Raw genomic sequence first — 69,602 nt, forward strand, 5'->3', positions numbered from 1 at the left:
ACCGAGGAGAGGGGAGCTCAGCCTCCGTGGCATGTTCGCTTCTTGGCCTCTTTGGAGAGACTGGGAACCAGGCAGCCAAGCAGGACGGCAGCTTTTTCAGGGACACTGAAATGCTGCATGTTACGGCCCACGGCACCCACTGGGAACTGCTGGCCTCCGGGCAGCCAGCGCTCGGGGCAAATCAGTGAGCGGGAGGGCCCAGCTGGGTGCTGGTGCCTCACCTCTCCAGCAGGGGACACTGTCAGGCCTGGGCAGCAGGGAAGGGCAAACGCAAGGTAGCTCCTTCCCCAGGGAGGACCCAGCCGATTGCAGTGACCATAAACCCTTCAGGGAGGGATGTGGCACCTTTCGCTCCCGCCCTTCCCCTCGCCACCCCGTTGCTGCCCGTGCTCTTTCCACGTGCCCTGGAGGCTAATGGGGCTGTGGTTGCTGGCTGCACCTGCTGCCCTCGCCGAATGCGCTGCAGCTCCCAAAGGGCACGCGGGGCGGGGGGGGCGGGAGGGGTGGGAGCTGGTGCCTGGCACAGCCCAGAGGGCTCCTGGGGCACTCAGCAGCTGGACCAGGCCCAAGGACAAAGCATCATCCGGCCTTGGGATGCCCGTTGGTGCTGGCCTCCTGCTGCCCCTGCCCGTGTCTCTGGCCCCATGCGGGCGCTTTAACTGGCATCTGCCGCTGTCCGCGTCCTTTCTAATCAGCTTAGTGAACGGGATCAAGGGGGGCCGGGGATCAAGCCAGGAGGCAACTCGAGGGTGACGTCAGTGGCAGCTGGAGCAGTCAAAGCGCCGGGATAGGACGGGGCTCCGTGCTCCGCTCCCTGGGCTGGGGGGGAGCCAGCGGGCAGTGGGGTTGTGCTGGGGTAACTGGGGCTGCACCTCATCCCAGCCGAGCCTCTGGCTGTCAAAACCACATCACCCTGGTGTCAGGGGCTGCGGGGCCAGTCGGGTGCCCCGGAGCCCACCCCCGGGGCAGAACGGGCCCATTGCATGCAGGTAGGGCACTTTCACACGTGGGGGAAGGGTGCATGCTTGATGGGCCCGATCCTCTGTGGTGTTGCCTCATCGGGCCCAATTCTGCAGGTGAGGCACCTTATTGGGATTCTGTCCAAGAACTGTGAGTCACTTTTCCTGCCTGAGCGTGTAGGTGAGGCACCATATCGGGCCCAATTCTGAGGGGTGAGTTGCCTTGTTGGGACCAATCCTGCAGGATTAACCACTTTCTTGGGCTCAATCCAGTAGGGGAGGTCCCCTATCGGGTCCCCCACTTATGATTTATTATTTGCATTGCCAAAATGCCTAGGAGCCTCAGTCATGGAGCAGCACCCCATTGCGCTAGGTGCTGTACAAAGGCAGAACAAAAAGCCAGTCCCCACACACTGCAGCAGATGGGATGGGAGGGTGCTCAGCACTGCTCAGCACCGGGGAGCTGCTGCTTTGCGCAGCAGAGGGAGGCTCCCACACAGCCAGGGGCCTGTAACCCTCCCCACTGCAGGGAGAGAGCAGGAGGTTTCTCTGTTTCCCTCTGGGTTCGCTGTGGTGAGCTGCTTCTGCCCAAATAGCAGGGGATGCCCAGGGACCGCCAATGATATGCCCCAGCCCTGGCAGGGTGGGCTTTTTAAATGCGACAGAGGATGAACGAGAGGCAAGTGAGACGAGGCTGTGACGCACTGGCTTTGTGTGAGAGGGATGGTGCCCCCTACTGGCTGCTCAGAGGGAGGATAACAGACCTACTAGTAGTGGTGACTAATGGCATTTCCCTTTGGCTCAAGGGTTAGAGGCCTGTGTGTGCAGCACTGAAGAGGCAGCATTCTGAGCCTGGCACCCCATGTGTGGGAGATACCTGTGCCCTGTCTGAACCCCAGGGGCTCCCCCCCTCCAAGGGGCTGAGAGGAGCAGGGGATGGGAACCTCCAGTGGAGGGTGCCATGAGGGACAAGGACTATGGCACAAACTCCCCTTGGTTATAACAACAACCACAAAGTGCCTGGGCAGTGATATTGATGTGTTACTATGCGGAAGTGGGAGAATTGTCAATAGGAAGCTGAAACGACGAAGTGTTCAAAATTTCTCCTCTTTTGGGGAAAAGCCAGATGATGTGGTCATAGCCTATGATGCGGATGAAACATTTTTTATTCCAGCCATAACTCAGGAGGATGTTAAACAGCAGCTACTAGAAGTTAGACATCTTTAAAGCAGTGGGCCAGCATAACTTGCTGTCACGGACTCACAGGTCATGCCTACTCTCGGCCCTGTGCAGTCCGTGGGGGGTGCCCCTTTCAGTGTGACAGCCCTTCTCAGGGGTCTACTCTCTCTCAGGGGTTAATCCCCTCCGCCTCCTGGAGCCGCATCTCTCTGAGCCTCAGCACGTCTGTCTCTGCTGTGGGTCCCCTCAGGGAGTCCCCTCGCTCTGGACCCCCAGGGCCTCATGACTCGACCGCAATCCAGTGACAGGTGAGTGACAGGTCATGCCAGGCCAGCGCATAAGGCAAAGCCCCAGCCCCTCAGTGCATGATGGGGGGTGTAACCCACCCTGCGGGGGGGGCACGGTGGGGCCCATGGTCAGCACTGCAGCATCACCAGCTCTCGCGGAATATCAGCTGGGGCTGGGGCTCTCTGGGAGGAGTCCAGAAGCTCCGGCCCCACTGCAAAGGGCAGCTCTGCCCCCCTCCCACCACCCTGCCTCCTGGAGGGCAAACAGCCAATCAGCCCCCACACACACTTTCCCCTCCTCCTGTGAGCAATGAGTCAGTCTTCTACATTTTCAGAAATACTGATTTCAGTTACAGTGCACAATACAAAGCGTACAGTGCTCACTTTATATTTGTATTACAAATATTTGCACTCTAAAAAACCAAAGAAATAGTATTTTTCAATTCACCTAATACGAGTACTGTAGTTCCATCTCTTTATCATGAAAGCTGAACTTAGAAATGTAGAATTATGTACAAAAAATAACTGCACTGAAAAAGAAAACAATGTAAAACTTTAGATCCTACAAGTCCATTCAGTCCTACTTCTTGGTCAGCCAATTGCTCAGACAAATAAGTCTGTTTACATTTGCAGGAGATAATGCTGCCCTCTCCTTGTTTACAATGTCACCTGAAAGTGAGAACAGGTGTTCTCGGGGCACTGCTGTAGCTGGCGTTGCAAGGTATTTACGTGCCAGATACACTAAAGAGTCATATGTCCCTTCATGTTTCAACCACCATTCCAGAGGACATGCGTCCATGCAGATGATGGATTCTGCTTGATAACAATCCAAAACAGTGCATGTTCATTTTCATAATCTCAGCCAGATGCCACCATGTGATGCAGTAGGGACTGTCTGTGTGGGGAGCGGGAGAGCAGGGGAGGACTTTAGGGGATGGACGATGCCAGAGCCTGTAACCTGAGCTAGGTAAGGGAGGGGAAAGGTCAACACCTTTGCCCAGGAAGGGGACAAAGGAAGGGAGTGGCAGGAGGGAAGCAGTTGGAGTTTGGGCTTGGGGCTGGGTGGGTGGAATTCAGGGTATCCTAGCTAGGATCCAAGCACCCTGAAAGCCCAGAAGGACTCGGTGGAGGGGTCCTGACTGTGCCTGCAAGCTCTGCTGTAACCTGTGTTCCTGTTGTCCAATAAACCTTCTGTTTTACTGGCTGGCTAAGAGTCACTGTGGGTCCCAGGAAGAGGGGTGCAGGGCCGGACTCCCCCACACTCCGTGACAACTGGTGGCAGCGGTGGGATATACTGCACCCCGTGGACGGCGCTTCCTGCAGTAAGTGACCGGGGAGCAGTAAAACGAAGGGGTGGTTAACCCCTGGGAGTGTGTGCCCAGTGAGAAGGACTTTGCAGTAACAGGGTCCCCCGGGGGATTGCAGCGAGCGGTCCCAGGGGCGGAGGAGTCTGCAGCTCGACCCTGGCAGAGAGGTGGTGACCTCAAGAAGGGCTGGTGCACTGGGGGTCTCCCTGGAAACCGTGGGGAGCGGCGAGCACCCCGGCCTGTGAGTGGCCAGCAGGAAGATGTATGCCAAACGGCGCAAGTGTGACCTGCTGGAGCTGTGTAAGCAGAGGGGGCTGCGCAGTGGGAGGCTCACCAAGGACCAGCTGATTGCCCAGCTGGAGCAGGGAGACCGCATGAATGAACGGAGCCCTGTCTCTGAGGGAAGCAGCCGGGCAGATGCAGCGCAGGCACCAGTGTCTGTCCCCGCTGGGAGTGGTCAGCCGGCGGACGAGGGCTTCCCGAGACCCCCCCTTCCTAGGCGTAGAGGAAGGGCTGGGAGGAGCCCAGTGTATACCGAGGGCACCGTGACACCCCCGACCAGCAGGGGAGCCTCCCGGCGAAGCTCACCCCCCAGCAGGGGATCCTCCCGGCGACGCTCGGCATCCGTGGAGCGGATGCGGCTGGAATATGAAAGGGAGCTGAGACGGGAAGAGCTCGAGTTAAAGAGGCGAGAGCTGGAGGAGAAGGCGAAACAGCGTGAACATGAGGAGAACCAGCGTAAACATGAGGAGAACCAGCGTAAACATGAGGAGAACCAGCGCCAGCGTGAGTGGGAGGAGAAGGAGAAACAGCGTAAACATGAGCTGGACCTGGCCCGGCTGAGGAGAAGTGAGGCCCCGGCTGCGGTGAGTGAGGGGGGACCCAAGCCTACAAAGAGCTTTGATAAGCACTTGCTGCCCCGGCGTAAGGAGGGGGAGGACATAGATACCTTCCTGACGGCCTTTGAGAATGCCTGCGAGCTGCACAGGGTTGACCCTGCAGACAGGATCGCAGTTCTCACCCCCTTACTGGACTCCACAGCCGTGGAGGTGTACAGCCGACTGAAAGGGGCGGAGGCAGGGGACTACGAACTGTTCAAACAGGCCCTGCTCCGCGAGTTTGGGCTGACTCCTGAGATGTACCGGAAAAAGTTCCAGAGTCAGCGTAAAACCCGTGAGGTCACATACCTACAACTGGTCAACCGGGCGCAGGGGTATGCCCGCAAGTGGACAGCTGGGGCCCAAACTAAAGAGGACCTGCTTGACCTATTCATACTGGAGCACCTGTACGAGCAGTGCCCGTCCGACCTGAGGCTGTGGTTGATGGACCAGAAGCCGGAGAACCCGCAGCATGCAGGCCAGCTGGCCGACCAATTTGTGGACAGTCAGGCAGGGGATGGCAGGGAGGAGTCTCGAAGGAGCAGGCCTGCCTCAACGCAGAGAGAGAGTCAACATGGGACCTCCCAAAGGGGGCCTATGGAGAACCCCCCCAAAAGGGGAACATCCAGCGGCAGGTCCCTCCGACCCACTCAAGGGGACCCACGAGATATGGGCTGCTATCGCTGTGGCCAACGAGGTCACATACGGGCCCAGTGCCCCAAGCTCAGGGACAGACCAAGCAGACCCAACCCGCAGAGGGTGGACTGGGTAAAAACCCAATCGGAGGAGAGGCTACATTCCCAGGAAAGGGGGGTTGGCAACATACCACCTGTGGATGCTCCCGGTTCCGGGTTTTTGGTTTACCGGGTGGGCGCGGGGCTGCCCCTCCGGAAAGAGTGCATTGTTTCCCTGGAAGTGGATGGGAGGAAGGTCACTGGGTACTGGGACACGGGCGCAGAGGTGACGCTGGCCCGGCCCGAGGTGGTGGCCTCAGATCGGATGGTGCCCGACACCTACCTGACCCTGATGGGCGTGGGCGGGACCCCATTCAAGGTACCCGTGGCAAGGGTACACCTGAAATGGGGGCCAAGGAGGGCCCCAAGGATGTGGGAGTACACCAATATTTGCCCACTGACGTGTTAATGGGAGGGGACCTTGAAGACTTGCCTAGTAACACCCAGAGTGCCCTGGTTGTGACTCGTAGTCAGAGTCGGCAAATGGCACTGCTCCCCGACAACGGGGAAGGTACTCGACCTGAGGTGCAGGACCCTAACTCAGGGAGCGGGGAACGCCCAGGGGCACGGTGCAGAGAGGCTGCGGCCTCAGACCCAGCCAGCAAGAGAGAGCCGGTCCCCATTCCTGTCCCAGCTGCTGAGTTCCAGGCCGAGTTGCAGAAAGATCCCTCCTTGCGGAAGCACAGGGACCGGGCTGACCTTAGTGCGGTACAGACCATGAGGAGAGGTTGCAAGGAGAGGTTCCTGTGGGAGAAGGGGTTCCTGTACCGAGAATGGGCTCCCCCAGGGGAAGTAGAGTCATGGGGGATCAGGAGGCAGCTGGTGGTTCCCCAGAAGTTCCGTCACAAGCTGTTGTACCTGGCCCATGACATCCCTCTCGCAGGGCACCAGGGAATCCGGCGCACCAGGCAGAGGCTGCTACAGAACTTTTACTGGCCTGGGGTCTTTACCCATGTCCGACAGTACTGCCAATCCTGTGACCCCTGCCAGAGGGTGGGGAAGGCCCGGGACAAGGGGAAAGCGGCTTTGAGGCCTTTACCCATCATAGAAGAACCTTTCCAGAAGGTGGCCATGGACATAGTGGGACCCCTCAGCAAGACGACCCGGTCAGGGAAGAAATACATCCTGGTGGTGGTGGATTTTGCCACTCGCTACCCCGAGGCGGTGGCCTTGTCCTCTATCGAAGCAGACACAGTGGCAGATGCACTGCTGACAATTTTCAGCCGGGTGGGGTTCCCCAAGGAGGTCTTAACGGACCAGGGGTCCAACTTCATGTCGGCCCTGCTCCGGTCCTTATGGCAGAAATGTGGGGTCCAGCACAACTGGGCCTCAGCGTATCACCCCCAGTCCAACGGGCTGGTAGAAAGGTTCAACGGGACGCTGAAGATGATGCTAAAAACATTTATGAACCAGCATCCGCAAGATTGGGACAAGTACTTACCTCAGCTGCTGTTTGCGTACAGGGAGGTACCCCAGGAATCTACCGGGTTTTCACCTTTCGAACTGTTGTATGGAAGGCGGGTGAGGGGGCCCCTAGACCTGATGAGGGACGAATGGGAGGGGAAGGCCGCTCCCGAGGGAGAGTCAGTGGTGGAGTATGTCCTGACCTTCCGGGAAAGACTGGCCGAGCTCATGGGCCTGGCCAGGGAGAATCTGGCCCGAGCCCAGAGGAGGCAGAAGGTCTGGTATGACCGCACAGCACGAGCCCGTGCCTTCGCCACCGGGGATCAGGTGATGGTTCTCATCCCCGTGAGGAGAAACAAACTCCAGGCTGCCTGGGAAGGGCCCTTCAAGGTTATCAAGCAACTGAATGAGGTAAACTATGTGGTGGAGCTGTCAAACCGGGCACATCACCGTCGGGTGTACCATGTGAACATGATGAAACCATACTATGACAGGGGGAATGTGGTGTTGGCCGTGTGTGGACATTGGGAGGGGCAAGGAGATGACCCCTTAGTGGATCTATTCCCTGGGACAAAAGCTGGTTCCCCCCTGGAGGCGATTCCCCTCTCTGAGCAACTGACCCCGGGCCAGCACGCTGAGATCAGAGGGGTGCTGCATCTGTACCGACAGCTGTTTTCCAACCAGCCTGGACGCACTAATTTGACTGTCCACCGGGTGGAGACCGGGTCACACCCCCCTATAAGATGCTCCCCTTTTCGGGTCACTGGTAAAACTGCCCAGGATCTTGAAAGAGAGGTCAGGGACATGCTGGCTTTGGGGGTGATCCAGCCGTCTTCCAGCCCTTGGGCCTCGCCAGTAGTGCTGGTTCCCAAGAAGGATGGGTCAATCTGGTTCTGTGTGGACTATCGAAAGCTCAATGCCATCACCGTATCTGATGCCTACCCTATGCCCAGGCCTGACGAGCTCCTAGACAAGCTGGGAGGTGCTCGGTACCTCACCACTATGGATCTTACCAAAGGCTACTGGCAAGTGCCGCTGGACGCAGATGCCAGGCTGAAATCGGCCTTTATCACCCCTCTGGGGCTCTATGAGTTTCTGACCCTGTCCTTTGGCCTCAAGGGAGCACCAGCCACCTTCCAGCGCCTGGTGGATCAGCTACTGAGGGGGATGGAGAGTTTTGCCATGGCGTATATTGACGACATCTGCGTCTTCAGCCAGACCTGGGAGGACCACGTGTCCCAGGTTAAACAAGTCCTGGACCGACTCCGATAGGCTGGGTTAACAGTAAAGGCTGAGAAGTGCAAGGTGGGGATGGCTGAAGTATCTTACCTGGGCCATCGGGTGGGGAGCAGCTGCCTGAAGCCGGAACCAGCCAAGGTGGAGGTGATCAGAGACTGGCCTGCTCCCCAAACCAAAAAACAGGTCCAGGCCTTTATTGGGATGGCGGGGTACTATCGAAGGTTCGTGCCCCACTTCAGTGCCATAGCCGGCCCTATCACTGAACTGTGCAAAAAGGGGAAACCAGACAAGGTGATCTGGACTGAGCAGTGCCAGGAGGCTTTCCGGGCGCTGAAGGAGGCCCTGGTTAGCGACCCAGTTCTGGCAAACCCAGATTTTGACAAACCCTTTATGTGTTCACCGATGCCTCAGACACGGGACTGGGGGCGGTGTTAATGCAGGAGGATGAAAAGGGGGAGAGACACCCCATCGTGTACCTGAGTAAGAAGCTGCTACCCCGGGAACAAAGCTACGCGGCCATTGAGAAGGAATGCCTGGCCATGGTGTGGGCCCTTAAGAAGCTAGAGCCATATCTCTTTGGGCGACACTTCACCGTGTACACCGACCACTCTCCCCTGACCTGGCTGCACCAGATGAAAGGAGCCAACGCCAAGCTCCTGAGGTGGAGCCTGCTCCTGCAGGACTATGACATGGACGTGGTCCATGGGAAGGGAAGTGCCAACTTGACAGCGGATGCGTTGTCCCGGAGAGGGGACCCTGAACTTCCCCAGGTCACTGGGCAGAGTGACCCCACTCAGTTCAGTCTCGAAGGGGGGAGAGATGTGATGCAGTAGGGACTGTCTGTGTGGGGATGGGAGAGCAGGGGAGGACTTTAGGGGATGGACGATGCCAGGGCCTGTAACCTGAGCTAGGTAAGGGAGGGGAAAGGTCAACACCTTTGCCCGGGAAGGGGACAAAAGGAAGGGAGTGGCAGGAGGGAAGCAGTTTGAGTTGGGGCTTGGGGCTGGGTGGGTGGAATTCAGGGTATCCTAGCTGGGATCCAAGCACCCTGAAAGCCCAGAAGGACTCGGTGGAGGGGTCCTGACTGTGCCTGCAAGCTCTGCTGTAACCTGTGTTCCTGTTGTCCAATAAACCTTCTGTTTTACTGGCTGGCTAAGAGTCACTGTGGGTCCCAGGAAGAGGGGTGCAGGGCCGGACTCCCCCACACTCCGTGACACACCAGCAAAAGGTTGATTTTCTTTTTTGGTGGTTTGGGTTCTGTAGTTTCTGCATCAGACTGTTGCTCTTTTAAGACTTCTGAAAGCTCCACACCTCATCCTGCTCAGGTTTTGGAAAGCACTTCAGATTCTTAAACCTTGGGTCGAGTGCTATAGCTGTCTTTAGAAATCTCACATCGGTACCTTCTTTGTGTTTTGTCAATTCTGCAGTGAAAGTGTTCTTAAAACGAACAATATGTGCTGGGTCGTCTTCCTAGATTACCATACCACAAAATGCATTGGAGAATGCAGGTAAAACAATGGAGCAGGGGACATACAATTCTCCTCCAAGGAGTTCAGTCACAAATTTAATTAAAGAATTTTTTTAAACAAGTATCATGAGCATGGAAGCATGTCCTCTGGAATGGTGGCCAAAGCATGAAAGGGCACACAAATGTTTAGCGCATCTGGCACATAATTACCTTGCAATGCCAGCTACAAAAGTGCCATGCGAATGCTTGGTCTCACTTTCAAGTGACATTGTAAACAAGAAGCGAGTGGCATTATCTCCCATAAATGTTAAACAAGCTTGTTTGTCTGAGCGATTGTCCGAACACAAAGTAGGACTGAGTGGACTTATAGGCTCTAAAGTTTTACATTGTTTTGTTTTTGAGTGCAGTTATGTAACAAAATAAATCTACATTTCTAAGTTGAATTTTCACGACAAAGCAATTGCATTACAGTACTTGTATGAGGTGAATTAAAAAATACTATTTCTTTTGTCATTTTTACAATTCAAATATTTGTAATCAAAAGTAATATACAGTGAGCACTGTACACTTCGTATTCTGTGTTGTAACTGAAATCAATATATTTGAAAACGTAGAAAAAGTCCAAAAACATTTAATACGTTTCAATCGGTATTCTGTGTAACAGTGTGATTAAAACTGTGATTAATCAGGATTAATTGTTCTAAATCATGATTAAGTTTTTTGAGTTAATCGCGTGAGCTAACTGCAATTAATTGACAGCCCTAGTTTGAACCCGTGGCCTCTTATCCTGCCCCTGTGGCAAGAGAGAACAACTTTTCTCCATTGTTTTTTGTAGCAGCCGTTCAAGTATTTGAAGACAGCTATCATGCCCCCCACCACAATCTCCTCTTTTCCAAACTGGACATACCCACTTCCTTCAGAAGAGAGCCACCCCCAAACCACAGGATCACAGGTGGTGAAGTGGGGGGCGTGGGAGCTAGGGGCCCGGTGCTCCTGAGCCGGGGGTGCTCGGTCCATTGCTCTGGGTGAAGGAGCCAGGACGGGGCTGCTTCCCACACAAGCGCTGCAGGGCATGGGCCCATGGGGCAGCGGGGGTGGCTAGCTAATCGGACAGGAGACGGAGGGGGTGGCTAGGGACATGCCTGAAGAGGAAAGGCCAGCTGCCAAGGAGCCCTTGAATCTAGCGGAGAGCCAGGCAGGACAAGAACCGACAGCCGGAAGCTAAAGCCAGACTAAGTCCAGTGAGAACCTGGGCACTGACTGGCAGCAGCGCAAATGATTAACCCCTGGAAGCCGCTCCCCAGGGTAGGGGGATTCGTCGTCTCCCGACGGCTTCACGCCCAGACCGGCTGCCCTTCTGGCCCATGCGGCAGTCACTGGGCTCTGCAGGAGGGTGATGGGGGCGGAAGTCTCCAGCCTGGGCTCTGTGGGTCTGGGAGTTACGTGCTGAGAAGGGGAATCGGCCCTGGGGATGGAGGCTTTGGCCACCATCTGGTCCTGCGGCTGCTCCAGCCTCGGCCGCTCCCCCTGGCCCCCCATTTGCTTGCTGCGGTGGATTCCCCTAGGCTATGGCCAGGGAGAGGTTAAAGCTGCTTTGCTGAGTCACCAGCGCTGGCTGTTTATTCCTGTGCTGGCCCAGACGGGACCAGTGCGCTCCCTCCCCAGGGCCGATTCCCGGCAGAGCATCCTCACAAGCCGCTGTGCACCAGGCAACCGCCTGCCTTCCTTCCATGCACGCAGCAGCGTCTCTGCAGGCCCCGGCTGCTCCTTGCAGCAGCTCACTGCCGGTGCCGTGCGGGATCTGGCTGTGTCCTGCACGCCCCCACTTGAAACGGCTGGGCCTGGGGAGGAGCAGGGGGAGCCTTGCCGGTGTGGGAACGGAACGGTGGTCATTACAGTCCAGCTGGGGCCTCCCCTCTCCTCCTCTCTGTCCCACTCCCGACGTCCCAGCTTCAAGCTTCGTCTACCTCATCCTCCTGGTCGGGGGTCTGTAGCACAGGCCCACCACGATATCACCCTTATTGCTCTTGCCTCTAAACTTAACCCAAAGACTCTCAACAGGTTTTTCTTCAGTTTCATGCTCAAGCTCTGAGCAATCATACTGCTCCCTGACATACAGGGCAGCCCGGGGGGGGGGGGGGGCATGTGGGGCAATTTGCCCCAGGCCCCACAGGGGCCCCACGAGTTGCTCCAGGTTTTTGGCGGCACCTCGGCGACGGGCCCTTCACTCGCTCCGGGTCTTCGGTGGTGGGTCCTTCCGGGCAGCGGAAGGCTCAGAGCAAGTGAGGGACCCGCCGCTGAAGTGCTGCAGAAGCCTCGGGGAAACCCGGTGAGTACAAGCACCGCAAGTGGCGGGAAACAAAATAGCTGCGATCGGCAGCACTTAGGCTGCTTTACTGCAGCTGTTTCGTTCTTCGGCGACAGTTTGGCTGCGGGTCCTTCCCTCCGAGAGGGACCTGCCACTGAATTGCCACCAAAGACCCAGCCCTGCCCCAGGCCCCCTGAATCCTCTGGGCTGCCCTGCTTACGTACGATGCTTCCCCTGCTCCCCGGCCTGCATCTCCCTTGCTCTGCTCCAGCCTCTTCCTCCAGCCGCCCCATAACTCAGTCTCCCCTCCCACTAAGAGAGGCAAGGTCCTCGCTGTTCCCCAGTGGGGTGAAGTGGTGGATCTCTGAGCTCCCCTTGGCTCTGCAGAGCTGCCACCTTAGAGGCCTGAGGTGATGCCAGGAACAGCATGGGCCAGGGCTCTGTGTCCTGTGGGTACAGTGGTGGGGAGTATGACTGGGAGGATCTGGGGACAGACCTGGCTGGGCTGCAGCCCTGGCCCTCCCTGGTCTGTAGCGGCAGTGGGTGCCTGGCTAGCCAGTTGGATGAGCCCTTCGGAGATGGACACGGAGAGAACGTGCAGCTCCGCAGTCCAGCCCAGCTGTAACTCAGGGGGGATGGCGCCTGCTTACACCAGGGCTGCATTTAGTTCGTAGGCTGTGCTCCCCGTGCCCAGCCACTGCGGCTCTAGGGCTGGGTCCTGCCATCCCTGCCTGCAGACGTTCCCAGGAGCTCCCTAGCCACACACTAGACCCAAAGCAGACACTGCTGCTCGGTCAGTGCATCCCTCCTGGAGCAAGGCCAGTAGAACCGACCATGGGGATGGTCCTGTTGGGCCCGGCTTAGCACCCAAGATACACGCTGCATCCCCAGAAAAACTCCTGTGCTGCCTGGATGGGCACCAGGCACCCCTGCCCTGCTTTCCCCAGCCTGGCAGCGGGGCGAGGGCCTACCTCAGGGAAACCCACCGGGGCTGGCACCAGGCACCCCTGCCTCCAGGTAAATCAGAGCCTTACCCGTATGCCCAGGAAAACAATGGCACCACCCAGCCGCCCAGTCAGAGCTGCAGCCCATCAGACACTGCAGGCCCACGACATTCCATGCTGCTCGCAGGGGCTGGCTGACAACAGCAATGACCCAGCCGACTGAGAGCACCGAGGCTGGGCCAGGCCTGGCTGAGCAGCTGGCAGGCTGGCAAGCGCTTTGCTAGGTATCCTTGCCTTTCGCCTCACTGTGTCCGCTGGCTCTGGGCTTGCGGACACACAAGGGCAGCTGGCAAAGCGCCCACAAGTCACAGCTGCTGCAGCTGCCGGCCAATGCCCACAGCTGGAGCCGGGGAACTGATGCAGGGACCGGGAAGGCTGGGGGCCCTGGGCCAGAGCCCAGAGCACAGCACCAGCTGGCTGTGACAGGTGCTGGCTGGGGGTGGGGGCTGTGAGCTGCTGTTTAAAGGGCCAGGGTTCTTACAGGGCTGCCCCAATGCGCCTTCAGATATTGATTGGCACTAGGATCATTTCTAAGGTGCCCCTCACCATAGCGTCTTGGCAGCTGGATCGCACAGGTGTTCGGCAGGGCACTAGAGATCCCATCTCTTCTCCCCCATGACAAAAACACCATGTTCTATAATGGAGCTAATACCCCCACAACACTTCCTCCCCCTTAAGATCCTTCCTAAAACAGGAATGAGCTGTAATATTAACCCAGCGGGAAGCAGTTCTGCCTTTGCCTGTGTTATGTCTGAGTCATTTCTCTTCTCTTGGCTAAAAAACACCCATGACGGTGTTGCAGACCCACTGTGGCTGCTGGGAGAGGAACCCACCCCTCTGTGCTTTGGGGTCCCAGGGCTGTTTCAGGCTCCTGCAGCCTGCTCCAATGCCGGGGTCCCGAGGCATGCGCTCAGGGGACACCCCGGCCAAGTGCTGGAGCTGGCTGGGGGGAGCGCTGGCCCTGCAGACTCCCCAGCAACTGAAAGCCCCCCAAAAGGTGTGTGACCTGTGGCTAAGTCCCTCAGGGCCAGGCACTTGCTGGGACACTGTTACCCGCTCCCTCCACTTTGTTCAGTCTGTCGACTTTATGTCCTTGATAATTCGGCATGTGGAGAGCGCAGTGCAGACAAGACAATCAAACATCCTGAATGCAATGTCCTGCGCCAGGTCGCCCTTTTGGGTTCTGGCAGGCAGGGTCCTCTGCCCCCTGCCTGCCCTGCCCCTCCGGTAGCCCGCCTCCCCCATCTTAATCTGCTGCAAAATGGCTCTATCCTGCAAGCCCCACTCCAAGTCCTGCTGGGGTCACCTGCTTCTTTTGTTCCTTTTCCATTGTTCCAGCCCTCGCCCCCTTCAGACAGGAGGAGGAAGCGTCTTCTCCCAGGCAGAGCAAACCTCTTGTCCCCAGGCGTTTACTCTGACTGGATGATCAGCTGAGCCTCAATCACACCCCGTTGTTGCTGGCCCGGCAGAGACCTGACACAGACCTGGATCCGCTTTGTGTGATGCAGCTTTTCATGAGACCATTTCACAGCGTCAGCCACAACTCCGAAGTGGTCCCAGTGGCAGCCCCAGCGCATCACAAGTGGGCGCTTTCTTTCAGAGTTAGCAACTGGAACCAGCTCTGGAGAATGCACGGCCCGAGCTGGGATTTCCAGGGGCACCTGTGGTTAGCACGGGCAACACTATGATTGACCTGGGAACTGTGCACATTTCGCCTGTCGATCCAGCTACCACGATTTACCTGCGGGCAGGTGAGCCACCCGAGGGGCTGCTCAGTAGTGGGATTTCCCTGCGGACAGGCGACTGCACCGTCCCTTCTGTTAGCCCGGTGACCCACTGATGCCCCCCTCCCTTGCAGGCCGGGTGGTCGTTCACACCTCTGCAGTACAGGCATGTGACGCTACCAGCGTGCACACGCACTCTGCTCAGGTGCACACGGCCATGGAGACCGAGGCCTGAGCACGTCTGCCCGCGTGGTCGACAGCCAAGAAGCCACGAGCTGCGTGCACAGCTGGGGAGGAATAGCCTGGAGCGCCGCCAGGATCCCTGCCAGGGAGGAAGCGGGACCAGGCCCCAGCAGAGACACGCGTGGGAGGCCAGAGCCCAGCAGAGTGGGGGAAGCGGTGTCACGCCTGTAACAAACTGGGTGCGGGCGGAGGCCCATTCCTGGTGCGGGGATGCTTGGGGCAGGGGGACACCTTGTGGCAGGCCCTTGTATTGCAGCCAGAGGCAAAGCTCCCTGTACATGGGAGAGGGTCCGTCTGCGTGTTCTTGGCCAGGGCCTGCTTGCGCCCTCAGGCGTGTACACATGGCACCCCCTGAAGCCAGGGGCGCTTGCTCACGTGGGTCTGAAGCCTGTGGTGCATGCACAGCCATACACAATTATAGTCACCTGCAGCAGGGTCATGCATTTGCGTCGTGTGCATGAAGGGATGAGGCCTAATGCCAGCGGCAGGCGGACCCCATTAGTGTCTCTGCTAGAGGCCGGTGTTTTGAAGCAGAGGGACGGGCGTTCTGTCCCAGGCCGTCCTCATCAGAGCCCTACAGTCATTGCTGCTGGTGTCTAAATTTGCTTCCCAGTACAGCACTCTGAAGAGGCTAGACAATCACTGCGTTAGGGGGCAGGGAACGCCAGACCCGAGCGAGGCCGTGTCACCACGTTCGCTCGCAAAACGGCCCCAGAAGTGACACTCAAGGTCAAGTGTAGCTGTGGGGGTGGGGAGACGGCTCAGTAAACAGCCTATGGGCAAGGAGCAGCCCAGGCAGCCAGCTGGCAGATAGAGCTACAGGATCAGAGCCTTAGACAGCCCCCAGGATTTCTCCCGCATGTGGTGGAGAGCGTCGTCTCGTGCGGGAGCTGTGAGCACCACACAGCGCTCTGTGAATGGCCAGAGCGTGCAGACCCACAGCTGTGGGGCCCACATGCTCTGGGGAGCAGTTAACAAGGACTTTCTGGGGGCTTTCATAGCATGGGGAGCAGGCTGGGGGCATCTCTCTGTCACCTCTGCCTGCTACAGGATGGAATCAGAACTGCTCAGCTGTGTGTCATAGACCTCATATTGCTCAAAAAGAAGGGAGAATCCCCTGTTGGTTTGTTGGTCTGAGGCAGGCTTGTGGAGCAGAAGGCCCTGGCCGGTTCCATGCCTGCCATTTCAATGCTGATCCTAGTGACTGTGGTTTCACAGCATAACAGTGGTCATGATTCTGAATCCCCCAGGGGAATTCTGCACCACTGCGCAATGCAGAATTTGCAGAGATATTAATATTGTGCACACAGAATGCCACCCACCCACCCTCCACCCCAGAAATGGGCTGCAGAGCTGCTGGCTGCCAGTAGGGGACCGCTGGACTTGGCAGAGCCCAGCTGGCAATTAGAAGCACTGTGTGGTGTGGGGGGGCAGGGCGGGGCGGGACGTGGAGGGGGAAGGACAGGGGGGAAGCTGGAGGGTTCCCAGCAGCTACAGTTGCCAGCCCGCCCTGAAGGAAGGAGTCAGTGTGCAGGAAACTCCATGTAAGTCTGGGAAACGGGATCAGGATGTTTCTCTCTCTGGATCCCTGGGTTCTGGGGGGTAGGAGTGTGAGTGCGTGGGCTGGGGGGGGGCCCACAGCTAGGATCTGGGGGGAGCGGGTGCAGGTGTCTGGGATGGGGGTCCCCGCAGCTGGGCTCTGGTGGGAGAGGGGGCAGAGAATCAGGAATTGGGTTGTCGCAGGGGTTTCTTTAACACTCTATTCCTGAGGGAATTTTGTGTGTGTCTGTATGGTTACAGACATACTTGCTGACAGGTGTTTTGAAATAAATTACCAAAATAACTGAAACCGGTGTGATTATCTAGTGCTATTTTGCCAAATAAAATATTCAGAATTTTGCAGAATTATAAAATCTTGTGCACAGGAAGTTGTAATGTTTGGGTGCCGAACTCCCCCAGGAGTAGACTCTGCTCCAGCGTGTCCAGCTTTCCACTCAGCTCTGTCTACATTCCCTGTTTAAACTAGGCACCCAGCTCTGGAGGGCAGGCGTGGGGGTGGGCTGGACCCGCCTCTCCAGAGCCCAGTCCCGCAGGATTGTGGTGTTGGCTCCAGGTGGCACCTTCCTGGCCCCGTTTCCTCTCCCCTCACGCTCAGAGGTCACCGGCAGCCTCCAAAGCAACCAGCACCGGGGCAAGTCCTTGCCCAGCAGCCACTGCAGCCGCTGCACTGATGCATTCACAGACTGAGCCTTGGCGTTAAAGTAACTCTCCAGTTTATTGAACGTGCCAGCACCACTCATGCACCCCACATCCTGCCCCCCCACATGTGTACTGAGCCCCATGTAATCCCGTGGAGGGACCGGTCTGCCCTTCAGCCTTTCCATCCTTCTCCTCGCTGCACTAACATCCTGCCACATGGCCAGTGCTCTTATAGCTGCAGGGAGGAAGCCCAAACTGCCACCCTGAATCCCAGGGCTCCTCAGCCCAGCCACTGATCAGAATCCCCCTCACATGCAGCAGGGACCCCCCCTCCCCCAGCCCAGCAGGGCTCAGAGAGAGCCAAAGCTGCAGGAGGGGTGCAGTGTTTACTAGTTGCGCCTGTGTCTGGGGGAGAGCAGTGACGCCAGGCCACATGCAGCCAAGTGCCAGAGACCAGGGGGCTACTGAAATCCCGGCTGGGCCCACTGAGCCCTGGGACCGAACCACCAGCCTCCAGCATGGCCCAGGTCATTCCAGCTGCTCTCATCTCATTACACGAGAGACGACCCCGACTCCCCACATCCTCCTGGTCCCTTCCAACCCCAGAGCAGCCTGGGTGTGAGCCTGTCGCTTCCACCCCACCCGCCGGGAGCTGAACAAAACCAGAGACTGGACCTGACCCAAGGACTTTATCAGACCAACAGACCCACCTAGTCTGGTACCCCGCCACCCCCTACCCTGCTGCCCTGGATCAATAGGCCCATCAAGCTAGTATCCCTCCCCCCACTGCCCTGGATCAGAGCAATAGGCCCATCTACCTCTGTATCTCCCCCCTACTTTCACAAGGCCCTAAATGAGACTAGGGACCCATCTAGCCTGGTATCCCTCCTCTGACGGTGCCCCAGACCAGCTGCTTCAGAGGCAGGCATGACTCCTCTGCCAGGCATTAATCTGACCCTGGCGGTGGAGGGGGCATTTCCTCCTGAGCCCAGAGCCTGGCTCATACGCTGATGCATGAGGGTTGGCATTTGAGCAAGACTCTCCTGGCAGCCCACGGCAGACAGAGGGGCTGGGCTAGAGAGATGCTGGGCTCCCACGGCAGACAGAGGGGCTGAGCTAGAAAGATGCTGGGCCTGGGGTTTCTGATGACCCACAGCCTGGCGACCCAGGCCGCAAGCTGCCCCTTCCCCACCACCCCTAGATGCTGCCCTGGGAGAACCTCAGCCTCTGGGCATGGCTGGCATTGCCGGTGGGGCGCTGGCTCAGCCAAATTGCCATCCTGACTCAGAGGGGATGAGGGTGAGGTGCGCAGGGAGATGGACCCATCTCTTACGGGGTCCAGCCACTTACTCAGAAAAGCCCCCTCTGCCCCCTAAGGGCCGCGAGCAAAGAGGGGGTCTCTCGAAGGGGAACCCAAAGGCAAACCCACCCCCACCCCCATTGTGCACACCACCCCCCCACCTGGCACGCCCCAGGGCGGGCTCTAATGGTAGTGGTTATTCATGTTGTTGATGTGAGAGGCGGCCATGGTGCTGAAGGGGGCGGAGGGCTGCAGGCTGTGGCCGGGGTAGAGGGTGGGGGTGGACCCTGGCCAGTAGGAGAAGCTGGTGGGCGTCACCCCCGAGGCCATGAGGTTGAGTTTGGAGATCCCCGAGAAGGGCAGGGGCGCCAGGTTGCCCTGGAACTTGTAGAGGGCGTGGTCGGGGGCGGCGGGCTGGCAGACCTGCGCCAGGCCCTGGAAGTCGAACTTGTAGGCGTAACGCTTCCCGTGCACCTTGGTCATGATGTTCTTGTCATAGTAGTAGCGCAGGGCCCGGCTCAGCTTGTCGTAGTTCATGTTGGGTTTGCTCTTGCGCTCGCCCCAGCGCCGGGCCACCTCGTCCGGGTCGATCAGCTTGAACTCCCCATTGGTGCCCTCCCAGGCAATGCAGCTCAGGTTGGCGCGGTCCGACAGGAGCTCGAGAAGGAACTGCCACAGCTGGATCTGCCCACTGCCTGTGAGGCCAAGGGGCAGACGGTTAGCGTGACTGTGCCCTGTAACCTGGTGCATCTCCCTGGGGCGGATGGACTTGGGTCATCACAGCGCTATGCCCAGCCCTGGCGCTTCACCCTGCCCCTCCACAGCCCCCGGGGCTCGCATCCAGCCCTGGCAATTCCCACATGGGGTCCTGAGCTGGAACCCCCGGGGAACCACAATGATCATCAGTTTCCATAGCATGGCTGGGGGCGAGGGCCAGCACTGGCCAAGTCCCACCCCCCACCCCCTGCCTGAAAGTCTAGAGAGCTGCCCCGAGAGCAGCGGGCTGGTGGGGACACCCCGGCCGTGCCCAGCACAGGAGTTACAGGAACGGGCTTGGAAGATGATCGCCCGTGTGCCCGAAAAGCCCCAGAGCAGCTGCTCCCTGGTGCTGCCCTCTGTGGGTCCTGTGGAGGGAGGGGCTCACCTGCCTTGTGTGATGAAGGGGGGGAGTTTCTTGTTTTCCTTGTTTCCTATGGGGGAATTTTCTTGGGTTTCCAATAGTTTGCATGCGGAGGGAGTGGGACTCAGTTTCCCCACATGCTAGGGGTTAAACGAGCTGAGGGAGAGGGAGTTTGTTGCTACAGGGGACTGGAGAGGGAATTTGGGACCCTAATCACTGGCGTAGGGAATGGAGACCCCAGCGACTGGTGACCGGGTGACCTGGAGGCCCAGCTCAGGAGTTGCAGCCATTGGAAGGACAATGGGCTGGGGAGAGAGGATCCGGGTGGCCTGACCAGCTGGTTCCAGCCAGAGGGGCTAGAGGACAGGAGAGGGGAGAGGGGGCCCAGGCAACCTGGTTTACGACCCTGTTTCCCTGGAGAGAAGACAATGGACAGAGGGGGCTTGGGGCCAGGGATATCGGAGGCCCAACTGGGAAGCAGGAGGGGCTCAGGGCTGGAGAGGGGGAGCAGGCAGAGCCCACCTGGATGCAGGGGGACTGGGATGTGCTGGGCTGAGGGAGGCCAGGCCTGAGAGTTTCCTGTGCTGGGTTCAACTCTCAATAAACCCTTCTGTGTTACACTGGCTGAGAATCGCTCCGGGCTAGAGAACGGGGGCGGGGGAGTATCATCCCCTTCGGGGGTGGAGGCCCTGGGGGCCCAGAGCAAGGGGACTCCCTGAGGGGCCCACGACAGAGACAGACGTGCTGAGGCTCAGAGAGGTGCGGCTCCAGGAGGTGGAGGGGCCTGACCCTGAGAGAGAGTGGACCCCCGAGAAGGGCTGTCGCACTGCAGGGGGCTCCCCCCACGGACCGCACAGGGCTGAGACTGAGCCCGACCTGTGAGTCCGTGACACCCTGCCTGCCCCAAGTCACTGTGCCCGGTAGCTGGGGCCGTCTGGCAGCGGGGTCAGTGCCCTGTTTGGACACCGTCCAGCCCACCCCCAGCAGTGTGCTGCCCCCAAGTGGCACGAAACCAGCAACGCCACAAATGTTATTAGAGACACGGTGCGGGTGGAGATCTCTCTTGTTGGACCAGCTTCTGGCGGGGCTGGGATGTGTTCACACCGCAGGGAGCCCTTAATGCAGGTAGAACGGGATGTTTAGCGCACCTAGTTAGCACGTGTTGTAAGGGCCCGTTAGAATTGGTGAGGTAACCCCCAACTTTCCATGTGCTGTGTCTGTCCCTCCCCACTGTGTGCTCCACTCCAGGCATCCCAGGAAGTGGGCTCCAGCCCACCAAAGCTTCTGCCCAGATAACTGTGCTGGTCTCTAAGGAGCCCCACGGACTCCTCATTGACTAACATGGCTACTGCTCTGAAACCATTCAAGGGGGTTAACAGCTGTGCAGTCAAAAATGGGGGCTACTGGGTGACAGACGTTGTAATGAGCATAAATCCAGGGTCTCTGCTCAGACCAGGATTTTCAGAGTCTAGCAGAGTGATGAACTGAAGCTCACCGGCTCTGTCTTTTCCAAGTGTTGTGCAGGTTCCCTCTGAGGACCAGGACGGAGAGGGGGTCAGACATGGGGTGATCGTGGTGGTGTCCCCCCGCAGGTGACGGAGTGTTTTTGTCTTCGATCATTTTCCTGTGTGAGTTCATTCGAGAGTGCAGGGATTGCCTGGTTTCACCCACGTCACTGTTGTGGGGGCACTGGCTGAGACACACCACATGTTGGGAGGGGCATGTGTGGGACCCATGGACCCATGCAAAACACTCGGCAACAAGAGGGGGCTGTATGGGAGGGGGCAGGAGGTCAAACACGGCAGGAGACGCGGCTCTGATTTTACTGCATTCACGTACATCATCAAAACGGCCCTCGTAACATCCCTCTGTGTGTGTGTGTGTGTGTGTGTGTGTGTGTGTGTGTGTGTGTGTGTGTGTGTAACACACCTGTGTATGCCCAAGTGTGTAACATACCTGTGTGGTGCTCTGTGTGTGTGTAACATACCTGTGTGTGCCTGAGTGTGTAACATACCTGTGTGTGCCTGTGTACAACATACCCACATGTGCCTCTGTGTGTGTGTAACATACTTGTGTGCCCGTGAGTGTGTAACATGCCCATGTGTGTAACATACCCATATGTGCCTGTGTGTGTAACATACCTGTGTGGTGCTGTGTGTGTGTAACATACCTGTGTGTGCCCAAGTGTATAACATACCTGTGTGGTGCTGTGTGTGTGTAACATACCTGTGTGTGCCCAAGTGTGTAACATACCTGTGTGGTGCTGTGTGTGTGTAACATACCTGTGTGTGCCCGTGTGTAACAAACCTGTGTGTGTAACATACATGTGTGTGCCTGGGAGTGTGTAACATGCCCATGTGTGTTTACTTTACCCATGTGGTGATGTGTGTATGTGAAAATACCTGTGTGTTCCCGTGTGTAACATACCCATGTGGTGCCGTGTGTGTAACTGTGATGAACTAGGAATGTTCTTAATGTTTTCTCTGAATACTGTGTTGGTGCCTCAGTGTCCCCATGGCAGTTCTTAAGTATCTGGCAGAGCAAAGGGCCAGTGCACCTAAATGCCTGGCACTCTGTCTCCTAGCAACTGATGGCCTGGGCCCCTCCTCTGCAAAGGTGCCAGCTGAAGGTGTTGGAGACAAAGAGATCAGGTGACCTCCTGGCCCAGGGGAAAGGAAATGAGCAGAGGAGGAGGGGCTGGAGGGGTGGTTAGTCTGGAGCTGGCTGGGGTCGAGGAGTGTAGTGCAGAGGTGGGGGTCTGGCTCACTGCCCCCCAGAATGGACCCAGCTGAGGGGTCCAGTTCGCGGTACCTACAAGCTCTGTGTTAGACCCTGTTCCTGTCATCGAATAAACCTCTGTGTTACTGGCTGGCTGAGAGTCACGTCTGACTGCAAAGTGGGGGTGCGGGACCCTGTGGCTTCCCCAGGACCCCGCTGGGGCGGGCTCGCTGTGGGAAGCGCCCGGAGGGGCAGAGGATGCTGAATGCTCCAAGGAGAGACCCAGGAGGTGAAGCCGTGTGAGCTTCTTGCCCTGAACAAGTCTGCTGCAAGGGAGAGAAGGCTCCCCAAAGTCCTGCCTGGCTTTGTGGGGAGCAGTTCCAGAGCATCGCCCGGTGACTCCGTGACAACTGGCAGCAGCTGTGGGATGTACTGCACCCCGTGAATGGCGCTGCTTGCAGTAAGTGACTGGGGAGCAGTAAAACAGAGGAGGGATAATGAGGACCAGGGGTGCTGAAGGCTCAGAGAGGGATGGTTTCAGGGGACAGTTAACCTCTGGGAGTGTGTGACCAGCGAGAAGGACTGTTGGAGTAACGGGGTCCCCCTGAGGACTGCAGCCAGCAGTCTCAGGGGCGGAGGAGCTTGCCGCTCGACCCTGGGAGAGAGAAGGATTTTTGCAGTAGCAGGGTTCCCCGGGGGATTGCAGGAGCAGTCCCAGGGGCGGAGGAGTCTGCAGCTCGACCCTGGCAAAGAGGTGGTGATCACGAGAAGGGCTGGCACACCAGGGGTTCTTCCTGGAAACCATGGGGGAGCCAAGAGCACACAGGCCTGTGAGTCCAGAGCCACTTGGGAACGGTGAAGTGATGGCCTGTCACCATCTCCTTAAGAAGGACATTGTGATCCTGTGCACAAAGAGAGGGTTACGCATGGGGACTTTCACCAAGGCACAGTTAATCGTGCAGCTGGAGGAGGAGGACCGCTCTGAGGAGCAGAATCCTGGCCCAGATGGGGCTACAAGAGGATCTGGGAGCAGCTGGAGCAGCAGCCAGGCATCCCCAAGAGTCTGGTCCCCAATCAGACGAGGGTCTTCACACTCGGGTTCCCCATCAGGGGATCGGAGACGGATGGGATGGGAGCAGAGCCCAAGAGAGCGAGAGGACCATGAGAGAGAGCAAGAGGCTGAGGAAAAGCTGCAGGAGAAGCAGCAGCAGCATGGACTGGCGATGGTGGAGCAGAGAGACATAGGGGGCTTCCCAGGGGTCAGTGAGAAAACACGCCTGTGGGGGCGAGACCTTGGGACAGAGAGAACTGTGGTGGTGCAGCCCCAGATGCTGAGGGACTGTGGGACCTGGGTGAAGGTCCCCGGGGTGAAGCCCCTTGCCCTGCCTATGGCCCGGATCCCTGTGCAGTCCCAGGAGGGGTTGGGCTGGCTGGTCGTTGGGGTTCTCCAGGATATTGGCTGGGAGGCCCTGTTGAGGGGTGACTGTCTCCCCTTGGGACAGGATCCAGGCCCCGCTCCTATAACGGCCGAGGGTTTGAATTCAAATCCAGGGAACCAATTGGCTGGGATGGAAATGGTCAGTGAAAATGCAAATGACCTGGCTGGCACAGGGGAGGGGCTGCTGGGCTCAGGATACCTGCCTACCTGTAACCAGCCCCCTGGGGCTGAGTGGGAGGGAGAGATGCTCCCCACCCCCCTGCACACCAGAGAGGGGGCTCACGCTGGCTCTGATGCTGTGACCAGAGCAAAGAGCTCGCTGCCTGCCCCCACTGGGACAGCAAGGGCAGTGCTGAGCACGGGGGGAGCTGAGACCCCAGCTGAGTGGGGGAACACCCAGGCAGGGCAGGGCAGCTGCCAACCAGGTTTGCCTGGTCCAGACGTGCTGCTGGGAAGTGATTACACAGCAGGGAGGGAGCTACCAAGGACAAGGCTTATGGGGGCTGTGACCCCAGGCCCAGCCAGCGAGAGGGAGCAGGTCCCACTCCCTGCCCCAGCGGCTGAATCCCAGACCGAGATGCAGAGGGATCCCTCCTTGGAGAAGCTGAGGGAACTTGCTGGCCACAGCACTGCAAACCCCCTTGGGGAAGGCTGCAAGGACAGAGTCCTGCAGGAGAAGGGATTCCTGTACCGGGAATGGGCTCCCCAGGGGGAAGTAGAACTGGGGGGAATAGGGAGGCAGCTGGTGGTGCCCCAGGAATCCACAGGGTTCTTCCCATTCAAGCCGCTGTATGGGAGGAGAGTGAGGGGACCACTGGACCTGAAAGGGGGGGATTGGAAGGAGATGGGGGAAAGCCCCCTGGTGGATCTCTTCCCTGAGGTAGGAGGCAATCTCCCCATGAGGTGTTCCCCATTCAGAGTCACTGGGAAAGCAGCCCAGAACCTGGAGAGAGAGGTCAGGGACATGCTGGCTTTAGATGGGATCCAGCCGTTATACAGCCCATGGGCCTCACCCGTGGGGCTGATCCCCAAGGAGACAGGATGATCTGGTTTTATGGGGGCTATCAGAAGCTTAAAGCCATCACAGTGTCCGACGCCGACCCCATGCCTAGGCCTGGGGAGATTCTAGACAAGCTGAGGGGTATGGAGAACTTGGCCCTGACTGACACTGATAACATGTGCATCTTTAGCCAGACCTGGGAGGAACAGGTGTCCCAGGTGAAGAGGGGGCTGGGCTGCCTCAAGGAGGTGGGACTGATGTTAAAAGCTGGTAAGTGCAAGGGGTGACAGCAGAGGTGTTGTGTCTGGGCCACAAGGTGGGAAGCGGCTGCCCAAGCCCAGAGCTGGCCAAGGCCAAGATGGGGGCTCTTAACCAAGAGAGCCCGAATCGCAGCCCAGAGTGCTGGGAGAAGACCCCGTCCCAGTTTGAACCCCAGGGGTATTGGGGTGGCAAAAGGGTTCAAGCCACATAAACCTTCCCACATGCGGCCTGCAAGTGCCATCAAGCACACCCGACCTAAGGGAGGGCCTGAGACTGGACTGTCCTGGTGTAACTCACACCAAGGAATGGGAGAGATGCTGGGGCATCCATGGGAACGTTGGTGGGTTCGAACTTCCCCAGGTCACTGGCTGAAGTGACCTCACTCAGTTCGGTCTCGAAGGGGGGAGAGATGTGACAAACTAGGAATGTTCTTAATGTTTGCTCTGAATACTGTGTTGGTGCCTCAGTGTCCCCATGGCAGTTCTTAAGTATCTGGCAGAGCAAAGGGCCAGTGCACCTAAATGCCTGGCACTCTGTCTCCTAGCAACTGATGGCCTGGGCCCCTCCTCTGCAAAGGTGCCAGCTGAAGGTGTTGGAGACAAAGAGATCAGGTGACCTCCTGGCCCGGGAAAGGAACGGAGCAGAGGAGGAGGGGCTGGAGGGGGTTGTTAGTCTGGAGCTGGCTGGGGATGAGGATTGAGGGCAGATGTGGGGGTCTGGCTCACTGCCCCCCAGAATGGACCCGGCCAAGGGGTCCAGTTCGCGGTACCTACAAACTCTGTTTTAGACCCTGTACCTGTCATCGAATAAACCTCTGTTTTACTGGCTGGCTGAGAGTCACGTCTGACTGCAAAGAGGGGGTGCAGGACCCTGTGGCTTCCCCAGGACCCCACTGGGGCGGGCTCGCTGTGGGAAGCGCACGGAGGGGCAGAGGACGCTGAATGCTCCAAGGAGAGACCCAGGAGGTGAAGCCGTGTGAGCTTCTTGCCCTGAACAAGTCTGCTCCAAGGGAGAGAAGATTCCCCAAAGTCCTGACTGGTTTGGTGGGGAGCAGTTCCAGAGCATCACCCGGTGACTCTGAGACAGTAACATACCTGTGTGTGCCCATGAGTGCGTAACATACCCATGTGGTGCTGTGTGTGTAACATACCTGTGTGTTCCCGTGAGTGTGTAACATGCCCATGTGCGTGTAACATACCCATGTGATGCTGTGTGTGTAACATACCTGTGTGTTCCCGTGAGTGTGTAACATGCCCATGTGCGTGTAACATACCCATGTGATGCTGTGTGTGTAACATACCTGTGTGTTCCCGTGAGTGCGTAACATGCCCATGTGCGTGTAACATACCCATGTGGTGCTGTGTGTGTAACATACCTGTGTGTGCCCATGAGTGCGTAACATGCCCGTGTGTAGGCTGGAGAGTTAGCGGTGGCTCTGTCCTGGGCCTAGGCGCAGCTCTCTGCTCCAGGCCTTGCCACCTGATGTAAACCTGAGGGGAACCAGGCCCAGCCCTGCAGGACAGCAGCTGTCACTATGGGGTGAGTGCAGGGCGGGCTCGCTCTCCAACATCCCCTCCCTTCCCCCAGGGCTTCCTCTCTGAGCTGGGCCTGCAACCCTCTGGAACCTTCAGCGAGCCACCGCTTGAGAAACTCTAGCCTAGCCTGTGGAACTCCCTGCCACAAGACAGAAGAGACACCAGGCTTCAAAATGAATCCCAATCCCCTCCCTGTGCCTTAGCTTCCCCTCAGTCAGCTCTTCACAAAGAGAAGCCAGTGTACCCCCTGACGGCCCCAGAAACCAAACCACCTGTAAGCTAATCACTTCTTTTCTCCTGCAGGCGGGGAAGGAAGAGAGAGAGACAGTGATAGTTTTTTCTACCCGAAACACTCAGGAGGGGTCAGGCACTGCCAGACGGTAACAGACAGACAGACAGACAGAGGCTAAACTCCAATGGAATTCAGTGAGAATCTTGTCTGAGTCTGGACTGAGCAAAAGTGATAATGGGTCTGAGGACTCTGTGCGTGTGTGTGTGTGTGTGTGAGAGAGAGAGAGAGAGGGAGATGGGTGTGTGTGTGTGTGCGCATGTGATAGGTGTGTGTGTGCGTGTGCATGTGATGTGCGTTGGTGTGTGATGGTTGTGTGCATGTGATGAGTGTATGTGATGGATGTGTGTGTGACATGGGTGTGAGTGTGTGCATGTGTGATGGATGTGTGTGTGTGCATGTGTGATGGATGTGTGTGTGTGCATGTGATGTGTGTGTGTGATGGATGTGTGTGCAGATGTGGGCATGTACATGTGATGTGTGTGTGCATGTGATGTGTGTGTGTGATGGATGAGTGTGTGACATGGGTGTGAGTGTGTGCATGTGTGATGGATGTGTGTGTGTGTGCATGTGATGTGTGTATGTGATGGATGTGTGCGTGTGTACATGTGATGTGTGTGATCGATGTGTGTATGACATGGGTGTGTGTGTGCATGTGTGATGTGTGTGCATGTGATGTGCGTATGTGATGGATGTGTGTGTGACATGGGTGTGTGTGTGTGTGTGCACATGTGATGGATGTGCATGTGTGTGCATGTGATGTGTGTGTGTGATGGATGTGTGTGTTACATGGTGTGTGTGCATGACATGGGGGGGTGTGCACGTGATGTGTGTGTGTACATGTGATGTGTGTGTAATGAATGTGTGTGTGACATGGGGGTGTGCATGTGTGTGAGGGGTGTGTGTGTGCATGTGATGTGTGTGTGTGTGTACATGTGATGTGTGTTGGATCAATGTGTGTGTGACATGGGTGGGTGTGTGTGCATGTGTCATGGATGTGTGTGTACATGTGATGTGTGTGTGACAGATGTGTATGTGTGACATGGAGGTGTGCATGTGATGTGAGGGGGTGTGTGCGTGTCATGTCTAGGGCACCCAGCTGGGTGGCCAGCCAGTGCACACACGAGTCTCAGTGTGGGAGCTGGGTTTGAAAGCATCTCCTCCGGGAACTGCCAATGGCTCCGCATCTTGGGATCCGGTTATGCCAGTCTCCCATTGCCAGCAGCCGGGGAGCGCTGGGTTCGACTGGAGAGCCCCTGGCTGCTTGGAGAGCTTTGCACTCAGCCCCTGGGGCAGGTGCCCTGATAGTCAACCCTCCATGGCTAGCAAGGAGAGCCGCCTGAGGGGCGAGTTGACCCAGTTTCCAAAAGAACCAGCCAGCCCCCGAGACAGGTACCTGTGCCCTATCCCGCCATCAGCCTGCCTGCCCTCTAGCCACAAAGCTTAGGCCCCACAGCGGAGCACTGGCTCATGCAGACCCAAAGCAAACAGCTGGGCACAGGCGCTCGCTTGCCTTTAGCTGCCACAAGCCAAGGCATTGCTGAGGAAGGACCCTTCCCAAGGCAGGCAGGAGCCAGGAAAGGAGTGGGAGTAGGGGGGAGGGTGGCAGAAAGGCCAGTGCAGTTCAGCCTCCCAGCCCCATTGACACCCCCCCCCCCCACCGCAGCCCCACACACTGCCCCCTTGGAGATTGTTCACCACTGCACACAGAACCCTGCACACCCGAGCATGGACGAGTCTGTCCATCCCATTTACTGAAGCTGGTGGGACAATATGCAGCCATCCCACCAGCAGAGATCCCTGGTTCCCCATTGACCTTGGCCAGTTCCTGGTGCATTTAACATGTGCTCAGTCGATATCTCATAGTGAACAAGCCTTCCCAAAGTCAGTGTGTGTTCCAGGTGTGCAGTTACCTCTGCCAGCTAAACTTGCTATTTCAGCAAAGTCTGAAATCGGGTTTGTTTGACAAGCCCTATGCTGGCCTCATTCATTATATTCCTGTCCTTTATTTCTTTATCAGCTGAATCCCATGGCAGTTTTTCCATTGTTCTGCCCAGTATTGATGTCAGCCTATGGTTACCTGGGTCATTCCACTTGCCCTTTTCAAATATTGGCACATCATCAGCACTGTTCCTGTCTTCTGGTATTTCCCTTGTATTCCAAAATTTATTAAAAATTCAGATGAGCGGGCCAGAAATCTCCTTAGCCAACTCTTTAAAGACTCTTGGGTGCAAGTTATCTGGTCCTGCTGATTTAAAACTATTTAGCCCTAGTAGATGTTGTTTAACATCCTCCTGAGTTACTAATGGACTGGAAAATACTTCATCTTCCTCATGTGACACAAGTACATCAGCCTGCTTCTTTCCAAATATAGAACATAAATATTTATTGAACACTTCTGCCTTTTCTGCATCATTAACAATTTCACTATCTCTATCTAGCAACGACCCTGTACCATTACTAGTCTTTCTTTTGTTTATAATGTACTCTATAAACTCCTTCTTAATTTCCTGCCAGCCATGGATTTTTCCCTGATGTCTTCGGCTTCCTTTATCAATTTTCTACACTTCACTACTTCTAATTTATATCGATTGCAATCTATTTCCTCTTTTCCCCATTTGTTAGTATGGCTTTTTTTCATTTCCAAGTGCTGCCTTTGCCTCACCACTGAACCAGGATGGGCTTTAAATCAAAGTTGTCCTTTCACAATTGTGGAACCGTGGCTTTTTTGGCCACTGAATAAACTCTCCGTAAAGAGCTCCCAATTTTCGCCTACGTTCTCTCTAAAATTTTCCTCCCAGTCAATTTCACTGATTTTTTTTCCTCAGCTTTCAGAATCAGCCCTTTTGAAGCAGCAGGAATATTTGTGACAGGTTGGGATTGTCCTTTGTTTCCTCTCATTGGTTTCCTAAGAGTCGGGATACCACTAATGATAGCATAGCTGATGTTTTCCCTTTCTCAATTTCATCCCATAACTCCCAGTTCAACCCCCAGTGCCCTAAATAACCCCCTGCCTTCCTCAGGGTGTGCACCCTTCTACTCTTTGCAGTGACCGCTCAGCCATGTCCTATCCAAGCCAGAGCCAGGTCCTGTGACGCTGCTCTGAGTTTGTCAGTATCTTCCTGGTAATGCGCTGCCCAGAACAGGATGTGGTGCTTCCTGCCCACCGGTGTTAGCAGCACCTGCGGCCTGGGGCAGAGCAAACCTTGCCAGCCCGTGCTTTCAAACAGAGCATTGGTGACACCTGCTCTGGGTGTTCAGACTGTTGGATGGCCCAGGGGCCCTGTCTCTGCCCCCAGTGCTGCTGTCTGGGGTTAACATTGGGGGCCGATGCATATGAATTTAACCCCTGCTATGCCCCAGGCCCAGGGTGCAGTGGTTCTGCGCATGCAGCCCGCACTCCGTGGGGAATGGCTGAGACTAGGGTGTGCCGCTCTGGAACGCTGGCTTCTCAGCTCAGAACATTGGGAAGAGGGGGTGACATGGGACAGGCATGGCCAGAGTGATCAGACCCGGGTCCGTCTAGCCCAGTGTCCTATCACCCATAGGATACCCTGGTTCTTTTCTGTAAATTTGGCTGTAACAGCTCTGGAGGGTCTTGTTTCCTTATGAATCATCCGTGCAAACAACCCTTTAAAAACAACCTGCTGAGCCTGCAGCTGCACGGATATCTTATGGCAGTGAGTTCCGCTGGCTAAGTGTGCATTGTGTGAACAGCTTCTCTGGGCTCTGTTCTGAATTTGCCCCTTTCATTGACTGGCCCGTTGCCCTGGTGTCATGAGACAGGGTTGAAAGAACTTCCTGGCCTAACCCAGTCGTGGGTCTGTATGTGCCTGTCATGGTCCAGTCCACAAGGAAGCCAACCCCGGGGCGTTCCCTCTCGCTCCCCAGCAGATCGGTTCCACTCGGCTGCCAGCGCATCCCTGGGGGCATCCCCTTCCCCCCAAGTATCAGGGGCTGAGCCAGGCAGACTGCAAGGTCCCCCCTCCGCATCCGTAGCTTCCCCGCCTGCAGCGCCTGCCAGCAGCCGCCGCCCCCCCCTCCCGCCGCGCCCCTCTGCCCCGCCTGCTCTCGGGCCTCTGCAGCTGTCTGCGGGGCTGGGTTTGCATGAACGCGGCTCTAGCTCTGCTTGCCCGGTGCTGCAGGGCCCGGCCGAGGGAATGCGGGGGGCGGGAGTACAGGGTTCTCGGGGAGCCGCACCCCAAAGCGCCCAGCGGGGAGGCTGCGGCTCCGGGCTGCGTTCGGACGAGCGCCCCTAGCCCAGGCCGATCCCGTTCACGCCAACCCCAGGCAGTCACGGGGAAAGCGAGGCACGGGGAGGAACGGCGGGGGCGAAAGACAGACGGTCCCACCCTGGCCACTGCAGCTCCCTGGAAAGGGCGGCCCTGAGCTCTTCCCCCGGCTCATTGTACAGGGGCCGGGAGACCTTTCACCGCTCCCCGGGGGCTGGAGGCTGGCAAGTGCCTGGCCAGCGGATTACTCACAGGCAGCGCTGCATTCATACTTCTCCGCGGGTGCCTGGCCGCCCCTAGCCCGAGGAGGGGGAAAGGGGCAACAGGGAACCTGGCCGGGCCCCTAGCCGGGGTGGGGGACGGGTTAACAGGGAATCTGGCCGGGCCCCTAGCCGGAGTAGGGGACGGGTTAACAGGGAACCTGGCCGGGCCCGTAGCCTGGGGGGGCGGGACGGGGTAACAGGGAACCTGGCAGGCAGAAAGGGCTGGTGAAGGTCCGGCCGGCCCCTTCCTAGGGCGTTTTCAGGACGGTAACTAGATGGTGTCTCATCGGTGCCCGACACACCCAGATTAGGTGCCTGCTCCGTCTTTGTCTGACCAGCCCCCAAAGTCCTGAGCAAATCCCCCCCCCCGCACTCGAGAGCCTGCTGCCCCTGGCATCCAGCCTGCAGCCGCCCCTACCCCAGACCCAGCTGCCCCTCGGCATCCTGCCTGCAGCCGCCCCGCTCCCTGCCCCTGCTGCCCCCGGCATCCAGCCTGCAGCCGCCCAGTCCCCAGCTCAGCATTGTCTGTCCGGGCGCTGCAGCCTCTGTTCTCAAACCCCGCCCCACTGCCACACCCCGACCGGTCCGTACACTCCTATAGCGCCTGATCCTATCGCGTGCCACGAATCGCCGTTCGGACACTGGGGCTAACGGGAACAAACCCAAATAACCTGGTATTAACCGGGACAGACTAGCCCGGCGTATATCAGCCGCCCGCCAGCTCCTCGGGTGGTTTGTTATTCGGGGGTTGTCGGGTTTGGGGTGGTCTGGCCACACCCCGTTTATATCGATCGTTGCTGGTAGCGGTGTATTGACAATACTCAGTAGGTCCAAGAAATGCGGTTAAACCGTTTTGCGAACATCGCAGCGGCGCGGAGTCCGTGAGTTTCGCACACGCACGGATTGATTAGCGCCGGGTAGCGCGGGGGCCGGGAGAGCGGCCGGGCCAGTTTCTTGAGCTCTGCGCCTTCTTACTCCACACACCCCGGTTCCCCTCGAGCTCCGCTTGGAGAATGCGGCGCCGGGACACTCGGATCCGAGGACTCACAAACCAGAATTGAATCCGGGGTGAATCCACAGGCGGGAACTAATCGCGGGCTGGACGTGAATGGTCAGATCCGGATCAGGTTGATGGCCAGGGCTCCAGGTTACAAGGGGCGGTGTTTTAAAGGGAGCAAGACGGACACGAGTCTGTCCGAGGAGCAGATTGAGAGGTGGGCGGGTTTGGGGGGTTTCTTCGGGCTCAGTTTTGTTTTAAATCTAATTCTCGCCTTGAATATTACGCGGTGTTTGTTACCCTGGGCAGCGCGGTCCGCCGGATTCCTGCGATCGCAGCGCGGCGACCCCTGGGACTCGAGCTAACTGGCAGGTCTCGTGGGAGAGTCCATCGGTCCCGAGTGGCCTCCAGCCTGTCCCAAATCCCCACATCGAAAGTTGAACCCTCACCGAATTTGCAAACGATCGAATCGAAATTCTCCTTCGGAAACCCCGAGCGCAGGTTTCCGCGCGTGGGTCAGACTCCCCGTGAAGCGCACGGGAGTTCGCGGCCAATTCGGATTCCAGTTCGGCCAGCCCCTTGGGTTCCCCTCTCCCCAGCTCAGGCAGCGGGATTTGGGGGTGCAGGGTGGGGCGGGACTTTCCTTTCGTTGTTTCCAATAATCCGGCGGGGTTTGGCAGAAGCTGGAGGCGCCGGATCAGGAGGAAAATGTTGGTTTCGGGCTCCGCTCCCGCCCGGCGTTTCCGGGGGAAAAACGAATTACCAGCACCACCACCCCGCCCCCGAAAACAAAGCCCGGGTCTCCCAGCTGGTGGAAACTCGAATCTCTGGGTCCCGGCCCGAACGCGGCGCCCCGATGCCGCGGAGCTAAATTCCAGGGTTTGAAAGCGTCCGTCTCACCCGTGCAATTTCCCCGCGCGTGGGAGAGGGGATCCGCCCAGCAGGTCCTCCTGCTTCTTTGCTTCCCCTTCCCCCCAAAGGGCTGGGTCGCCCTTGTCTCATTTCCAGCCTGGCCCCAGTGCCGGGCGGGAGGCGAATACCCCTGTCCTGCCCCCGGCAAGGTTCCTGACCCGCCGCAGGAGCCGAAAGACGCGCCGCGCCCCAGCTGCGAAGCGCAGTGTAGACGCTCCGGGTTGGCGCCGCCGGGCGAGGTGCGCGCTGAGGGGCCCGGCGGGAAGCACGGACAAGGCGCCCTTACCTTTCTGCACGCCAGGGCTGAGCGAGCCCCACGCCTGGCTCTTCCCCTCCTTGAACAGAGTCTCTCCAACTGGATCTGGGGCGGAGACAGAGACGCGTTCGCACGGGGCCAGGTCCCAGCCCGCTCCGGAGTCGCTTTGCCGCTCCCCAGCGCCCGCTGGGCGGCTTTTAAAACGCTGCCGTGTCCCCAGCCCCTGCGCGCCGGCGGCCGCTTCCCCCCCGCTGGGGCTATGAAGCCAGGAAACGCGTCCAGGAAAAAGGAAATCCGATTTCCGACAGCGCCCGGGCCCCTTTAAATAGGATACAAACTCCGCCGCCCGGGCGGGGAGCGGCGGCGAAGGGGAGACGGCCGGTGCCTGGCAGGGACTGAAGTGCCAAGGAGCCGGGCTGCTGACTCAGGGACCAGGGGAGGCGCAGGAGCGGGCGGGGAGCCCATCCCCGTGCCCTCGGGCCGGGTCCCCGTGGGGCAGGGGCGGGGGGGCCCGTACCTGGCAGGTACATGTTGAGCAGCAGCGGCTGGGCTCCGGCACCGTGTCTCATGGCAGCTCTGGGAGCGGCCCGCGGGCTGCATGGTTTATTATTCCGGCCCCGCTGATCAGGGCGCCGCTGCTGGGGGATAACTGGCAGCGGGACCGGGACGGCGGGGGGGCGGGGGGGGACAGTTTCCAGGCAACTTGCGAGGGGCGCGGGGCCCGGCTGCAGCAATTTCCTCTGCAGAGCGCGCGCTGTAATTAAAGCCGCGATCCCGCTCCGGCCCCCGCCCCCCCTATCGGGCCCGCATCAGACTCTCATCAAGTCCCCGCTGCGGGCGGGTTTCTATGGAGCCGGGCGCGGGCGCCTCCTGCATTTTCCGCCTCCTTAACTCTTCGCAAACAGTCGCCCGCGGGCCAGCTGCGAGCCCGGGAGCTGGGGGGAGGGGGCATGGCCCGGACCCAGGCCCGCCGCCTCCCACGCTCCCGGGCCCCCCCAGGCGCGCTCACCCCCCGCCCCGGAGACACCCTAGGGGCCCCGGGCCGGGGGCTGCCCCCGCCCTGTCACACTCACTCCTATCACACTCACCCCGCCCTGTCACACACACCTCCTCCTGTCACACTCATCCCGTCACACTCACCCCATGTTACACTCACCCCGCCCTGTCACATTCAACACAGCCCTGTCACACCGCCTCCCTGTCACACTCACCCCCTCACACTCACCTCCTTGTCACACTCATCCCATCACACTCACCCCATGTTACACTCACCCAGCCATGTCACACTCACCTCCTCCCTGTCACACTCAACACAGCCCTGTTACACCGCCTCCCTGTCACACTCACCCCATCACACTCACCTCCTCCCTGTCACACTCATCCCATCACAGTCACCCCATGTTACACTCATCCTGCCATGTCACACTCACTCCGCCCTGTCACACTCACCTCCCTTCACACTCACCCCTGCCCTGTCACACTCACCTCCATCCTGTCACACTCACCCTGCCCTTTCACACTGATCGCAGCCCTGTCACACTCACCCCCTCACACTCACCTCCCTGTCACACTAATCCCATCACACTCACCCCATGTTACACTCACCCGGCCATGTCACACTCACCTCCTCCCTGTCACACTCAACACAGCCCTGTCACACCGCCTCCCTCTCACACTCACCCCATCACACTCACTTCCTCCCTGTCACACTCTCCCCTGCCCTGTCCCACTCACCTCCTCCCTGTCACACTCAGCACAGCCTGTCACACTCATCCCATCACATTCACCCCCACCCTGTCACACTGACCACAGCCCTGTCACATTGACCTCCCCATTACACTACCCCCTCCCAGTCACACTCAGCCCCGCCCTGTCACACTGATCACAGCTCTGTCACACTCACCTCCACATCACACTCAAACCTGCCAGTCACACTCACCACAGCCCTGTCACACTCACCCCTGTCACTCACCCCTGCCCAGTCACACTGACCTCAGCCCTGTCACACTAACCCCATCACACCCACCCCCATCCTGTCACATTCGCCCCACCCTGTCACACTCACCCCATCACACTCACCCCTGCCCTGTCACACTCACCTTCCTGTCACATCCACCCCACCTGTCACACTCACCTCCCCATCACACTCACCCCTGCCTGTCACACCCACAGCTTCCCTGTCACACTCTCCCCTCCTACCCTGTGACACTGATCCTTGCCCTGTCACACTCCCACCCCCATTACACTCTGTGACGGAGCAGGGAGCAGGGCGGATTTGACCTGGGAATGTTGCAGGGGAGTTACACTGGGGATGAGAAGGAAGCTACGAGCTGTAAACTGAGCCAGGAGGGGGGGTGGGAAAAGTGACACCTTCTGCCCGGGAGACTGAACACAGGAGAGGAGGAGCAGAGGGGAGGGGGGAGAAAGCGGCTGGAGGAATTTTTAGGTTCAGTTTGGGGCTGGGGGGTGCAAAGCAGGGAACCCCAAGCTGGGGTCTAAGCTCCCTGAACCCCCAGAAGGACTTGATTGAGGGGTTCTGGTTGTACCTACACGCTTGGCTTGGGACTGTTCCTGTCGGCTAATAAACCTTCTGTGTGACTGGCTGGCTGAGAGTCCCGGTGAATCCCAGGAAGAGGGGTGCAGGGCCCTGACTCCCTGAGACTCCATAACACACTCACCTTACCCTCTCCCCTATCTTGTCACACTCACATCCTTCCTGTCACACTCAACCCACCCTGTCACACCCACATCCTCCCTGTCACACTCACCCTCACTATCACACTCACCCCCTCCTGCCCTTTCACACTCACCCCTGCCATGGCACACTCACTCCAACCCCGTTATACTAATCTCACCCTCTTCCCTACCTTGTCAGACTCACCCCTGCCACGTCACACTCACCCCACCCTGTCAAACTCGCCCCCTCCATCAGACTCACCCCTCCCACCGCGTCACACTCTTCCCCTCCCCATTGCTATCTCCTCTCATCATCACACTCATCCCTTCTGGTCCTGCCCCCCAACATCACACTCCCCACCCCTCCCATTCCTCCTCGGGGTCATGGTCCCCTGCACTCCCGCCCCCTGACTGCCACGCTCACTCTTCCCAAGATCCTGGTACATGCCTAGGGCCCACCTCTGCCTGGACAGGGGCGTCCTGCAGTAGCAGGTCTGGATGCCATGACCCAGGAGGCCCCTCCCAGCCCTGTGTCCCTATGCAGAGCCAAGGACTGACCGTTTGTGGCTAACCTACCCTGGGGCAGCCTGAGGCCTCAGCTGTGGCCTGCCTGCAGGACTTGCAGCCACCATAGGTTAGCCTGGGCCCAGGATCACTCCAGCCATGCCCCTTCCCACCCAGGAACACCTTGTGCTGGGGACTCCTCGGGGAGAGGGTGTCGCAGAGTCTCCAGGTGAAGCTCTGGAACTGCTCCCCACAAAGCCAGACAGGACTCTGGGGAGCCTCCTCTCCCTTGGAGCAGTGTCCATGAAGTAAAAGGCCCATATCCTATTCCCCAACCCCCTGAGCCAGTCAGAGCCTCTGATCTGGCTGGATCAGAACCAGTTCCCTTGAGGTAAAAAGCCCCATATCCCATTCTCTTTCCCCCTCATGGAATCACAGTCTTTCTTAAAGGCATTTATTAAAGAAAACAGTTATAACTGTAGACACAAACAAACAGACTTCTACACAGCTTGAATTCCAGCTTTGTCTCCATTGTTTACCAGGGACTATGCCCTCTCTGGCCCACTGTACAGCATACAAAGACCTTCAGCGGATAGATAATATAACTGCAAATACATATCATTATTGAGGGGACCCAGAAGGTAATACAGCTCCTAGCTATAACCCCGCCTGCCCAGATTTCTGTGCAGAAATAATGGGGGAACAGCATCTTTCCCACTCTCAGTCCCAACCCCTAAACTAAGTGTGCAGAATGTCATCCCCATGGAACTCCAGTGGCAAGGGGTGTGCACAGGGAGATGGTGCCACAAAGCTGACTTGGTAGGGCAATTTACAGTCTAAATAGACATGATCCAGATGAGGAAAAGGATGGCAGAGGCCCTGTGTAGGTGCTCAGGTAGCCTAGGGAGCTCATGGTATAACAGTCTATGGAGTATCCCATTCCCTCATCCCTAAAAGCCATCCAAACAGCCCCTTGGCCTGGATGATGACTGCAGTGTGAATTGGATCTGTCCTTCATGCCCCTTAATCCAAGGGCGTGGGTTAGGGGTGGGTGTCCCAGGGCAGCATGTCAGAAAGGCCTGGATAATATGGTGGCCACAGACCCCAATTCGAGTCACGCGCTAATGTAAGGACAACGGGACATTCTGACCTGAGTGCAGGGGGAGACAACAGGAAATAGAAAACCATCAGCTGAAATCTGGTGATGGGGGATGTGATCCTCAGAGTACAGAACCATTGGGTCGCTCACCTCCCCCGCACCCACGCCCTCCCTCCCGCCTCCTTCCATTCATACATGGAGCTTTCCCTGCCCGGTGGGTTCTCCTCGCGCGTCCCAGACTTGCTTTAGCTGCCTGAGTCCTTCTAACCAACCGCAGGCAACTGAAAACAAGCCTGACACACAGAGGGGGAAGGGGGATCCGGTCTGAGGACAGCAGGGCAGCTCGTGGGCCAGCGACTGTGCCAGGCTCCGAGCCCAGCTCCCAGACTCCTGGCCAGAGAAGATACCTGGGTCCAACCTGTACCCAAGCAGTTAGTTCTTTCTTCTCTGAATGTCCTGTGGTGACCAGAGCGTGGCAGGCCAGCCGACCACTGAGCTCGGCTGTTGTTGAGAGAAAGGACAGGACCCACTCCACCCGGGCAGACCGCTCCCCCCATGGCCAGCGCATGGAGCCTGACTGCCCTCTCCCCCACACCTGGGCACAAACCACAGGCATCCAGACAGGGGAGCAGCTGACACTCCCTCTTCACGGGGGTGCCAGGCCGAGGCAGGAAGCAAAGAACAGGGACTCCTGAGAGGGTGCAGGGCAGTGCTGAGCCGGGGTGCAGGGCAGCAGTTGATCGGGGGGCGGGGCCCTCCTGGGCCACTCCAGGGCAGAGATGAGCCAGGCTTTGGAGAACAGGAGGAAGATGCAAAGCTGCATAAATACCTACCGTGCCCAGATGCTAGGGTGCTGACCTCCCACGCCTCCAGATTCAGCTCCTGGCTCTCCCCACAGCCTGGGGGTTGGGACTAGGACAGGAATAACAGGGCTGGGGTTGCAGGCCAGAGCTGAGACACTTCAGCAGAGCTTTGGGGGTGGGCAGGGGGGATGTGGAGCTGAGCTAGCAGGGGAGCTGTGGGATGGGACTGAGGGTCATCGGCAGGGCTGGGTACATGCCAGGGGGCAGTCCAAGGCTGACATAGCAGAAGGGGGTTAAAGGTTGGCATTGAGGGGTGTTGGCAGAGCAGTGGGGTGTGAGGAGCCCAGGGCTGGGATAGCAGGAGTGGGGTGGGGGCTCAGCACAGGTCGGAGGGGGTGTTATTTGGGCAGCACCTTTCCATACCAGTCCAGTCTCTCCGCAGCGCTGGCAGCATCTCACCGTCCGCCCAGAGCAAGAAATCCATGGCCAGAAAAAGTGGGGGAAGCTGGTGGGTCACCTGGAGCCCCCTAGCCCTGCAGGGAAGTGTCCTGGCCTTAGAGCAGCAGACTGAGGAAAGTGCCAGCCCAACACAGCAGGGCAATTCTCCAACCCTCCTCTGCCAGCGCGCCAGGCCTCCAGCTCCCCTTGGAACCAGCAGCACCCTAGGGGGCAAAGCGCGAGGCGAGCCGAGCCGAGCCGAGCTGTGCAGAGCTGAGCCGCCTGCCAGGGCTCCACTCACCGGGCGGAGCGGGCAGGCGGGGTCGAAAGCTGACGTGTCCCTGGCCTGCACCGCACCGGGCCGCTCAGGTGCGCTACCTGCCTGGGCAGGGTGGGCCGCAGCCGGCTGTGCAGGAATGTGTTTGTGGAAGGGGAGAGGCCGCCCCGCACTTCCTTATAGGAGCAGTGGGAGCAGGGTGTGCCGGGCTGAGCCGGCGGCTGGTGGGGAAGAAAGGGGGGGTTACTGGAGGGGGGGGGAAGGGACGGGAGGGGGCGGGGCTGGTTTCGGGGTGGGGGTGGAGAGGGAGAGGGTGTTGCGGGATAATTTTAGAAACCGGGATTCCCGAGCCATGGGATTAGAGGCAGCTGCTCCCCCTCTGTGTCCTGAGAACAGGGAGGTCCCGATCCTGAAAGGTGCCCAAGTGCCCTTGAAATCAGCGGGGGTCTGACACCCAACGACCTCGGAGGGTCCAGGCCTAAACCCCTCCCTCTCCGGGGCCTGGGGGGGACCCTTCGCGGTGGCGCCCCTACCCCCGTGGGGCAGAGAGAGAGGCCAGGCTTTCCCCGGAGCGAAGCAGCGACAGAGCCAGGGAGAGAACCCTGGAGTCCGGGGTCCTGGACCCCTGGTTTAGCCCCTGTCAATTCCAGGGTGCCCTGAGCAGCGCCAGAGTGTCACGGCTCCCCGGCCCGGAATCAGCCCAGGTCTCTGCCCCAGTCACCCCCTGTGGGGCCCTGCCCCAGAGCCCCGGGGGTGTTTGCAGAGGAGCGGCGGGTGCCCAGCGCCTGGGGGTGTCCGCCCGAGCAGCTGGGGAGGGGACCGGTGCTGGGCCCTGTGTGGGGAGGGGGACGGATTATCGCAGGCTCCGCACCGGGGTCTCTTTGGGCCAAAGGGGGGTCTCCAGGTGGGACTTTTCCCGCCGAGGCTCCGAGCAGGGGGCTCCCCGCGCTCCCCCGCTGCTCCAGGGCCCGGTCGGGGGAGGCGGAGCCCGGGCGGCCCGGAGCCGGAGCCGGATCCCGGTGCGGATGTGACAGCGTGGCCGGGGCTGCCGGGCCGGGAGGCGCAGACATGGGGCGCTCAGCGGCGGGTGTGTGGGGAGGGAGATTGACATGGGGGGCGGGTTACGGGGTCAGGGTCTGCCCGGGAGCCGGGCTGCGCCCCACATGAGATGTCCAGTAACCCCCCGGCCCCGCTGCAGCCCCTGGTGTCCCCAGTTGTGCTCCTGGCCCCAGGGAGGGACTGCCGCAAAGCCCCCTGGCCGTGCCCCTAATACCCCCACAGAATCCCCTCGTCATCCCCAGGGAATACCCCTAACTGCCCCCATGGATTACCTCAACTGCCCCCGCAACTCACCCCAATTGCCCCTATGGATCACCCCAACTGCTCCATAACTCACCCCCAACTGCCCCACAACTCACCCCTAACTGCCCCCATGGATCACCTCAACTGCCCCACAACTGATCCCAACTGCCCCTCACAACTCACCCCTAGCTGCCCCCATGGATCACTCTAACTGCCCCCATGGATCACCCCTAACTGCCCCACAACTGATCCCAACTGCCCCTCACAACTCACCCCTAGCTGCCCCCATGGATCACCCCTAACTGCCCCACAACTCACTAACTGCCCCACAACTCACCCCTAACTTCCCGCACAGATCACTCCTAACTGCCCCCCACTGTAGTTCACTTGACCATATACTGCTTCTGTTAGGATTATTCCCCCCCCCCCAGCCCACCTGGGACCTTCTGCCCCCTCATGTCCCACCTAGCCCCGTCCCCTGGGCCATGGCTGATGGTGCCAAGGGCAGGCGGGAGCTGCGGGATGTTTGTGATAGAGCCCAGGGTTCTCATTCACCCCCACCCGCAGGTCAGCGGTGCTGCCCCCTCCATTCCCCTGGCCTCACAGTTTTCTGCCTCTGAACCAGCGGGTGTTGAAGCCACAGGAGGTGGGACTGGGGTCACCGGGGTGGGGTGGGGTCTGTCTGTGACCGGTGTCCTTAAGGGCACCAGTCCCAGCGCTGTTTGTACTGTTCCCTATCTCTGTTTTTTCTTCAAGCCCCAGCTGCCGGAGTCATGGGACTTTGGGAAACTCTCGGCTTCCATGGAAAGAAAAGGAAGTTCCTCACCCTCCGGGCTGCGGCAAAAAGCCTAGAAACCTGCCCCCCGCAGACTCAAAAGCAAATCAACAAACACAACCCACTGGCTCCTCTGTGAAATCTCCTGGTTTTTAAGGCAGTTTCATGGACTAGGGGCCCTGGCTGGCGATTTCTGAACACTTGGAATTGGTCCCAGTGGCTGGTGTGTAGCCGCCCCTGCCCACCCCAGGTGTGCAAAGAAACTCTGCTCCCTGCCACCCCTGCCTCACCCCCCCATGCACTCCCCACCCCCAGCCGCTGGTCCTGCCTCACCCCTCCAACCCCTCTTCTGCCACCCCTGCCTCACTCCCCCCACACACTTCACCCCCACACACACACACCCCACCCCCATCCTCTGGCCCTGCCTCACCCTCCCCACACACACACCCCACCCCCATCCGCTGGCCCTGCCTCACCCTCCCCACACACACACCTCACTCCCATCCGCTGGCCCTGCCTCACTCCCCCAACCCTCCTTCTGCAGGCCCTGCCTCACCCCCGCAACCCCGCCTTCTGCTGGCCCTGCCTCACCCCCATACACACACCCCACCCCCATCCACTGGCCCTGCCTCACCCCCCGAACCCCCCTTCTGCTACCCCTGCCTCACTCCCCCCACGCACCCCACCCCCCACACACACACCCCACCCCCATCCGCTGGCCCTGCCTCACCCCCCCAAACCCCCCTTCTGCCAGCCCTGCCACACACCCCCCACACACCCCTATCCGCTGGCCCTGCCATACCCCCCCCCACACACACACACACCACCCCCATCCGCTGGCCCTGCCTCACCCCCCCAACCCTCCTTCTGCAGGCCCTGCCTCACCCCCCCCCACACACACCCCACCCCCATCCTATGGCCCTGCCTCACCCCCCCAACCCTCCTTCTGTTGGCCCTGCTTCATCCCCGCAATCCCCCCTTCTGCTGGCCCTGCCTCACCCCACACACACACACCCCACCCCCATCCGCTGGCCCTGCCTCACCCCCCCAACCCCCTTCTGCTGGCCTTGCCTCACCCCCACACACACACCCCACCCCCATCCGCTGGCCCTGCCTCACCCCCGCAACCCCCCCTTCTGCTGGCCCTGCCTCACCTCCCCACACACACCCCACCCCCATCCGCAGGCCCTGCCTCACCCCCCCAACCCCCTTCTATTGACCCTGCCTCACCCCCCCACACACACCCCACCCCCATCCGCTGGCCCTGCCTCACCCCCACACACACACACCGCACCCCCATCCGCTGGCCCTGCCTCACCCCCCCAACCCCCTTCTGCTGACCCTGCCTCACCCCCCCCACACACACACCCCACCCCCATCCGCTGGCCCTGCACCTCCCCATCCACTTCTGTACCCAGCCATTTGCTCCAGTTGCCCTGGCTCGGGCTCCCACCCCCCCTCGCCCCACATTCTCCACTCATCCAGCACCGGCCTCCTCCCCGGCTGCAGCGCCCCCATATCCCGGGCTCTCCGTCCCCCTCGACGGGTGATTGCAGCAGCCCCGTGCGGCCAAGCAGGAGGATTGTGACAGGCTGAGACACGTGCTGGGATCAGATCCTCCCCGCCCCAGCAGCCACACTCCTACGTCAGCACTTTCCTTCTGCCCCTGCCAGGACCCGGACACGGGCCCCAGGCTTGAGCCCTTTCTGTGGGGTAGCCAGTATAGGACTCTCGCCTTGTCCCCGCGTGGCTTTTCACATTATGGATGAAATGATCTGGGCAGTCCCTGTGTGTGAGAGAGCAAGCAAGAGCACACTGCCCTCTGCTGTCTGCACTCCAACTGCTCCACCATGTGTTGGACTCTATACTGCTAACAGCGAAGGGGATTCTCCTTTGGAGCAGGTGCTTTCTGGAGAGGGGGGATCTGTCCCAGCTGTTGTGAAGCTCACAGCAGGGTGCCCGATGGTAACCCAGAGGGGCTAAGTGGCCACTGAGTTGCACTAATTTGCAATCAGAAAGGCCAGGAGGTGTGCGTGGGATGGAGGCAAATTGGTCCCGGCAGGTGACCCCCACCCCATTGATCTGGGAGGGGAGAACTGAGCTTGTGTGTTCAATGCCTCCGAGGGGGCTGCAGACCCGGTGATCCCCCCGGCTACCCGGTGTGCAGCTGATGCAGCGCCACCCTGTCAGCTCGCAGAGACTTCCGGTGCCCGAGTGTCACTGAGCAGTGCGTGCGCACCCATGCGTGTGCAGCGGCCTGAGTGCGCGTACAAAGCCAGTGCTCCGGTGCACACTCAGTCCTGCACACTCACGCCCGGCTGTGCCGCACTGGGCAGGGAGGGAGGGTCTGGCTCTGCCCTGGGGCAGGGGCAGCAGGGGGCCTCCAAGGCTCTTTTGGTGCCAACCCCTGTTGGCATCCCTGTGTGGGAGAGGAAAAGAGTAGGACCAGATGATGGAATGGCCCCGTCTGACCTCTGCCCGCTCCTCAATGTCTCTTTCTCCAGATGCCCACCCCCGTCTGGGCTACGAGCCCGGCTCCTGCAGAGACCTGGGGGGCAATGGGGGAGCTCCCTTTTCATTTGCACCATTCCCTGCCCATCGGCCTCTTCATCCACCCAGCCATGAGCCCGAGGGTTTGCCGGTGCTTTGCGCGCTCTCTCAGGGGGCTCAGCGTTGGGGGTTCCCCCTGGAACGGCCCAGAGTGGTTGGTGTTTTGTCCCAGTGACAGAAAAGTGGCAGAAAGAGGCCGTGGAGGCACCGTTTCCCCAGCCCCCCACCTCCCTGGCCCAGCTTTCACCCGGACAGAGACGCGAGCGGCCGAGCCTGGTTCGAGACGCCTTTATTCGTTAGCAGGTGCAGGGCCTGGCTCCGGCTCAGTGCTGGATGCGGCGGATGGACTGGACCTGGTTGGTGTGGGCCTGGGAGCTGAACTCCGTGTACTTTGGGAACTCGCCGTTCTGCCTGTCCCGCTCCAGCACGTACTGGTAGCCCCGGTACCCCGGGTACTGGTACGCGACCCACCTGCAGGGGGGGCAAAGCATTGCCATGGGGCAGCCCCTCCTGAGCACGCGGGGGTCCCGCTTCAGGGCTGGAGAAGGGGGATGCTCTCCCCATCCTTATGGGGTCTCCCACTTCCTCCCTTTGGGGCTGACAAACATGCACCCTCCTCTGAGCCTCTCTCAGCCTCCCTCGAATTCGGGGCCCCTTCATCCCCCAAATGCCTGGCCCCTCACCCATTCTCCCCCACTCGCAGTGCAAGTTTCAGCTGCAACCTCCCAGCCGAGCTCAGGGATCGGGATGGGGCATAGGGCCTAGTGAATCATAGACTCATAGACTATCAGGGTTGGAAGGGACCTCAGGAGGGATCTAGTCCAACCCCCTGCTCAAAGCAGGACCAACCCCAACTAAATCATCCCAGCCAGGGCTTTGTCAAGCCTGACCTTAAACACCTCTAAGGAAGGAGATTCCACCACCTCCCTAGGGAACCCATTCCAGTGCTTCATCACCCTCCTAGTGAAATAGTTTTTCCTAATATCCAACCTAGACCTCCCCCACTGCAACTGGAGACCATTACTCCTTGTTCTGTCATCTGCTACCACTGAGAACAGTCTAGATCCATCCTCTTTGGAACCCCCTTTCAGGTAGTTGAAAGCAGCTATCAAATCCCCCCTCATTCTTCTCTTCTGCAGACTAAACAAGCCCAGTTCCCTCAGCCTCTCCTCATAAGTCATGTGCCCCAGCCCCCTAATCATTTTTGTTGCCCTCCGCTGGACTCTTTCCAATTTTTCCACATCCTTCTCTGTGGAGCCCAAAACTGGACACAGGACTCCAGCTGAGGCCTCACCAATGCTGAATAGAGGGGAATGATCACGTCCCTCGATCTGCTGGCAATGCCCCTACTAATGCAGCCCAATATGCCGTTAGCCTTCTTGGCAATGCGAGCACACTGCTGACTCCTATCCAGCTTCTCGTCCACTGTAACCCCCAGGTCCTTTTCTGCAGAACTGCTGCCTAGCCTAGTGCATAGGGCCTGGGATGGTGCATAGGTCCCAGGATGGTGCATAGGGCCCAGGATGGTGCATAGGTCCCAGGATGGTGCATAGGGTCCGGGATGGTGCATAGGGACTGGGGTGGTGCATAGGGCCCGGGATGGTGCATAGGGACTGGGGTGGTGCATAGGGCCCAGGATGGTGCATAAGGACTGCAATGAAGTTTAGTGCCCAATCCAGCCAGGCGCAGTGCACTCTGGATGGCCAGTGAGCCCAGTGGATGCTGGGGGTGCTGAGCACCCTACCAGCCGGGCCCAGTGAGGTGACTGTCCCGGGGTCACTCAGCCTAGGGCACCCCACAGCTGGAGGCTACTTACGCTCCCAAGTTCACCTTGATAGAAGCCACCTCTTTGCTGCCCCAGCCCATGGCCTGCAGCGAGGGGAAGTCGTCGCTCAGCTCAAACTTCCGCCCCTGGAAGTTCTCCGCCTCGTAGAGGGTGACTTTGCTGTCGCTGTGGTTCTGTGTGGGGACGAGGCAGGTCAGGACAGGGCCCCCAAAGCCAGACAGGGCTCCCCACTCTCCCCCCTCTCCAGCCCCCCCTTCCCTCGTGCCCTCTGGGCTCTGTGCCCAGCCCCTCTCCCCTGGCAGCGCTGCTATCCCTATGGCTTCTGCCATTCGAGGGCGGGGCTGCAGGCCCCCCAGGCCTGTGGCAAGGCAGCCACACCCTGCTCAGTCAGCGGGGTGCTCCGGGGAGGGGAGGGGAGAGCCGATGCTCCTGACAGCACCTGGTCTTTCTTTCTCAGCTGCCTCCTTAACTTGAAATCACCGGCCTCGGCTGGAGACGCCCTCCCCCAGCTCCCAGTGCCGAGGGCACATGCTGCCAAGGGCTGGGCCAGGCCAGGGAAAAAACAAAGGGTCCCACGCTGGTGCCAGGCGCTGCACAGACCAGCACAAGGCGGCCCTGCCCCAGTGACAGGGACAAGGCAGACGAAGCTGAGACACCCAGGGGAGGCAGGGGAGGGTTCCCTCAAGTCCTAGCGCAGTGCATTCACCACCAGGTCAGCCATGCAAACCTCTCCAGCTACCAGCCCCTATGTCCTGCTCCCCATTCCTCTCCCCTCCCAGAGACACCTGCCCCAGAGCCACCCAGGGAGCTGGGGGCCGGAGCTGGCCAGGTCCCGGTAGGGTGACCAGATGGCCCGATTTCATAGGGACAGTCTCGATTTTTGGGTCGTTTTCTTATACAGGCTCCTATTACCCCCTACTCCCGTCCTGATTTTGCACATTTGCTGTCTGGTCAGCCTAGGTCCTGGTCTCACTCCGGAGGATGCTCGTGCGCTTGCCTCTCCCTGGTGCCTGCGCCTGCCTGGGGGATGCACTGGTACCCCCGTGCCAGGGCGCCAGAGGCAGGTGAGCAAAGATGCCAAACACCCAGCGGTCTCGGGGCCAGTCCAGTTGCTACCCCTGCTTGGGCTCTGGGGGCTTCTCGAGGCCTGAGCTGTCTCTTCTAGAGAGGGACGATGCAGACGCTCTGGACAGCCATGGCCTGCGTCTGCCCACCGGGCACCAAGAGCCAGGCTGGCAGACTGGTGGGCACCAAGGGGTTAATCTCAAGCCCAGCACTAGACGTGGTGCTGTCTCCCCCCCCAGCTCCCCTGTCCGCATTGTTCCCCACTGAGCAGCCCTGCCAGTGAGCAGCGATCTTATCTCAGCCCCTTTATTAAAGCCTGAGCATATCTGCCTGGCAGTTATTAAAACGCCAGGGCGGGAGGCGGGGCTGGAGCCAGGGGACGTGCTAGGGTTTAAAGCCCCCACGTCTCTGCAGATGGAGCGATAGGGCCGCAGCCTGGCAGGGGAGAGAGCCGAGACCTGGGTGGGAATGTCCGGTGAGGTCACAGCAATGTCCCTTCCCGGTGTCCCTGGCCCCAGCTGGCAGGAGTGTGCCCCATGCCAGGCTGCTCCTTTGCCATCGAGCACCCCCCTTCTCCGGGTAGCCTGGCACAGCCCAAACAGCGGCTCTTCAGTTCCCCTGCGCTAGCCTCACCTGCTCCCGGGTCGGGGGGTGGGGGGGCTTAAACGCTGAGCGCTGCCGGCTGCCCCGTGTGTTTAGAATCACAAAATCAGTTCGTGAGAGAGAGCCGAGAAGGGGTTTTAACCAGCAGCCTACTGCTGATCTGTAACGGCAGTGACCTGGCAACGGTACGACTGTCTGTCTGTCTGTCTGTCCATCCCCAGCCACCCCCTCTATCCATCTATCCCAATCCACCCCCTCTATCTATCTATCCCCAGCCACCCCCTCTATCTATCTATCCCCAGCCACCCCCTCTATCTATCTATCTATCCTCAGCCACCCCATCTATCTGTCTATCTATCCCCAGCCACCCCCTCTATCTATCTATCCATCCCCATACACCCCCTCTATCTATCTATCTATCCCCAGCCACGCCCTCTATCTATCTATCCATCTATTCCCATCCACCCCCTCTATCTATCTATTTATCCCCAGCCACCCCCTCCTATCTATCTATCCCCATCCACCCCCTCTATCTATCTATCCATCTATTCCCATCCACCCCCTCTATCTATCTATCTATCCCCAGCTACCCCCTCCTATCTATCTATCCATCTATTCCCATCCACCCCCTCTATCTATCTATATATCCTCAGCCATCCCATCTATCTATCTATCTATCCCCATCCACCCCCTCTGTCTATCTATCTATCTATCCCCAACGACCCCATCTATCTATCCATCTATCCCCATCCACCCCCTCTATCTATCTATCCATCCCCATCCACCCCCTCTATCTATCTATCCCCAGCCACGCCCTCTATCTATCTATCTATCTATCTATCCCCAGCCACCCCATCTATCTATCCATCTATACCCATCCACCCCCACTATCTATCTATCCCCAGCCACCCCATCTATCTATCCATGTATCCCCATCCACCCCCTCTGTCTATCTATCCATCTATCCCCATCCACCCCCTCTATCTATCTATCCATCCCCATACACCCCCTCTATCTATCTATCCCCAGCCACGCCCTCTATCTATCTATCCCCATCCACCCCCTCGTATCTATCTATCTATCTATCTATCTATCTATCTATCTATCTATCCCCAGCCACCCCATCAATCTATCCATCTATCCCCATCCACCCCCTCTATCTATCTATCCATCTATCCCCATCCACCCCCTCTGTCTATCTATCCATCTATCCCCATCCACCCCCTCTATCTATCCATCTATCCCCATCCACCCCCTCTATCTATCTATCCATCCCCATACACCCCCTCTATCCATCTATCCCCATCCACCCCCTCTATCTATCTATCCATCCCCATACAACCCCTCTATCTATCTATCCCCAGCCACGCCCTCTATCTATCTATCTCCATCCACCCCCTCTGTCTATCTATCCATCTATCCCCATCCACCCCCTCTATCTATCTATCCATCCCCATACACCCCCTCTATCTATCTATCTATCCCCAGCCACGCCCTCTATCTATCTATCCCCATCCACCCCCTCGTATCTATCTATCTATCTATCTATCTATCCCCAGCCACCCCATCTATCTATCCATCTATCCCCATCCACCCCCTCTATCTATCTATCCATCTATCCCCATCCACCCCCTCTGTCTATCTATCCATCTATCCCCATCCACTCCCTCTATCTATCTATCCATCCCCATACACCCCCTCTATCCATCTATCCCCATCCACCCCCTCTATCTATCTATCCATCCCCATACATCCCCTCTATCTATCTATCTATCCCCAGCCACGCCCTCTATCTATCTATCCCCATCCACCCCCTCTGTCTATCTATCTATCCCCAGCCACCCCCTCTATCTATCTATCTATGCCCAGCCACCCCATCTATCTATCCATCTATCCCCATCCACCCCCTCTATCTATCCATCTATCCCCAGCCACCCCCTCTATCTATCTATCCATCCCCATACACCCCCTCTATCTATCTATCCCCAGCCACGCCCTCTATCTATCTATCCCCATCCACCCCCTCGTATCTATCTATCTATCTATCTATCTATCTATCCCCAGCCACCCCCTCTATCTATCCATCTATCCCCATCCACCCCCTCTATCTATCCATCTATCCCCAGCCACGCCCTCTATCTATCTATCCCCATCCACCCCCCCTATCTATCTATCCCCATCCACCCCCTCTATCTATCCATCTATCTATCCCCAGCCACCCCCTCTATCTATCTATCTATCCATCTATCCCTATCCACCCCCTCTATCTATCTATCTATCCCCATCCACCCCCTCTATCTATCTATCTATCCCCATCCACCCCCTCTATCTATCTATCTATATATCTATCCCCAGCCACCCCATCTATCTATCCATCTATCCCCATCCACCCCCTCTATCTATCTATCCCCATCCACCCCCTCTATCTATCTATCTATCCCCATCCACCCCCTCTGTCTATCTAACTATCTATCTATCCCCATCCACCCCCTCTATCTATATATCTATTCCCAGCCACCACATCTATCTATCCATCTATCCCCATCCACCCGCTCTATCTATCCATCCCCATACACCCCCTCTATCTATCTATCTATCTATCCCCATCCACCCCCTCTGTCTATCTATCTATCTATCCCCATCCACCCCCTCTATCTATCTATCTATCTATCTATCCCCAGCCACCCCATCTATCTATCCATCTATCCCCATCCACCCCCTCTATCTATCCATCTATCCCCAGCCACCCCCTCTATCTATCTATCCCCACCCACCCCCTCTATCTATCTATCCCCAGCCACCCATGTATCTATCCATCTATCCCCATCCACCCCCTCTATCTATCCATCTATCCCCATACACTCCCTCTATCTATCTATCTATCTATCCCCAGCCACGCCCTCTATCTATCTATCCCCATCCACCCCCTCTGTCTATCTATCTATCTATCCCCATCCACTCCCTCTATCTATCTATCCCCAGCCACCCCATCTATCTATCCATCTATCCCCATCCACCCCCTCTATCTATCCATCTATCCCCAGCCACCCCCTCTATCTATCTATCCCCACCCACCCCCTCTATCTATCTATCCCCAGCCACCCATGTATCTATCCATCTATCCCCATTAACCCCCTCTCTCTCCATCTATCCCCATACACTCCCTCTATCTATCTATCGCCATCCACCCCCTCTATCTATCTATCCATCTATCCCCATCCACCTCCTCTATCTATCTATCTATCCCCATCCACCCCCTCTATCTATCTATCTATCCATCTATCCCCATCCACCCCCTCTATCTATCTATCTATCCCCAGCCACCCCCTCTATCTATCTATCTATCCATCTATCCCGATCCACTCCCTCTATCTATCTATCTATCCCCATCCATCCCCTCTATCTATCTATCTATCCCCAGCCACCCCATCTATCTATCTATCTATCCCCAGCCACCCCTTCTATCTATCTATGTATCCATCCCCAGCCACCCCATCTATCTATCCATCTATCCCCATCCACCCCCTCTATCTATCCATCCCCATACACCCCCTCTATCTAGCTATCCCCATCCACCCCCTCTATCTATCTATCTATCCCCATCCAGCCCCTCTATCTATCTATCCCCAGACACCCCCTCTATCTAGCTATCCCCATCCACCCCCTCTATCTATCTATCTATCCCCATCCACCCCCTCTATCTATCCCCATCCACCTCCTCTATCTATCTATCTATCTATCTATCTCCAGCCACCCCCTCTGTCTATCCATCCCTGCTCATCACCCAGGCATGAAGATGATATGAGATTTCCGTGAGCCATCCCATGGTCTCCTTGGCCCCAGGCGCCCTGCTGTGCCATGGCCCCTGGGCCAGCATGCCGAGCACGTGGGTGGAGATGGGGACGAGCCGGGGTGGGGGCGTGTTCGCGTGTTCGAAGGCGCGTCCGACTCACGGCGCATTTGATGGGCCGGAACGAGAGCAGGTGCTCGGTTCGGTAGCCGCTGTTTCCGCTCCAGGCCTCCCAGCAGGGATAGTCGCCCTTCTCCAGGATGAACTGCTGCCCCTGGTACTCTGGGTACTCGAAGCCCACCCAGCTGTGCGAGAGGGGGAGGGGACAGTGTCAGCAGCACCAGCACATCTGCAGGAACGTGCCCCCGAAAGCAGAGTCCCTGGGAGGAGGGGGCAGGGCAGGCCGCCAAGGGGCCCAGTCTGGGCTTCTCCCACCTGGACAGATCAGCTGCCCATTGCCCTCAGCACTGCCTGGAGGGAGGGATCCCGTCCCTCACCCTCATGCGCCCATTTCACAGCAGGAGAAACCAAGTCCCAGAGCAGGGAAGGAACTGGCCCAAGGTCACCCAGCAAGTCCGTGGCCGAGTTGGGGATAGGACCCAGGCGTGTGCTCTGACCCCTGCCCGGCGGCTCGCAGGAGGAGGCGGTGAGGGACAGAAGCTGACAGCACGTAGGGCTGGGGCAGATGGGGCTGGGGCCTGGGCACTTACGGGCCACTCTCCACTTTGATGGAGCGGAGCTTGCGGAACCCGCTGTCCATGATGCTGGGACACTCCAGCAGGAACTCGCTGCGCTTGCCCTGGAAATTCTCCTCCTCCCAGACCGTGAGCTTGAATGGGCCCAGGGCTTCCATGGGTGGGCTGGTCATTGGGAGCTCTCCAGCTGCAGAGACAAAGCCCGCCTCAGCCACACGAGACCTCCGCCCTGGCCCCCCGCAGCGACACGGCGCCAGCCAGTGCAGGGCACAACTCTCAGCTGGGCCCACAGGGGAATCGGGTTCCTGCAGCTCAACCGGCCCCATGGTTTGCCTCTGCCCCGAGGGGGGATAGCAGCACTGAGGGCTGGGGCAGCTACGTGTTGGGACTGAGGAGTTAGGGGCATGGACCCCAGGGCTGGGCTAGCAGGGAGCTGCGGGTCGAGAGTGAGGGGCACTGGCAGAGCTGGGTAGGGGAGCCCAGGGCTGGGCTAGCAGGGGCTGCGGGTCGGGATTGAGGGGCACCGGCAGAGCTGGGTAGGGGAGCCCAGGGCTGGGCTAGCAGGGGCTGCGGGTTGGGATTGAGGGGCACCAGCAGAGCTGGATAGGGGAGCCCAGGGCTGGGCTAGCAGGGGCTGCGGGTCGGGATTGAGGGGCACCGGCAGAGCTGGGTAGGGGAGCCCAGGGCTGGGCTAGCAGGGGCTGCGGGTCGGGAGTGAGGGGCACCGGCAGAGCTGGGTAGGGGAGCCCAGGGCTGGGCTAGCAGGGGCTGCGGGTTGGGATTGAGGGGCACCAGCAGAGCTGGATAGGGGAGCCCAGGGCTGGGCTAGCAGGGGCTGCGGGTCGGGATTGAGGGGCACCGGCAGAGCTGGGTAGAGGAGCCCAGGGCTGGGCTAGCAGGGGCTGCAGGTTGGGAGTGAGGGGCACTGGTAGAGCTAGGAGGCTGAGCCCAGAGGCTAGCAGGGGGCTGCACATCGGGAGTGAGGGGCACCAGCAGAGCTGTGCTGGAGCCAGGTTGCATTGTGCCCGCCTGTCCCATTCCCATCTCTTCCCAGGGCGCTCAGCCCCTCTCAGGACAGCTGGGAGTGCAACAGCCCCGCTTGCCAGCTGGGGGTGGGAGTGGGAGGGGACAGGACAGACCCTGGCTGGCAAATTCCTGAGAAATTCACTCCAGCAAAGGTGTGGCAGCAGCTGAGACCTCCCCTGCCCTCATCACCCCAGGCCCAGCCCCACTGGCCCCCCATCCCACTGCCCACAGGGGCCGGCAGTATGGGGGGGTCCTGCTGTGAGCTCTGCCCTTCCCCCATCAAGCAGGGGACAGTGCAGCCACTGGGGCTGAAAGAAGAGCAGCCCCATGGCTCAGCCCCACAGGGGCCCCTCCTGCCCCAGCGCCAGGCAGGACCGGCGCTAGGGGTTTGAGTGCCCTAGGCGGATGGGAATTTCGCCGCTTTGCGCTCTGGTCCCGCGGCTCTGGTGGAGCTGCCGCAGTCGTGCCTGCGGGTGGTTGACCGGAGCCGCACGAGGAGCCGACCGTCCGCACACGACTGTGGCAGCTCCACCAGAGCCTCCTGCCACCCCCTCCAGCAAAACGGAGCCCACCAATTCTTCTGGCGCCCTAGGCAATTGCCTAGGCTGCCTAAATGGTAGCACCGGCCCTGGAGCCAGGGCAGGATCATCCCATCTCTGGGTCAGTGCCCAGGAAGGGGGCTCCTGTGCCCCACCCAGGGAGGATCCTGCCCATGGCTGGATCCAGAGGTGGCCATGGATGGGGGTGGATGATGGCTCAGTAAATGGTGCCTGGATCCCCCAACGGGCTGAACGTCTGTCCCATAAAGCTGTGGGGCCCCCCATGGAAAGACGCCCCCAGTCCAGACCAGAAAGGCTCCTCTTTCTCCCTGCCATGCCTTCAGCCTTCCCCAGCCAGGCCCTGCTGCAGCCTGGTGCCCCTCTGCCCCAGAGCCTGGGCCCATGGATCCTTCCTGCTGCCAGGGGCGGCTCCAGGCCCCAGCATGCCAAGTGCGTGCTTGGGGTGGCATGCCGCGGGGGGCGCTCTGCCGGTCACCAGGGGGGCAGCAAGTGGCTCTGATGGACCTCCCGCAAACGTGCCTGTGGAGGGTCCGCTGGTCCCACAGCTTTCATGGAGCATCCGCAGGCATGCCTGTGGGAGGTCCCCCGGAGCCGCGGGACCGGCGACCGGCAGAGCACCCCCCGCGGCATGCCATCGTGCTTGGGGCAGCGAAATGGCTAGAGCCGCTCCTGCCTTTGGCAGCCCGGCTGCACCCAGGCCATGTCCCCGGACAAAGGCAGGACGGGGCTCTGGCTGGGCCGCACAGCTGGGGACATGCTGCAGAGATGTGGCTGCAGGCTGCCCACCCCCCCCCAGGAACCACCCCCCACCCTAAAAGCAGGGCAGCAGGTAGGGCACAGGCAGGCTCCTGGTCTCAGCACCCATTAGGATGCTCACGCAGCAATGGGGTGACTCCATGGCAGGGTTATCGGGGTGCATGGCAGATGTGCCCTTGTAGGAGGGCTCTGCCCCCCCCCCCAGCTTCCCTTATCCCGTGCCGGGGCAGGAGTGGGTGTGGGTGTGGGGGGGAGAGGAGGCAGGGGACAGCCAAGAACATGGGCAAGTCCCTGAAACCAGAATCCACCCCAAAATACCAATGTGCCAGCTGCACTGCCCCCCCAAGCGCCCTTAGAGAGTCTCGGGGGGGGGGGCGGCTGCAGGGGCCCAGGGGGTTCATAGCCTGATACTTACTTGGTCTGCAGGGCACAAAGATGAGGGTGGCACTGCGGGACTGGGGGTTTCCCAGGGCCTCTTATAGGCCGGCAGCTCAGAGCAGCGTGTGCACCAGCAGGCAGATCTGAGTCAGCGGGGGGAGCCTGGGGGAGGTCGGGGGGGCCAGGCGCCGGCTTGTCCAGTCCCCTCAGCCATTGTGGGGGGATCAGCCGCCCAGGCCGCACAATGGAAAGTGCTGGGCTGCACTCGCTCTGGAGCTCAGAGGCACAATACAGAAGCGCCTGATGCTCCACTTTCCTTTCTCCCACAGCACAATGCGCCCATGTTGGGGGGATTAGGGGCAGAGCCAGGGCCCGGTGGGACGTCATCCGGGGGGGGACAGTGGTGTCACGGAGGGGCAGGAGCTGCGCTGCTTGCTGGGTCACTTGATGAAAAGCCACGGTGGAGGCCAGGGGACGCTGGGGCAGATGCTTCCCTTCCTTGGGTCACTGATGCCAAGCTGTGCCAGGCCCCCTGCCTAGGGCTCAGGGCCCTGGGGCTACTGGGGGGGGAGGCTTGGCCCACCCACCTCCCACGTCAGACCCTCTCCCCAGCCTGTCTCCCACCTCGGCGGTGTCAGGCTGGGGCAGTGGGTCACAGCACTGGGCCGGGGATCAGCCCATCCCGGTGCCCCACCCGCAGCCCCACACGCTGCTCTAGTCTGTGACCAGCAGGGGGTGCTGTTCAGGGCTGGCCCCGCAGTGGGAGCCAGGCTAGCGAGCTGGGGCGGGGGGGGGGAATAGAGCAGATTTCCGGGGATTCCCCCTCCCATTGCTCCAATCAGGCCCCTCTGGGGGTTCCCTTTCTCACTGCCTGGGTGGGGCCGGGCTGCTGGGTGATGCATGTGCCCAGTTCCCATCCCTGCGCCCCTCATCCCACCCTGGGGGGCACTGGGCTTTGCAGCGAGGACAAGGCCGCCCTGTCTGGGGAGGGACCGTTTGGGTTAAACAAGGAGCCACCTGGGAGCAGCTTTGCCTTTAATTCCTGTCCTGGGGCCCGGCCCCAGCCCCAAACTGGCCCCAGCCTGTCTTCTCTCCCACCGGCCGGCTGCCGGCTGGGGTGTGAAAGGTGCCCCGGGGAAGGGGCAGGGACGGGGCACGCCTGTCTGGGAATGCCCCTAGGAAACGTCTGGATCCCCCCGGGCTCCTGGGAGACCAGGAGCAGCCCCCAAAGAGCCATTCTGGGCTAGTCGGTGATGAGGGAGTGGTTGGCGGGGGGGCTGGGAGCAGGGGCAGCTCTGGGCATTTTGCCGCCCCAGGCACGTGCTTGGTGTGCTGGTGCCTGGAGCCGCCCCTGGCTGGGAGGCAGGACTCCTGGGTTCCCTGCCCTGTTCCGCCACTGACTTGCCGTGGGACCTTAGGCGAGTCCCTTTCCCCACCCTGTGGGGGCGATACGGGCGCTCTGCGAGCCCAGGGGGGACTGGCCGGCTGCCCCCTGCTCCTGCCATGACCCCGGCAGCTCGGCCTGGTCCCACCGAGCGGACAATCCCGCAAAGCCCCACTGGAGGGCGCAGGAGGGCAGGGATTGCGCCCGGGCGCAGACACCCAGCGCCTGGGCAGGGCCGGGACGTGGGGGGCCGGGAACCAGCTTTGCTGGGTGTTTTCTAATGCAGGGGGCAGCGTGGGGGCCCCGGAGCCGGACGTCCCTCACTGTGGGGACGAGGGTCCGGTGGGGCCCTGCCACGCTCTCGACCGGGTACGGGAGCAACCGCAAAGGCCCAGGACTGGGAGCGGGACCCCACAGGCAGGGCACTGGCTTTGCTGTGGGTGCTTCGACCATCTCCCCTCCTGCCAGCCTGGGAGCCCCTGGCAGGGCTTGGAGGGGGGCTGGGAAGGGCGTCCCTTGGGAGCAGGGGGTGTTTCTGCCCGGCGGGAGGGGATGATGCAAAAAGTCAGAGGGTCCTGAAGGCAATGCCAGGGCCCAGTGCCAGCCAGGGCACCAGGACCCTGGCGCCTTTCCACGCCAGGGGCTCTGGCTGGGCATTGCATGGAGGTGGGGAGACGCAGTGGCAGGGAGTGCTCGACTCTGCCCACAGGGGGCAGGATCAGCCTCGCCCGCTCCCCAGCGCCCCGGGCAGCGATGCCGCCCCGTGCCCTGGAACAAACCAGCTCCCGGTGTGGCTGCCCGTGGCAGGCGTCTCCAGGCAACAGACACGGGGCTGGGGGCTCATCTGCCTCGAGGGCAGCTGCTGATGCCAGCTCATTAGCGGGCCCGGGGCTCGCTGACCGGTTGGGTCCTTGGGACTTCTGCCACCCTCCCCTCCTGCCCCAGGGCCTTTGTCCTGCCACCCTCCCCTCCCGCCCCAGGGGCCTGGGCCGATCTCACCCTCCCTGGAGACACAGCAGGTCAAGAGACTGGATGCAGAGCAGGAGGTGGAGTCTCAGGGAGGCTGCCCTGAGGGGAGAGGGGCAGCTCTTGGGCCTGCAGGGTGGGTGGGGATGGAGAGGAGGCCAGTTCTCGGGAAGAAGCAGGATCCCCCATGGCTCATGGGACAGCGGAGGCCAGGGCAGCCCCGTTTCCCAGGCCCAGACCCCAGCGGTGCAGAGCTGGGGACAGGCTCAAGGCCAGGCAAGGCAATGGGGGAGGGGATTGGAGCATGGAGCAGGGCGGCCCCTCGGTGATATTGACCGGGATCAGTGGGAGGAAAGGCTGCCTCGTTACCCAGTGGGACTCTCTGCAGCAGGGCATTCGGGCGGCAGGGGGGTCAGTGAGAGGTAACAACATAGCCGGGGAAGGGGGCCATCTGTGCACACTGACAGCCTGGCTGCTTCTCTGCTTCCCCCTAGAGCGGAGATCGCTGCAGGGTTCCCATGCTAGCCCCCAACCTACCCCCTTGGGGCGGTGCCTGGAGGGGAGCTGGCTGATACCCCACCCCAACAGCAGTGGGCATTGGGCGGTGCTGGGGCGGGGGATGGAGCTTTGCCCTGAGCTCCATGGAAAACACAGGTCAAGAGCAGTGAATAGTTGGACAGGAGGTAGGATGGGCCGTTGGCCTGATCCGGAGCAGCTGGAGGTGTGGTTCTAGACTGGCTGGGCTGAACCAAAGTTTCAGAAGGTTGGTTCTAGACTAGCTGGGTTGAACCAATGTAGCAGGAAGTGGGTTCTGGATTAGCTGGGCTGAACCAATGCAGCAGGAGGTGGGGTTCTAGATTAGCTGGCCTGAACCGGTGCAGCAGAAGGTGGGTTCTAGACTAGATGGGCTGAACCAATGTACCAGGAGGTGTGGTTCTAGACTAGCTGGGCTGAACCAAAGCTTCAGAAGGTTGGTTCTAGACTAGCTGGGTTGAACCAATGTAGCAGGAGGTGGGTTCTGGGTTAGCTAGGCTGAATCAATGCAGTAGGAAGCAGGCCACCATGGCCAGTGCTATGAGCCAGGGCCCGTGTTCCTAGTGATCTGGCTGGGCCCCACATCTCGACCCCAGCCCCGTGGATTCTGACAGTCAGAGGGCAGCTCCGAGCTGGTCTCACACGTGGGTTGCTCTGCTCTGTGCAGCCCCCAGTGGGGAGGGAAGTTCGGGGCCTGTGCAGGGAGCTGCCCCCCTCCCCCTCACCCCCCAGCAGATGGAGCTGAGGCCAGGCCCTGTTTATCTTGCTCCCAGTTGCCGGGTGCTGTGTTTGCTCTGGGGATTGTTTCCTGCCACCAGCGCAGACACAGGTGGCTTTTATTTGCAGGGTCTGGCTGATTAGATCAGGGCCGGTGCAGCCCCCGGGCAGCCTCATTTCCCTGCAGACTCACCCTACTGGGAAGGGATGCAAATTCACCCAGGGCTGGGCGAGGCCGTTATCCTGCAGGGCTTGCCACAGCCAACCAATCTCGGCCCCCTGAGCCACGGATCAGGGCCTGGCGAGCTGACCCACTCCCCAGCAGCCAGGCCGCCCTGTGCCTCTCTGCTCCAGGGACACCAGGGAGCGGTCACGCCGAGCCCCGCGGTGCACACGCGTGTGCTCACACACATGCCCTGTGCTGGCCTGTGCATGCAGCGAGACCCGCTGACCCCTGCCACCCCCGCTGCACCCCCAGCCACGCACCCCATCATGGCAGAGCCCAGGCCCACGCCACTGGCCATGCACCCAGCCCCCGCCTGCACTCACAGCAGCGCCTCTGACTGCAAACAGCCTGGCAGATGTTGCTGGGATTAGGCCCCCCCCCCCCCCACCCGCTGCATATGGGGAGCGGCTCTGACGTGCTCTGCCTGGGGCTGCTGCACTCTGTTGGCCCACCCAGCGCCTGCTGCTCTGTGCCAGGGAATCTGAGGAGCATGAAGATGAAATCAAGGGGGCAGAGGCTGGCAAAGCTTCCCCCAAACTAGCTCCATTGGTGCCTCCCACTCCCGACCTGCAGCCCCTACTCGCCCAGCCCCGGGCGCCCCCTGACACAATGCTCTGCCGATGTCTCTCCCTCTGGACATTTGGCCCCATTGCTGGGAGACTTCCCCTGCCCAGTGCCCCAGAAGCAGCTCAGTACATGGGTGAGTGTCTCTGTGCCAGGGAATGGAGGGGGGCAGCCGCTCTGGGGGGGCTGTGCTAAGCATCCAGTGTATCTTTGCTCTAAGTGGCAGGTGGGAATGGGGCAGCCTGGGCCTCAGCCCCACTGAGCTCCTACAGTACTAAGTATGCCAGGTCCCTGCCCAAGATAGCACCCGCGGGCGGGGGGAGGCAGCCGTTATGTTGGGGGCTGGAGTTGGGGGAGCCAGAACACACAGCGGGACCTTCCCCGGGCAAGTTCCAGAGACCCTGGCACCCAGGCACTGTCCCCCCACCCCGTACACCCCCCTCTCCCAGGGCCCCGTGAGCAGGGGTGCCCTGTTATGTTTGCCACATAATGACTGCCACGGGCTGTGCCCGTGTGCCCCAGGACTGGGCCAGCTGCTACCCCCACTAGGCTGCGACGGGCTCCTAGGTACCACACACACACACACCCCCGGCACGGCCTATGCTCCTCGCCCCGTGCTGGCTGCACAGCCCGCAATGGGGAAATGGAGTCACCCGCCGGCTCCTGTTCCCATGGGAATTAATCCCATGTGAAGGTCACCAGAGCCCCGCCAGCTGCCGCTCTCCCGTCCAGCGGATTACTGCCGAGGTGCACACAGGGCCTGACACCAGCACGGGCAGCACTCGCCACCCGGGGGCCAAGTCCCAGAAACACTTGTGGGAGCCCTTCAAGTCCCCCGGGGCTCAGAGACAGGGCTGGGGGGTCCCTCCAGCCTGCATTAGAGCTGGTCTGTAACCCAGCCTGTCTGGAGACCCCGGGCTCCATCCCAAAGGAGGCAAAGACACCCAGCCCCTCGTGGGCACCCTGCCAGCCAGGCACAGGGGATCTCCGGGCACCGTCTGCCCTCCCTGCCAGCTGGGGGCTGCAGGAGTGAGGGGCTAGGAGGATGTAACACTGGGAAAGGCCCAGCCTGGTCATGCCCCCTGAATCCCCAGAGCCCTGGACCTGCAGAGCCCTGGGTGCCCCTTGGACTCGGGGAGGGGGCTAGGGAGGGAGCACCCACCAGCCCATTGCCTTTTCAGCCGCAGCTTGAGCTCCCTGGGCCCCCTGCACCAGTGGGGACGTGTGCCCCACCAGGCCTGCCAGTGGCCTGCGCCTCACCCCGCCCAGCGCGCCCCAGGCCGCGCTCCCCAGCTCCCCCAGGGCTCACAGGGGCTGGAAAGGCAGCCGAGCCATTAACCCTTCACTCGGCAGCTGTTCTGCCAGGCCAGGAATGTCTTCTCCAGGCTGTTTTCCTCAGCATCTGGTGCTAGAGCAGGAACCTGGTACGGTGCCGCCCACACAGAGGAATCTGCAGCTGCCCTCTGCCCAGCAACCCCCAGGCACCTGAGCCCATCCTCCTGGTGTCCCTCACCCTGCCAGTGCCCCATTGACACAGGGCCCAGGGCAAGGTCTCTGGCCTGACACTCAAACCCCCCACCCCATAGGCTCAGCCCCAGCTCCTGGTGACACACCTGCCTCCACGAACATGGATCCCCCCTACCCATCGCCCCCGAAGGAGGCGGCTGCACCTGCCGGACGAGCCTCTGCAAACAGATGGAGAATGAGCTTTGACCCTCAATGCAGCCGGGGGGGGGGCAGGGAAAGTTGGCACCCCCATGGTGTAGTAGGGGAAACTGAGGCACAGGGCAGGACAGTGTCACATGCAGTCAATGGCAGAGCTGGGATGCCAGCTTGCTGAGCCCCGTTCCCGGGCAAGGCAGCGTGTTAGCCTGGCACTGCCCAACACCGGGAGTGCCAACCTAGCCAACCCACCCCCATGGCAGCGATGTTACCATAGCAACACAGGTATTTCCAAGAGGGGGCAGGTAAAGAAAAAAGCTAATGCGGTTTTAGGATGCATCAGACGAGGTATTTCCAGCAAAGACAAGGAGGTGTTAGTACCGTTATATAAGGCGCTGGTGAGACCTCATCTGGAATACTGTGTGCAGCTCTGGTCTCCCATGTTTAAGAAGGATGAATTCAAACTGGAACAGGTTCAGAGACGGGCTACTAGGATGATCCGAGGAATGGAAAACCTGTCTTATGAAAGGAGACTCAAAGAGCTCGGCTTGTTTAGTCTACCAAAAGATGGCTGAGGGGGGATATGCTTGCTCTTTATAAATATATCAGAAGGATTAATATTAGGGAGGGAGAGGAATTATTTAAGCTTAGTACCAATGTAGACACAAGAACAAATGGGTATAAACTGGACACTAAGAAGTTTAGACTTGAAATTAGATGAAGGTTTCTAACCATTAGAGGAGTGAAGTTCTGGAACAGCCTTCCAAGGGGAGCAGTGGGGGCAAAAGACGTATCTGGCTTTAAGATTAAATTTGATAAGTTTATGGAAGGGATGGTATGATGGGAGAGCCAAATTTTGGCAATTGATCTTTGATTATTGCCAGATAAGTATGCCCAGTGGTTGATGATGGGATGTTAGATGGGATGGGATCTGAGATACTGCAGATAATTCTTTTCTGAGTGCTGGCTGGTGAGTCCTGCCCACATGCTCAGGGTTTAGCTGATCGTCATATTTGGGGTCGGGAAGGAATTTTCCTCCGGGGCAGATTGGCAGAGGCCCTAGAGGTTTTTCGCCTTCCCCTGCAGCGTGGGGCACTGGTCACTTGTTGGTGGATTCTCTGCAGCTTGAGGTCTTCAAACCACAATTTGAAGACTTCAATAACTCAGGCATAGGTTGGGGGTTTGTTATAGAAGTGGATGGGTAGGGTTCTGTGGCCTGCTTTGTGCAGGTCAGACTAGATGATCACATTGGTCCCTTCTGACCCTAGAATCTATGAATCTATAAGAGCCATTCGGCTGGAGGTGAAAAGCCCCACAATGAAGGAGGGGCTGGCCCAGGCGAAGGCCCAGATCCCTGTTGGCGGGGCGCGCACCAGGATGCGGCTGCCAGGTTCTCGCCTGTTCAGCTTTCATTACCCTGAGCAAACAGCAATGATAAACAGCAACAGGTGCAGCTGGGGCTGGGCCTGGGGGGAGGGGACCCTCTGGATCGCCGGGCCAGAGCCTCAGGCAGATCTGGCCCATCCCTCGCTGCCCCAGCTCTGCCCTGGCCAGCGGGGGAAACAGGGTCTTTCCCTGACTCCGCCCCCAATGCTGTCCCCCCCTGCCCCACCTTAGTGCTGCCCATCTGTCCAGCCCAGAGCAGGGTGAGGAGGTCACTGGCTTCTCCTGTGCCCCAGGACGGGTGGCACCTCTGCTGCTCAGCGGGGAAACGGGCCCTCAGGACTCCTAGGTCCGGTCCAGGCTCAGGGAGGAAATGGCGAGTGGTTAGAGCAGGGGGGGGTCGGGGCTCTGGGGACTCCTGCCAGAGCCTGGGGAAGGCGTGAAAACAAGTGGCTGTGTCCGTGTCACAGAGTCCCCGGGCGATGCTCTGGACCTGCTCCCCACCAAGCCAGGCAGGACTCTGGGGAGCCTCCTCTCCCTTGGAGCAGACTTGTTCAGGGCAAGAAGCTCACACGGCTTCACCTCCTGGGTCTCTCCTTGGAGCATTCAGCATCCTCTGCCCCTCCGTGCGCTTCCCACAGCGAGCCCACCCAGGCGGGGTCCTGGGGGAGCCAGAGGGTCCTGCACCCCCACTTTGCAGTCAGACGTGACTCTCAGCCAGCCAGTAACACAGAGGTTTATTAGATGACAGGAACAGGGTCTAACACAGAGCTTGTAGGTACCGCAAACTGGACCCCTCAGCTGGGTCCATTTTGTGGGACAGCGAGACAGACACCCACGTCTGCCCTCACTCCCCGTCCCCAGCCAGCCCCAAACTGACACCCCCTCCAGCCCCTCCTCTCTGGTCTTTGTCTCTTTCCCGGGCCAGGAGGTCACCGTTAGCATCCCCTTGTAGGGGGGGGAAGGGCCCCGGCCATTTGTTGCCAGGCGACAGTGTGTCGGCCATTTATGCACACTGGAGACTTAAGAACTGCATAGGGGAAACTGAGGCACCTACACAGTGTTCAGAGGAAACATTAAGAACAGTCCCACTTCGTCACAGTCGTCTCTGGTCTGTCACTGATCTGGTCCCACTCTCTGGGGCAGGAGCCACCTTTCTGTCCTGTGTCTGTGCAGTGCCCAGCGTGGCAGGGTCCTGGACCAGGCCCAGGCTCCTCTCTCAGGAAAGGCCCAGGGCTGGGCTAGCAAGGGGCTACAGGTCGGGATTCAGGGGCACCGGCACAGCTGGGGGAGGGAGGGAGCCCAGGGCTGGACTAGCAGGGAGCGTGGGTCAGGAATGAGGGGCACCAGCAGAGCTGGAGGGGTGTCTGGGCTAGCAGGGGGCTGTGGGTCAGGAGTGAGGGCAGTCACGTTATTGATTTGAACTGGGATGATATAGAACGTGGTTGCAACCAAGGTCCTGTAGTGGCACCAAATCTTGTATAAAGGGGGTCATATAAGGTGTCTAAGACTAGGTTATAGGTTGCTGGTTAGGATTATGCTGTCTGTGTGCATGTGTCATTTTTGTAGTTGAAGTTATGAATATTGGCTTTGTACTGTCTGTATTTCAAACTTATGCTGTGCTTCTGGGAGACATCCCAGACAAGTGGGTGTTAGCTCTGCCTGGCCTGCTTGATGGCCCATTAAGGACCATCAGTGACACAAATGACCCACTGAGAGAAGGCAGATACGCCTTGTAACTCAGCAAAGTGCAGGGACTTGCCCATGTGACTCCAGACTCCATTTTGCTGTAACTTTCCACAGTAAGAACAAAGAAGTGTTCTTACACCTGAAAAAGCCTATAAAAGGCTGATGCCTCATCTCCATCTTGTCTTCAGTCCTGCTTCTTACTTCTGGAGGGATTTTGCTACCAGGGCCCTCTTTAGGCCAATTCAGCCGATTCCCCGGAATCGGGCCCCGCGCCTTAAGCGCCTTTTAAATTTTTTTTACTTACCCCGGCTTCGGTCTGCTCTGGGTCTTCCATGGCCCCACTCCCCTGACCAAAGCACCAGCGGGAGCACGGCTGCTCCACAGCCCGGCTCTCCCAGCTGAAGCCTCGGCTGGAGCACGGCAAGCCCTGCCGCAACTCTGCTCTCCCAGCCAGAGCGGGGCCGGAGCCCGGCAAGCCGCCCCACAACCCCACTCTCCCGGCCGGAGCGCAAGCCCTACCCTGCAGCCCTGCTCTCCGGGCTGGAGCTCTGGGCCCTTTAAATAGCCCCCAAAGCCCTGGGGTAGTGAGGGGCTCCGGGGGCTATTTAAAGTGCCGGGGTTCCAGCTGCCTTTGCCACCCCGTCCTTTAAATAGCCACCGGAGTCCCCCCGCCCCCATGTATTCTCCAGGGCTCCCGCGGCGATTTAAAAGGTCTGGGGCGGGGTAGAAGCAGGGGAGCCCCAGGCCCTTTAAATAACCCCCAAAGCCCTGGGATAGCGGGAGCCTTGGGGGCTATTTAAAGGGCTGGGGCTCCAGCTGCCTCTGCTGCACCGGCTGCCCTGCCCACACCAGCCCCGCTCCCCCTGCCTGCAGCCAGCTCTGCACCCCGCGCCCACAGCCAGCCCCTGCCAAACCCCCTGCCTTGTCTCCAGCCAACCCCTGCCACACACCCCGGTGGCCCTGTCCAAAGCCAGCCAGCCCCACACACAGCCCTGCCCACACCAGCCCTGCCCGCCCTGCCCACACCCAGCCCCGCACCCCTGTCCTGTCTCCAGCCAACCCCTGCTGCACCCCCCTGCCTGAAGCCAGCCAGTTCCGCACTCCTCTGTCTCCAGCCCTGCCAACCCCTGCTGCATCCCCCTGCGGCCCTGCCTGAAGCCAGCCCACCCCACACACCCCCTGTCTCCAGCCAGCCCTGCACCTCTTGCCCTGCCTGCAGCTAGACCCTACCTCCAGTCAGCCCCTGCCCTGCCTCCAGCCAGCCCCATGTCTGCTTGTGCCCTGCAGTTCCCAGGGCAGTAACCCTGCACACCTGCTTCAATGAGGGGGGCAGGGAGCAGCTGGGACCCACACATGTGCACACTCGCAGGGAGTGGCAGGGACCCACACATGTGAAATGGCGGTCACTAGTAAGCAATCAACAGCATATATGATGCAATGTACATAGTATGTAATTGTATTATTTATATAGTTATGGAAAGTAAATAATACATGGAAGAAATGAAAGGGGTTTTTTTTTACACTTTTTTTCTTTTTTTTTTTAGTCATCCCTGCCAAGGCCCCACCGAAAATGTTTGAATTGGGCCCCGCACTTCCTAAAGCCAAGCCTGTTTGCTACAAACTGAAGCTCTGAACAAAGGACTGACTGACCCATCCGAGCTCTGGATGTACTCCAGAGACTTGATTTGAACCTGCAGTTTACTCCATCACCGTTACGAGTCTGAACCAAGAACTTTGCCATCACTGTATGGAATTCATTCCATTTAACCGATTCTAGCTCTCATCTATATTTCTTTTTATGAATAAACCTTTAGATTTTAGATTCTAAAGGATTGGCACCAGCATGATTTGTGGGTAAGATCTGATGTGTATATTGACCTGGGTCTGAGGCTTGATCCTTTGGGATCGAGAGAACCTTTTTCTTTCACTGGGGTGTTGGTTCTCATAACCATTCATCCCCAGGACCAGTGGCACTGGTGGTGATACTGGGAAACTGGAGTGTCTAAGGAAATTGCTTTTGTGACTTGTGGTTAGCCAGTGGGGTGAAACCAAAGTCCTCTTTGTCTGGCTGGTTTGGTTTGCCTTAGAGGTGGAAAAGCCCCAGCCTTGGGCTGTAACTGCACCCGTTAAGCAATTGGTCCTGAATTGGCACCTCAGTTGGGTCCCGCCAGAACCAGCATCATTACAGGGGCAACGGCAGAGTTGGGGGAGGGGAGGAGCCCAGGACTGGGCTAGCCGGGGCTGCGGGTTGGGAGTGAGGAGCACTGGCAGAGCTGGGGGGCAGGGTTGGGCTAGGAGGGGGCTGGGGTGGGGAGCCCAGGGCTGGGATAGCTGGGGGCTGCAGGTCAGGAATGGGGGGCACCAGCAGACTTGGGGGGGTCCAGGTTGTACCACAGTGGAGAATCGGGGGTTCAGCCCCCAGAAGCAGCCAGTCCGGCCCCTTTCACCAGCACAAAATTCATCTAATGACAAGGGAGACAATCCAGGCAGGTGGAACCACCCCTCCCCCACCTGCTATTAAAATCCCAGGCGGGGGCGTCGGGGCCGAGCGCTGCAGCAAGAACAGAACATCCTGCCCCCGGCACCCAGCTCTGCGACAGCTGGGCCTGGCCCCTGACAACAGGCTGTGACAACTTCGCACCCGCTCCCGGGCGCCCGCGTCTCCAGCACCTCTGCTCTGCTCCCCTGCCCACACCTGGTGGGAGAGGGACCCCCACTCTAACAGGGGCCAAAGTAGTGCCCACGGGGACCCGGAGCTGCTGGGGGATGTGGCATTGCACCTGGCATGACTGGCTGGGGGCCGGGGAGACGAGCTGCGGGGGTGGGCACTGGTGCTGTGCTCAACCTGTCCGTCCACCTGGCCTCGGCCTGTGCCACCAAGCGTGGGCACCCCAGCCTGCTTCCCCAGGTGCAGCCTGGGGCTTTCCTCGCACTCGGTCCCTGAGAGCTGTGGGAAATCCAGCCCCTTGGCTGGCTGCACTGGGTCTGGCCACTCAGGGAGCTGCCCACAGCTGAATCCCCTGCCCAGAGCACACGGGCTCGGCCAGTCTCACCCTGTGACGTCTGCCCCACTGTGGGGCTCCAGCCTGGCCCCTTTGCCAGCCCCACGTCCGCTGGCTCGCTGCTACGGACACATCTCCCTGGATGGCTCAGTAGGGGGCACTCTCTGTCCGCAGTCACTGCTGACCCCCGAGTGGCGCTAGGGGGTGCCGTGCTGCAGGGAGCAGGGCGGGGCCCAGTGGGGGGCGCTCTCTGCCCAAAGTCACTGCTGACCCCCGAGTGGCACTAGGGGGCGCCGTGCTGCAGGGAGCAGGGCGGGGCCCAGTGGGGGGCGCTCTCTGCCCAAAGTCACTGCTGACCCCCGAGTGGCACTAGGAGGCGCCGTGCTGCAGGGAGCAGGGCGGGGCCCAGTGGGGGGCGCTCTCTGCCCAAAGTCACTGCTGACCCCCGAGTGGCACTAGGAGGCGCCGTGCTGCAGGGAGCAGGGCGGGGCCCAGTGGGGGGGCGCTCTCTGCCCAAAGTCACTGCTGACCCCCGAGTGGCACTAGGGGGCGCCGTGCTGCTGCGGGTGCTGTCTTTCAGCTGAGAGGCAGCGCTGGGGCCCTGACCCCTGTGCTCATGGCAGCACCAGACACTTTCTGCAGGAGTCAGGTGTCAGCCCAGTGTCCTGGCCAAAACCCAGAGCTGGCGATTCCATCCTGCCGCCCTCCCGCTGGCTCTGAGCTGCCTCCTCACTGCCTGTCCTCGGCTGCCGCGCACTGTGAAGCAGCTGCCATGTTCCACCCCAGAGGTGGCTGCATTGCAGTGATGGGCAAACCGATCGCTGGGAGTGGAGTCAGTTTGGGGCAGGCGATGAGAGGCCCAGCTGGCTCCCCTTGGCCTTCCCATGGGCGACTGCCCCGGCCCTTCTCCTCCAGCTGACTGGTGCCACCTGCTCCCTGGAGCAGGGGCAGGGGCAGCATCTCTCTGTGCCCCTGGTGGCTCCTCATTGTTACCCAGGTGAGTGCAGCCCCAGCCCCAGGACACTGGCTCCTTCTGCAGCCCCTGGCTTCTTCCCCATGGACAAACTTCTGAGCCTCACTCAGGCTCCTGAAGCAAGCCACGGCCAGGGGCTGCCTCTCCGGTGGGCAGGACGGGCCAGATCCAGGGAGGGGCACAGTCACAGGCAGTGCCCAGCACCCAAGGGAAGGCTGGCGGCCTCCCTCTTTGGTGTGTGACTGTTCGCTCTCCTGCAGCTCCCCCTGCCCAGCTCTGTATCCGGCTGGCTCTCGGGGGGGAGGGGGATGCAGGCTGGTGTCTCCCGAGCCGGAATGCTGGTGCTGGCAAAGCACCCAGGGGCAGCGCCAGCCCCTGGGGCGGCGCGACCCTCCTGGGCGGGGAGGACCCATTCATCACCCTACTGAGAGCTGCGGGAGTCAGCAGGCGTCTGCAGGGAGCAGCCTCTGGCCAGGGCGTCTGCACCCCTCGCGGGTGCACCAGCCCTTTTTCCGTCCGTCCGGGTCCCCCACAGGCTGCTGGGGAGGAGCCTTTGGAGGTGCCACTTGGTCCTTAGTTCTCCTCAGAATCCCCCAGGCCCTGGCACCCTGGAGAGCCTGTGAGCAGCCAGGATCTCCTCCCAGCCAAGCCCTGCCTGGCTCCACCTGGCTCCTGTGCCCACATCCTGCTTCCCCGCCAGCCAGCAGCACCTCCAGGGCACAGCACGCTGCAGAATCACACACACACACACAATCAAAATCACATACACACACAATCACACAATCGCACACACACACAATCACATGCACACACAATCACCTGCACACACACTATCAAACAAATACACAATCATCGACATGCACAATCACACATACCCAACCGCACAAATGCACAAACACACCACTTACAATCATTGCACACACCATCACATGCACACACCCAATCACACTCTCACACACTATCGCATGGCCACAATCACACATGCTCTCTCACATACAGTGGTGAGGGTGGCAGAAAGACCGTGACAGCTCTCCCCAGCCCTGTGGCTGCGTGTTGCTGTTGCCGTGTGGGTCCCAGGATATTAGACGGATAGGGTAGGGGAGGGCCCATCCACTCCGGCTGAGGCGAGGGCAGACACCGAGAGACACGCTTGGCAAAGCTAGTCTCTCTCGCCAACAGAAGCGGGTCCAGTAAAAGCTCCTCCCCCCACCCCCGCCACTTGGGAAGACACAATCGCGCACACACGCCCATGCAAATGCGCCCAGTCTGGATCCCACACACACTCTGCCCCAGCCATGCAAATCGCCCTGCCCCAGGCCAGGCCTCATGGCCACACACACAAAACACATGCAAATCCTGCCCCATTGCTCCCCGCGAGGCCCGGCCTGTGGCTCTGGGATGACACAATACCACGCACTCCAGGCTCCCTCCCTGTGCCCATGTCCCCACGAGGCCTGGCCCAGCCTTGGCCCCACGCCGGGCTCAGGTGTGGGTCAAGACAGAAGTGTTTGCTGAACTCCTGCCCTGGCTCTGGGTGGGAAACTCCCTGGCTGGCCACTGGCTCATGGCCCCAAATCGTGGGAGAAGAAGGAAACCCAGGAGGGAGGGGGGCCTTGAGGGAAAGGTTCCCCCATGCCAGTGTCCCACTGCCCTGCAGTGGCTCAGAGCATTGGTACCAACCTCAGGGAACTGGTAGGAACCAGGGCACATACCCCACATGGGGTGAGTTCTGGGCTTAGATTTCCCCAACCAGCTGCTCAGGTGCCACCACAACCTAACCAGGGAGTCACAGGGGGACCTCGGTCTGTCTCGCCAGCCCGGCGAGCGCGTATCTGTGACAGCTCACAGCACAAATCCCAGCAATATTCAGGCTACGCCCAGTCCCAGGGGCCAGTCACTTACCCCAGGCCAGTTACGCCTTAGATCTCACGCCAAAGCAAACACTTGTAGCCAGTCCTATAATAAACTATCTAGAGGTTTATTAAACAGGAAAAGGAAACCAGCGAGTTATGTACAAGGTTAATGCAGGTACCATAGATACACAATGGGTTTCTATCGTAAGTTTCCAAAGGAAATAGAAGAGTCTATGACAGACAGGCTCTATACATCCCTTAGGGCTAACCCAGCCTGAGCACTGGGGTATCTTGCCGAGGCCTAGAAACCGT

At 59.6% G+C, this 69,602-nt stretch overlaps 2 protein-coding genes across 2 annotated transcripts; both read right to left on the bottom strand.

The window, feature by feature from the left end:
* Window positions 1-18,394: 18,394 nt before the first annotated feature.
* FEV (FEV transcription factor, ETS family member) lies at window positions 18,395-33,854 on the bottom strand. Its single transcript, XM_050916736.1, has 3 exons — window positions 33,772-33,854; window positions 33,285-33,511; window positions 18,395-18,928 (listed from the first exon to the last, which is right to left on the bottom strand). Exons 1-3 carry the CDS (start codon window positions 33,852-33,854, stop codon window positions 18,417-18,419), a joined length of 822 nt encoding a protein of 273 aa, XP_050772693.1. The 3' UTR covers window positions 18,395-18,416.
* Window positions 33,855-43,971: 10,117 nt separating this feature from the next.
* Window positions 43,972-54,454, bottom strand: CRYBA2 (crystallin beta A2). Its single transcript, XM_050917193.1, has 5 exons — window positions 54,375-54,454; window positions 51,633-51,804; window positions 51,086-51,227; window positions 45,495-45,637; window positions 43,972-44,149 (listed from the first exon to the last, which is right to left on the bottom strand). The coding sequence occupies exons 2-5, from the start codon at window positions 51,788-51,790 to the stop codon at window positions 44,002-44,004; spliced, it is 591 nt and encodes a 196-aa protein (XP_050773150.1). The 5' UTR covers window positions 51,791-51,804; window positions 54,375-54,454; the 3' UTR covers window positions 43,972-44,001.
* Window positions 54,455-69,602: the final 15,148 nt, after the last annotated feature.

This window comes from Gopherus flavomarginatus, chromosome 10, assembly GCF_025201925.1.
Source record: "Gopherus flavomarginatus isolate rGopFla2 chromosome 10, rGopFla2.mat.asm, whole genome shotgun sequence".
Lineage (NCBI taxonomy): Eukaryota > Metazoa > Chordata > Testudines > Testudinidae > Gopherus > Gopherus flavomarginatus.

Coding starts and splice junctions, on each gene's coding strand:
- FEV (XM_050916736.1), bottom strand. CDS start 33,854: ATGCAGCCCGCGGGCCGCTCCCAGAGCTGCCATGAGACACGGTGCCGG. Junction 33,512..33,771: donor GCTCAACATGTACCTGCCAG/GTACGGGCCCCC, acceptor CTGGCTTCATAG/CCCCAGCGGGGGGGAAGCGG. Junction 18,929..33,284: donor CAGCCCTGGCGTGCAGAAAG/GTAAGGGCGCCT, acceptor TTGGCCTCACAG/GCAGTGGGCAGATCCAGCTG.
- CRYBA2 (XM_050917193.1), bottom strand. CDS start 51,790: ATGACCAGCCCACCCATGGAAGCCCTGGGCCCATTCAAGCTCACGGTC. Junction 51,228..51,632: donor ATCAAAGTGGAGAGTGGCCC/GTAAGTGCCCAG, acceptor CCTCTCGCACAG/CTGGGTGGGCTTCGAGTACC. Junction 45,638..51,085: donor TCCGGCCCATCAAATGCGCC/GTGAGTCGGACG, acceptor GTCCCCACACAG/AACCACAGCGACAGCAAAGT.